The sequence below is a fragment of the Mustelus asterias genome, chromosome 21, assembly GCF_964213995.1.
Source record: "Mustelus asterias chromosome 21, sMusAst1.hap1.1, whole genome shotgun sequence".
Taxonomy (NCBI): Eukaryota; Metazoa; Chordata; class Chondrichthyes; order Carcharhiniformes; family Triakidae; genus Mustelus; species Mustelus asterias.
Window position 1 is genome coordinate 66277546 of NC_135821.1, and position 60948 is coordinate 66338493.

The 60948-nt window shown below is 41.5% G+C and overlaps 1 protein-coding gene and 2 non-coding genes across 4 annotated transcripts; all 3 read left to right on the plus strand.

Annotated features, from left to right (window-relative positions):
* Positions 1-17599: 17599 nt before the first annotated feature.
* On the plus strand, positions 17600-60603 carry LOC144509362 (polyadenylate-binding protein 4-like). Of its 2 annotated transcripts, XM_078238080.1 has the most exons (16): positions 17642-18308; positions 21386-21565; positions 26778-26971; positions 28183-28298; positions 29527-29666; positions 32457-32551; positions 36104-36241; positions 39567-39662; positions 45263-45535; positions 49358-49448; positions 52839-52955; positions 55752-55891; positions 56431-56524; positions 56734-56864; positions 57360-57470; positions 60144-60603. In XM_078238080.1, exons 3-15 carry the CDS (start codon positions 26798-26800, stop codon positions 57444-57446), a joined length of 1692 nt encoding a protein of 563 aa, XP_078094206.1. In that variant the 5' UTR covers positions 17642-18308; positions 21386-21565; positions 26778-26797; the 3' UTR covers positions 57447-57470; positions 60144-60603. The 2 variants fall into 2 exon arrangements, with proteins under 2 accessions (XP_078094205.1, XP_078094206.1); XM_078238079.1 differs by lacking the exon at positions 21386-21565 and having other exon boundaries at positions 17600-18308.
* Positions 37900-38031, plus strand: LOC144509574 (small nucleolar RNA SNORA55). Its single transcript, XR_013500499.1, has one exon. It is a non-coding gene; the product is annotated as a small nucleolar RNA SNORA55 (small nucleolar RNA).
* Positions 47796-47927, plus strand: LOC144509573 (small nucleolar RNA SNORA55). Its single transcript, XR_013500498.1, has one exon. It is a non-coding gene; the product is annotated as a small nucleolar RNA SNORA55 (small nucleolar RNA).
* Positions 60604-60948: the final 345 nt, after the last annotated feature.

The following is a 60948-nucleotide window of genomic DNA, read 5'->3' on the forward strand; positions in this document are numbered from 1 at the left end:
AAAAGAGAAGTCATGCTGAACCTGTAAAGAACTCTGGTTATACCGCAGCTATGGGGGGAATTATCCCATCCCACCCGCCACAGGAATTGTAGTGGGCGGGGGACGAATCATGCAAAGATCCATTAACCTTGGTCAGGATTTTCCGGTTTTGGGGTGAGCGCAGCCGGAAAATCCTGCCCTACATTCTTGTGTCCTGTCCTGGTCACCACATTTTAGGAAGGATGTGAGGGGTACTTGAGAGGTGGTGGAGGAGGTTTACCAGAATGGTTCCGGGAATTGGGGATATTAGCTACAAGGTTAGGCTGGAGAAGCTGGTGGTGTTCTCCTTTTATAGCAAAGGAGATTAAGAGGAGATTTGTTAGAGGTATGCAAGATTATGACTGGTTTAGATAAGGTAGATGAAGAAAAGTTCTTCCCATTAGCTAATTGTACAAGGACTATGGGACATAGATTTAAGGTTTTGGATGAGTGATGCAGGGGAATATGAGGAAGAACTGATTTAGTGAATGGTAATGATCTAAACCTTTCTCCCTAGGGGGGCTGTGGAAGTGGAGAAGCTCCATGATTCCAAAAGGAAATTGGATGGGGAATTGGGGGAAATAAACTTAGGGGACTAGAGGGATCGAGTGGATGTATGAAACTGATTGGATTGCTCTGTCGAGAGACAGCACAGACCCAATGCACCGAATGGCTGCCTCCTGTGCCATAATGACGCTTATGGGATCAGCTTTATGTTCCCAAATGCATTTTCACTGAATTCAAAATTTCAATCAATCATGGTATTTGAACACTCATTCTCTGGAAGCGTCTCTAGGCATCCGAATTATTAGTCCAGCTCTTTGGAGTAGGCTTCAGTAGCATAACCAGTACATTGCTGTATCTGGATAGTGTGGTATCATATTTAATTATGCTGTACTCCATTACATATAATTGGAGCTGTTTATTCAGTATTCATAAAACCAGTCATTTTGTATGGAAGTCTGCTAACATCAGATATTTTTTGCTGAGTAGATGCTCATATGAGGACACTATTGCAGACCGTTTATCAGCCAGTCAAAACATTGTTGTCCAGCACCTTGCGCAGAATTCAACTCGTTTTTCAGAATTATTTGCAGTGCCTAGCATATTATTGATTGCACATTTCTTCCAAAGCAGACTGTCTAGACTGTACCGCACAAGCTGATTTTTAGTTTTCAAAAGCTGCTTGGTTGCTTTGAGCCTGCTATTTATTCTCCACTAGTGATCTGAATTTTTCTACTCTCTAAGTATTTCCTGTGATAAAACACCAAGGAAATATTGAAGCCTGTATAAATAGGTGTGCATTGCAGGCTCTAAGACTCTAAGAATCACGCTTCAGCATGATTTGGACAGGCTGAGTGAGTGGGCATATGCTGTATAATGTGGATAAATGTGAGGTTATCCACTTCGGTAGCAAAAATAGGAAGATAGATTATTACTTGAATGGATACAAATTGAGAGAGATGGATACTCAGCGAGACCTTAGTGTCCTCGTGCATCAGTCACTGAAAGTAAGTGTAAAAGTACAGCAGGCAGAAAAGAAGGCAAACTGGGTATGTTGGCCTTCATAGCAAGAGGATTTGAATATAGGAATAGGGATGTTTTACTGTAATTATATAGGGCATTATTGAGGCCACACTCCAGGTGTGGCCTCAACACTGTGCGCTCTGAGAGAGGATGTTCTGTCTATAAAGGGAGTGCAGTAAATGTTTGCCATGCTGATTATTTAAGAATATAGTCAACATTTGTAGTAAGAAAATTAGCAAGAACTTTTATCAATTACAAACAAGAAACAAAACAACCACTATAATGTATAACCCTTAACAAAACTATCTAATGTGTTCCAATCAAACCAAAACCCTTGCCATAGACAAAGCCATTTAAGCAGGTTCAATACAGCAAAGTCTACTGCCTTCCCAGTGCCTCGGAAAAGCAGCCACCATAATCAAGGACCCCACGCACCCTGGACATTCCTTCTTCCATCAGGAAAAGTCTGAGATCGCGTACCAACCGACTCAAGAACAGCTTCTTCCCTGCTGCCATCAGACTTTTAAATGGACCTACCTTGCATTAATTTGATCTTTCTCTACACCCTAGCTATGACTGTAACACTACATTCTGCACTCTCTCCTTTCCTTCCATATATATGGTATGCTTTGTATAGCGTGCAAAAAACAATACTTTTCACTGTATACTAATACATGTGATAAATCAGATCGAATCAAACCAGAACCCCACCAAACCCCCACCCCCATGTTGAATACCAGTAACCATTGGAGCAGTTGTCATAAATCAAATCAAATCACGTGATAATGGACATTGAGTCCTTTGGTTGAAGTCTGCAGTTCTCTGGATTCACTCCAAACAGTTTGAAGACAAGCCAGCTTCCCAAAACACGAGAGAGACTCTGGTCCAGCTCCAACAATAATAGATTTTCACCCTTCAGGAAAACAAGAGTATTTCCAAACAAAAACTACAGGGAGAGAGGGAAAATACTTTTTAGCTTGCTGTCCCTTATAAAACTAAAAACTCAAAACTGCCGCTTGAAACTGAAAATGAAAAAAAACTGTCCAAGAACGCATAACCATCCTCTTAACAATGCAGGATCATAAAACTAATCTCAGAGTAAACACAAACAACACCATTTACCACTTAAGTAGCAATAAAAGGACATTTGCAGTCAAGCTGGCAACAATGACATCACTGAAGCTGAGAGCTGCAGACATGTTTTTAAAAAAACTTTCTTAAAGGTACATTAACGTCACAATTGGCATTTGGTAGAGTGAGAAGGAGGTCTCGTAGAAAGTTAAAATTCTGACAGGGTACTTTCAGAAAGAACATTCCCAATGGTGGGGGTCATAGTTTGAGGATAAGGAGTAAACCTTTTAGGACTGAGGTGAGGAGAGATTTCTTCAGCCAGAGAGTGGTGAATGTGTGAAACTCACTTCCACAGAGTTATTGAGGCCAAAACATTGCATGATTTCAAGAAGGAATTAGATATAGCTCCTGAGGCTAGAGGGACCAAGGGATGTGGAGGGAAGGTGGGATCAGGGTATTGAATTTGATGATCGGCCACAATCAAAATGAATGGCGGAGCAGGCTCAAAGGGCAGAAAGGCCTTCACCCGCTTCCATTTTCCATGTACGTTTCTATGCATCTTCCAACACCACTGCCCCCCCCCCACTTTTTTTCCAACCTCCCTTGCCCTTTCTCCTGAAAGTGTTAGCCAACAGAAAGATGGAAGAAACCATTTTGAGGAAGGAAAAAAAGTAATAAGTCATGACTTTGGTTGAATATTCCAGACAGAGGAGATGAATTGAAATGCTGGGATATTATCTGGTACTGTACCCAATAGTCCACTCAGATCTATGAAGACCATAAGAGTATGTATCAATTTGTATATTGATGGGGGTTTCAACACACACAAGTACAATGCTGTGCCCGGAATAAATTCACACACGTGCCTTTTTTAGCAGGGGAATCATGAGATCGCTGCTACGAGAATCCTGGCTGTTTTCTTAGGCCATTTCTCAAAACCAAGGTTGCTGAAGCCCATTGTCACATTTTGATTACTACACCACTGGTAAGATTAGGTAACTTGGAATAAACCTATAATTGAATCCATATGATTCATTGAAACACTGCCTTTGTTTTCTTGAATACTCGGGTTAACATCATGTCAGAGGAATCTATCTCAATATTGTAACTTTGTTCACAACATGAAATCCTGGAGGTTCCTGACTGTTCTTTCTGATTGATAAGTCTTTGTATAATTGACAGCTGCATGTAGCTTTGTTGAAATGTTTGATGGGTAAACACCATAGAGGTTAATTTTATTTTCAGGTCAAAGTCAATTCTAAATGATTAAGAATTTCTGAAAATCCCATTTGAAAGGTCACCTGCCAATGGCTCTCAATTTGGAAAAAGTTTTTTAAAAGTTTACTTTTTAGTCACAAGTAGGTCTACACTGCAATGAAGTTACTGTGAAAATCCCCTAGTCGCTACACTCCGGCCCTGTTCGGGTACACTGAGGGAGAATTTAGCATAGCCAATCCACCTGACCAGCACATTTTTCGGACTGTGGGAGGAAACTGGAGCAGCTGGAGGAAACCCACGCAGACACGGGGAGAATGTGCAGACTCCACACGGACAGTGACCCAAGCCGGGGATCAAACCCAGGTCCCTGGCGCTGTGAGGCAGCTGTGCCACCATGCCGCCCTATTGCAAGTACACACTGATTTTCATGATTATCTACAGCAACAGGTGAAGCATCCGATGTACCCTCGAAAGAAGATTCATTGATGCAGATGAAAATTAAATGTATATGAAATTAAAATGGTTGAGTACACTTAAAGAAGTGTGTCACAATAGAGAGGCAAAAATTCAGAAAGCTGTTAGAAGACCTTAAAGAGTATTTCGACCCACCATCTGCATTTACCATAGCTAAAGGAGCAGACATTCAGAAGTAGCATACAGAAAGGAAGTGAAAACCAGTCATTTGCATTCAAGTGACAAAACAGCTTAGTATGCTACCATCTGTTGGTTGTTAAAGGCAAAGTAATGCTGATTCATTGGCAGGAAGGTTGTCTGTGCCTTCCAGAGTACCATATCGTAGATCAGCTATCAGGTATGGTCACATTTCAGACCACAGCTAATCATTAAAATCACAGAATGTTTGTACACCAGACCCTTGCTGTATGGCTGGTACAAGTATTTTTGCAGCAGTTGTCATAGCTTTGTATCTGTTTATCTTCTGACCCAGACCCTGAGATGATAGGTCCACATAATCTTTGGCAAGTAGCAACTCAGGGAAATGATTGGTGGCATTTTAGGAGGTGTGGCCAATTAGGCAATCACCCTGACGTGCCATGTTTATGCAGTGCCACTTGAAACTTGGCAAGTTCTAATTGGTGCTTTTGAAGAACTAGCCATCACAATGGTTAGTCAGGCATTCACATATGGCATGATGCCATCAGGAGTTGGCTGGCTCAGGTTCCTTTGGGAAGTGCAACAGTCACAAGTACTGCTAAGTGAGATCTCGGGACATATGAATGTTTGGTACTGACATGAGTGTAGAGAACCCTTATTGGGCCAAAAGTTAAAGTAAGATGCTGTGGATTCTGGAGATCTGAAATAAAAATAGGAAAAGCTCTGCAGGTCTAGCAGCATCTGTGGAGAAAGAAAGAGTCAACATTTCAAATCCACTATGACTACTTTGTTTTTCCAGCACTTTCTGTCTTTATTTCAAAATCAGCCTTGAAACATCGACTGTTTCTCTTCATAGATGCTGACAGATTTTCTGAGCTTTTCAAGCATTTTATGTTTATATTACTTATTGTGCCTGATCTGCCTTGCATTGCTTCATAGAACATCTTTTCTTTTTGAACACCAGCTTAAAGAATTCCCAATTGGTAAATATATTAGCATTAGGAAAGGGAGCTGGGACAATTATTGAAGGGCTACTGGCACAAAAGGCTCATGAAAGAGTGAGGAAGCCTATCCATAGAAAACCCTATCCAGCAGGAACTCTATCCATAGGAAAAATGGTTCAGAATTAAAAATACTTACCTGCATAATTCAGTACTCCTAAATGACTTGCACGCTGATGGTCCATTCCTAGTAACAACAGATACTGGTTTTCCTGGGTACATTTTCGATTTGGTTGGGAGTTTGCTGAGTGCAAGTTGGCTACTGCATTTCCCATAACAGTGACCACAGTCCAAAAATACTTCATTGAATGTAAAGGCACTTTGTATTGTGAAAACAAATGCTATAATATTGCAAGTCTATCTTTCTTTGGTATTCCAGGACTCCATATTTGAATATCCTTCAATCAATTTTCCACCCCTGTCGTTGTACTAAAATAGCTCTTAACAAAGTCACAAGTTACATTCAATGTGACCATGACAATAGTAAACTTTCCTTCCTCGTTCCTCTCCACCTGAAAAGGTTCAACACAGCATTGTCCTTTGACAGCTCTGCACTGTTGTTCAGCTGGGTAGGATTGCTCTCACCTGGTTCCATTCTTATAACTGTAACAAGAGAATCACTTGCATGGCTTCCCTTCCAACTCCCACCTCTGGTGTCTTCAAGGATTTATCCTTGACCCCCTACTATTTCTCATCCACATGCAACCCCCTTGGCAACACCATCCAAAAACACAGTTTTAGTTTGCACATCTATGCTAATAATACCTAACTCGACCTCACCATCGCCTACTCATCTCCACTATCACAATGGTTAGCACTGCTGCCTCACAGCGCCAGGGACCTGGGTTCGATTCCTGGCTTGGGTCACTGTCTGTGCGGAGTTTGCACATTCTCCCCGTGTCCACGTGGGTTTTCTCCGGCTGCTCCGGTTTCCTCCCACAGTCGGAAAGACGCATTGGTTAGGTCCATTGGCCATGCTAAATTCTCCCTCAGTGCACCTGAACAGGTGCCTGAGTGTGGCGACTAGGGGATTTTCACAGTAACTTCACTAGTGTTAAGTATTATTGTCACAAGTAAGCCTACTTGTGACAATAATAAATAAACTTAAATGTATTGATAAATTATCTGACTGCTTAGCCGATATCCAGTACTGGATGAGCTGAAATTTCCTCCAATTAAATAGAGGGAAAACCAAAGCCATTGTTTTTAGTCTCCATTCCCTAGTTAATGACTTTGTCCCTCTCCCTGGCAACAGCCTGAGATTAAGCCAGTCTTTCACAACCTTGGTGTCTTATTTGATCCTGAGTTGAAATTCCAACCTTATTTATGCTAACATTAAGACCACTTACCTCCATCTCTGTACCACTGCCCACGTTGCATCTGTCTCAGTTCATCTGCTGCTGAAACTTCCTTCATGTCTTTTTTACCCCTAATCTCAACTATTCCAATGCACCTTGAGCTGGTTCCCATATTCTATCCTTTATAAATTTGATGTTATACAAATCTCTGCTGCTCATGTCTTGTCTCGTTCCCTTACCACCCCTGTGCTTCCTGGACTACATCAGCTGCTGATCAAGCAGCACCTTGATTTTAAAATTGTATTTCTTGTTTTCAAATCCCTCTATATCTAGAGTGCCAGTCCCACAACCCCTGAGATATCCGCACTCCTCTAATTCTGTCCTCTTCTGAATCCCTGATTTTAATCACTCTACCATTGGTAGCTGTGCCTTCATTTACTTGGCCCCAAGCTCTGGAATTCCCTCCCTACACCTCCCTGACTCTCTAACTTTCTTTCTTTCAGACACTAATTAAAACCTACCTCTTTGACCAAGATTTTGGTCATCTGACCTAATTTTTTTTAAATTCATTCGGTGGGACATGGCGTTGCTGGCTAGCTGGCCAGCATTTAATGCCCACCCCTAATTGCCCTTGGAAGGCAGTTGAGAGTCAACCACATTGCTGTGGCTCTGGAGTCACATGTAGGCCAGACCAGGTAAGGAAGGCAGATTTCCTTCCCGAAAGGACATCAATGGTTAGAACATAAGAACATAAGAAATAGGAGCAGGAGTAGGCCATCTAGCCCCTCGAGCCTGCCCCACCATGCAATAAGATCATGGCTGATCTGAAGTGGATCAGTTCCACTTACCCGCCTGATCCCTATAACCCCTAATTCCCTTACCGATCAGGAATCCATCTATCCGTGATTTAAACATATTCAATGAGGTAGCACTGCTGCCTCACAGCACCAGTGGCTCAGATTCGATTCCCAGCTTGGGTCACTGTCTGTGTGGAATTTGTACATTCTCCTCGTGTCTGCGTGGGTTTCCTCCTGATGCTCCAGTTTCCTCCCACAGTCCAAAGGTGTGCGAGTTAGGTGGATTGGCTATGCTAAATTGCCTCTTCGTGTCAGGGGACTAGCTGGGGTTATGGGGATAGAGCCTGGGTGGGATTGTAGTCAGTGCAGGCTCGATGAGCCGAATGGCCTCCTTTTGCACTGTAGGATCATATGATTCTATGATCTCCTCTCACTGACATGTCCACAGCATTGAGATGGGTGGTATTGTGTATTCATGCTGTTTCTAGTGTTTCCTCACCAGCAGTGGAACAGGGGCACATTGAGACCAATCATGTGACATCACTGATGACGACATTGGCTGTTTGCACGGGCAATCAGGCAGTCCATCTTAGCAGCCTGTCGTGTTAACGCCCTTTCAATAAAGCTCTTCATTTGTTTGAACCTTCGAGGCCTGAAGCCTATCTTTTAAAACCACCACATAGAAAACTGGCGGCGAGGCGGTCGGACCACATCTGCAGCCACTCCAAAAGAAAAATAAAGTGGAAAAAGTCTGACAGCATTGTAGACACGGGACAGAAGAATAAATAATTGAAATCGTGGTGGCATGAAAGCTGGTGATGGAGGGGTGCCAATCAACGATCGCAGCCACCAGAGGAACTGAAAAATAATTGAAGATTCTGGAGAAAACAACTTTGGAAAGAAGGTTGCCACATGCTCTGCCCGAAAAGATCTGTAACAGTACCAAAGGCACCATGAGTAACAAGTACCCTGCAACAATTTAGAGCTGGGAGTGTTGCAAAACACAAAAGGAAACAGGCTGAGCTCAGGTTTACCTTGTTTTGGGAGTAAGGAAGCAAGGTAACTGAACATTTGTGGCACATCATGCTCACACAGGCCCTTTCCATAGTAAAAGTGGTGGGGTTTTTTGGCACCTTGGGATTGTTCGATGAGAATATAGAGCAATGGAGCTCATACAGAGAGATTTGATTATCTTGTCAAAGCAAACAAAATAGCAGCAGATATAATCCAACTTTCCTGAGCATAATGGGGGCGTTGGGAGGGAGCATTTAACCTCCTAACAAGTCTGGTACAGCCAGAAAAGCTAAGCACAAAAACCTACAATGAAATGGTGGAAATATTAAGGGCCACTATTCCCCAAAGTCTTTAGTCATCGCCAAAAGGTTTTGGTTCCATAAGTGTAACTAACAAGAAGGTGAATTGATCGCACAGTTTGTGATCACACACCTTGAAGAGACTAGCTGAAAACTATGAACTTGGGTGTCTTGAACACCATTAGAGATAGATTAATTTGTGGCTCAAGGAGCGAGGCTATTCAAGGACCACATTGACCACCGCTTGTTGGAAAAAGAAACAAGTTTCAGGCCAGAATTGCAAAAAGCATCAAGTGAATGCATCAAGTGGAAAACTGAAGCAGGGAAAAGTTATCCATGTGGAATAAAAAGAGTGCAGAAAAGGACTCGAGTCACAGTCAAGGTGAACTATCATTAAACATGCTGGCTATTGCTGGTGCTACAAACTCTTTTATGGACAGACAGGCAGTGAAAATGGAGGTGGACACTGGAGCCACAGTTTTGTTGGTACCAGGAACCGTTTACCAAGAAAAGCTTTGACATATTGCCTTAAAACCCGAAGATAGTGTTACAAACCTATACTGGAGAAGTGGTTCCTTTGAGAGGACATATTGATGTAACTGTGCAGTTGAATGGACTTGTCCTTACACATCATTAAAGAAAACTATCCATCACTGGCTGGAAAAGATCAGATTAAATTGGGTCAAGGTAAATCTCATGAAGGAAATCTATCGAAGATCTTGAAGAAACATGTCATTGTCTTCAATGGGAAGCATGAAGCATATCTCAGTTAAGTTAAAGATTAAGGACAAAAGTCAGGCAAGTTGCTTGAAGGCTAAGTCAGTGCTGTACGCAATCAAACCCAAGTTGGAGGCAGAGCTAGAGCAGTTGGTCAAAATAGGAGTCCTTGAACCCATTAATGTGAGTGATTAGGCCATGCCAATTGTACCCATGATGAAGAAATATGGATCCGGATGCATCTGCGGCAATTTTAAAGTCACTATCAATCCTGTACTCTGTGCAGAGCAGTGCCCTCTGCCTCTGATTGATTATTTATTTTCTGCGTTGACTGGAGGCCAACGCTTCCGTAAAATTGATTTCAGTCAAGCATATCTTCAGATGAATGTGGAACTAGATTGACAACAATAATGACAGCCATGACATACAAAGGGTTATTCCGATATAAGACTTTCATTTGGCATCACGTCCACCGCAGCATTGTTCCATTGGATCAAATTTTAACTAGATTAGAAGGAGTCCAATGTGGTCCTTAGATGATATCTTCATGACTGGAAAGAATGAGGAACAACAGCACCCCAGCCAATGTGCCACACTCCAGAGATTAGAAGATTATGATTTAAGAGTCCGGGAAGGAAAAGGTGAATTTTTCCAATCTTTGATCGAATATGTGGATCATATCATAGGCTTAAAGGGCTTGCACAAGTTGTCAAGTCAAATCCATTACGTAGGCACTTGCACCTCAAAATGCCAATCAACCTCAATCTTTTTTGGGTTTACTAAATTGCTATGGAAGATTTGTCCCTAATTTGGCTACTATTCTTAAACACTTACACAATTTACTGTGTCAAAACAGAAAATGGAAGTGGGTGGATCAATGTGAGAAAGCCTTCGTACAGGCATTACTAACTTCAGAAGTCCTGACACACTTTGATCCAAATTTACCCTTGCAACTGGCATGTGACGCATCACCTTATGGAGTAGGGCCGGTGCTTTCCCACAAAATGCCCACAGGTGAAAAGAAGCAGATAGATTTTGCATCAGGGACTTGAATAAAGCAGAAATCAATTATGCACAGATAGAGAAAGAAGCCCTAGGAATCATTTTTAGAATAAAATCGTTTTACCAACTCCTGTATAGGAGGCCGTTTATTTTATTGACGTTATTCTGTTACTGGTGTCAGGAACCTTTGATTTAAAGGGGGAGGAAAGTGCTGTGTATCCACATTATTTCTAGTGTTTCCTCACTTGCAGCTTTGCAGTGGAACAGGGGCACTTTAAGAGACCGATCATGTGACATCATTGATACATGGATAATGGGGCAGTCTAACTTAGCAGCCCCTAGTGCTAACATCCTTGCAATAAAGCTCTTTGTTTGTTCGAACTTTCGAGGCCTGCAGCCTATCTTTTAAAACCATTACAGGTGAAAATCTGGCAGAACCCAATTTTCTGGTCCATTACACCACTTGTGTAGGGTTGCCAACTGTGATTAAGTGTATTCCTGGAAGCTTTATCACTCGCTACCCCCACTCCTTAGTCCTCGTGACGTATTCCGTTCCTGTGCAAGTAGAAAGGGTCATTGCTCAATAGGATGATGTTTGACTGTCAGCCAAACAGCCTTTTGATATTTTTTACAGCTGGTAAAGAGAAATGTTGAAAGAAAATTACAAAGAATCCAATCTTTTCTCCAGGATTGCACACAGCAGTGTCCTGGAGATTGATCTGCAATCCTGGAGGGCTCTCAAGCCTACTCACTGGACATCAACACTTACAAGTTTCTCACCTTTTTAAAAAAATGTTTTTTTAAATTCCTACAACCAAAATGAATTACTTCACACTTCCCTAATTTATACTCCATCTGGAAATTGATCCTTAATTCCTGGAGACTCCAGGCCAATTCTGAAGTGTTGGCAACCCTAAGCCCTGTGTGGCCAACCTTTAGGGAGTAACCATTCAACCACTGTTGATTGTCGTAAAACCCATTTGGTTCACGAATGACCTTGAGGTGAAGGAAATCTGCCATACTTATCTGGTCTGGCCTACATGTGACTTCACGATAATGCCCTCTGAAATGGCCGAGCAAGCCACTCAGTTCAAGAGCAATTTGGGATGTGTAATCAACACTGGAGGTTTTGTGGCACAGTGGTTAAGAGTCCCTGTCTATGAGCGAGAAGCTCCGGGTTGAGGTCCCACCTCAGAACTTGATGGCCAAAAAAAGGTGCCTTTGAGCCTGCTCCACCATTCATTTTGATCATGGCTGATCATCAAATTCAATACCCTGATCCCACCTTCCCCCGTAAACCTTTAGCCCACCAGCTATATATATATAATTTTTTCTTGAAATCACACAATGTTTTGGCCTCAGCTACTTTCTGTAGGAGTGAATTCCACAGATTCACCACTCTTTGGGTGAAGAAATTTCTCCTATACAAACATAAAAAATAGAAGCAGAAGTAGGCCATTCGGCCCAACACACCAATAGTTGGCGGTAAGAGCAGGAGAGACTCCTGGTCAGCCGTGCTTGATGCGGAGTGGCACCCCTCCTCAAGCTATAAAAACCCCGGCCCAGCTATAGACCTTGGCAACCTGTTTCTGGGAATTACGGCAAAAAACTGCGAATGCTGGAATCTGAAACAAAAACAGAAAATGCTGGAAAAACTCAGCAGGTCTGACAGCATCTGTGGAGAGAGAATAAAGCCAACATTTCGAGTCTGGGTGACTCTTTGTCAGAGCTGATGGGAATTACTAGCTATGGAAACAGATGCCTTAGGGTGGCACTAAGGTGCGGGAAGAGAATTGGAATCAATGCTGGCCCAGCCTGCGATGCCCACATCTCCATGAATGAATTTGAAAAGAAAGACCTAGATGAATATGAGGCGAGCTGTTTTTGGAAACAGATGACTTAGTGTGGCACTAGGTGTGGAAAGAGAATTGAAATCTATGCTGGCCCAGCCTGTGAGGTTAACGAGGGGCAGCACGGTGGCATGGTGGCACAGTGGTTAGCACTGCTGCCTCATAATGCCAAGGACCCGAGTCTAATTCTTTGCTTGGGTCACTGTCTGTGCGGATTCTGCACGTTCTCCCATGTGTCTGAGTGTGTTTCCTCTGTGTGCTCCAGTTTCCTCCCACAGTTCAAAAGATGTGCGGGTTAAGTGCATTGGGCATGCTAAATTCTCCCTCAGTGTACCCGAACAGGCACCAGCAGGAGTGTGGTGACTAGGGGATTTTCACAGTAAACTTCATTGCAGTGTTAATGTAAGCCTACTTGTGACACTAATAAATCAATTTTAAACGATGCCCACATTAAAAGCTGCATCACCTCCAGCGATAAACAGGAGTTAGAGCATCTGGTAGAAGTGGCTGAGGGACTTCACTGGTGCATTCTGGGAGAAGTCGGACCAGCAACATTTACCAAGTGGGAAGCAGAAGATCTGGTGTCAAGGAGTGGTAAACCCAAAACACTACATTAGTGTTTCCCTCCCTCCCTCCTCTAATCAAAAAAGGCCACTGTGAGAAGGTAAAAGTGAAGGTAAGAGGTTTATACATTTTTTCAAATAATTTAATTGGTGCTCGAAATGTCAGTCAGTGGGGTTAAGTGCTGCACTTGTGAGATGTGGGAGATCCGTGATGCTTCCAGCATCTCGGGTATCTATGTCTGCAGGAAGTGCACCCAATTGCAGCTCCTTACAGAATGCATGGATAGGTTGGGGCAGCAATTGGATGCACTTAGGAGCATGAAGGAGGCGGAAAGCATCATAGATAGAAGGTTTAGCGATGTGGTTACACCGAAGGTGCAGGCTGATAGATGGGTAACCGCCAGAAGGGGCAGGCAGTCAGTGCAGGAGTCCCCTGTGGTCATCCCCCTCTCTAACAAGTATACCGTTTTGGATACTGTTGGGGAGGATGGGCTATCAGGAGATACCAGCAGCAGCAGCCAAAGCAGTGGCACCACAGCCGGCTCTGTTGTTAAGCAGGGAGGGACAAAGAGGACTAGAGCAATAGTTACAGGGGACTCTATAGTTAGGGATGCAGATAGGCGTTTCTGTGGACGTGAAAGAGACTCCAGGATGGTATGTTGCCTCCCTGGTGCCAGGGTCCAGGATGTCTCTGAATGGACAGAAAGCTTTCTGAAGGGAGAGGGTGAACAGCCAGAGGTCATGATACATATTGGTATTAACGACATAGGCAGGAAGAGTGATGAGGTCCTGCAGCAGCAGTTTAGGGAGTTAGGTAGAAAGTTAAAAAGCAGGACCTCTCGGATTGTAATCTCAGGATTACTCCCTGTGCCACGTGCTAGTGAGGCTCGGAATAGGAAGATAGTGCAACTCAACATGTGGCTAAACAGCTGGTGTAGGAGGGAGGGTTTCAGATATCTGGAACATTGGGGTCTCTTCCGGGGCAGATGGGACATGTACAAGAAGGATGGGTTGCATCTAAACTCGAAGGGCACAAATATTCTGGCCAGGAGGTTTGCTAGTGTCACACGGGAGGATTTAAACTAGTTTGGCAGGGGGGTGGAAACCAAAGCAAAGGTGAATTAGCTGAAGGGGAACCAGAGAGTAGGGCCAGTAAGACTCAGAGAAACAGCAGGCAGGGTGGGATTGCTAATCAGCGAGGATCTGGTGGACTGAAGTGCATTTGTTTCAATGCGAGAAGTGTAACAGGTAAGGCAGATGAACTTAGAGCTTGGATTAGTACTAGGAACTACGATGTTATTGCCATTTCAGAGACTTGGTTAAGGGAAGGACAGGATTGGCAGCGTAACATTCTAGGATACAGATGTTTCAGGTGGGATAGAGGGGGATGTAAAAGGGGTGGGGGAGTTGCACTAAAGAGAAGGACTTGGTGGATGATGAGTCTGGGAAAGGATGTGTAGTTTGAGTCATGTTGAGATCAAAAAGGAGGAGGTATTGGGGTTCTTGAGAAACATTAAGGTAGACAAGTCCCCAGGGCCTGATGGGATATACCCCAGAATACTGAGAGAGGCAAGGGAGGAAATTGCTGGGGCCTTGAGAGAAATCTTTGTATCCTCACTGGCTACAGGGGAGGTCACAGTAAGAAGTTTAACAACACCAGGTTAAAGTCCAACAGGTTTATTTGGTAGCAAAAGCCACAAGCTTTCGGAGCCTTAAGCTCCTTATTCAGGTGAGTGGGAATTCTGTTCATAAACAGGGCATATAAAGACACAAACTCAATTTACAGAATAATGATTATTCTGTAAATTGAGTTTGTGTCTTTATATGCCCTGTTTGTGAACAGAATTCCCACTCACCTGAAGAAGGAGCTTAAGGCTCTGAAAACTTGTGGCTTTTGCTACCAAATAAACCTGTTAGACTTTAACCTGGTGTTGTTAAACTTCTTACTGCGTTTACCCCAGTCCAACGCCGGCATCTCCACATCATGACTACAGGGGAGGTCCCAGAGGATTGGAGAATAGCCAATGTTGTTCCTTTGTTTAAGAAGGGTAGCAAGAATACTCCAGGTAATTACAGGCCGGTGAGCCTTACATCAGTGGTAGGGAAATTATTGGAGAGGATTCTTTGAGAGAGGATTTATTCCCACTTGGAAATAAGTGGATGTATTAGTGAGAGGCAACATGGTTTTGTGAAGGGGAGGTCGTGATTCACGAACTTGATCGAGTTTTTTGAGGAAGTGACGAAGATGATTGATGAGGGTAGGGCAGTGGATGTTGTCTGCATGGACTTCAGTAAGGCCTTTGACAAGGTCCCTCATGGCAGACTAGTGCAGAAGGTGAAGTCGCATGGGATCAGTGGTGAGCTAGCAAGGTGGATACAAAACTGGCTCAGTCAAAGAAGACAGAAGGTAGCAGTGGAAGGGTGTGTTTCTGAATGGAGGCTGTGACAAGTGGTATTCCTCAGGGATCAGTGCTGGGACCTTTGCTGTTTGTAATATATATAAATGATTTGGAGGAAAATGTAACAAGATTGATTAGTAAGTTTGCGGACGACACAAAGAAGGTTGGTGGATTTGCGGATAGCGATGAGGGCCATCAGAGGATACAGCAGGATATAGATCGGTTGGAAGAGTCAATTGCTAGGGGACCTAGGTTTCAGGTGCGAGGGGCAAGGTTTAAAGGAGATGTACAAGGCAGATTTTTTACACAGAGTAGTGGGTGCCTGGAACTCGCTGCCGGGGGAGGTAATGGAAGCGGATACGGTAGTGACTTTTAAGGGGCGTCTTGACAAGTACATGAATAGGATGGGAATAGAGGGATATGGTCCCCGGAAGGGTAGAGGGTTTTAGTTAAGTCGGGCAGCATGGTCAGTGTAGGTTTGGAGGGCCGAAGGGCTTGTTTCTGTGCTGTAATTTTCTTTGTTCTTGTTCTTTGTTCTTTATCCCATGAATGAATTTGAAAGAAAGACCTAGATGAATATGGGGTGAGCTGTTTTTGGAAACAGGTGCCTTAGTGTGGCACTAAGGAAGAGAATTGGAATCAATGCTGACCCAGCCTGCGATGCCCACATCCCCATGAATGAATTTGAAGAAAGACCTGGATGAATTGAATGAGCTGCCAGAGGAGGTGGTTGAAGCGGGTACAACAACAACATTTGAAAACAACAGATTTATTTGGATCACGAGCTTTAGAAGCACTACTCCTTCATCAGGTGAGTTGATGAACTAGCAGTGCTCCCAAAGCTCATGATTCCAAATAAACCTGTTGGACTTTAACCTGGTGTCGTAAGACTTCTTAGTGTGCCCATGCTAGTCCAATGCTGGCAATCCAATGCCAGGGTAGCAAGGCGGCACAGTGGTTAGCACTACTGCCTCACGGCACCAGGGACCTGGGTTCGATTCCTGCCTTGGGTCACTGTCTGCGTGCCGTTTGCACATTCTCCCCGTGTCTGCACGGGTTTCCTCCGGGTGCTCCGGTTTCCTCCCACAGTCTGAAAGACGTGCTGGTTAGGGTGCATTGACCTGAACAGGCGCCGGAGTGTGGCAACTGGGGGAGTTTCACAGTAACTTTCATTGCAGTGTTAACGTAAGCCTTACTTGTGACTCAGAAATAAACTTTACCTTACTTTTATCACCACATCATAACATTTGAGAAGATATTTAGACGGGCACATGGATGGGAAAGGTTTAGAGCAGTGGTTCCCAAAGGGTGCGGCGAGCCACACTGGTGCGGCGAGAGAGGATGGCAAGTGTGGCGGGAAGATTCAAGGACAATCAAAGAAACATTTAAACATGGTTTCAGCAAGCATTGTTTTATACTTTCTGGATGTCCCATGATCATATTATAAAGTAGTTGTGTTCTATGTTACAAATTACTGCTAGGAGTTGTTTTGTTTTTCGTTTTTGAATGTATGTCTTATCAATAAAAAATTTGGTGTGGTGTGGTGTGGTGAACCATTGTTGGTTCCCACTAGGTAGTGCTGAGCCATGGTCTGGCCAGTACTATGAGTCTGTATATATGTTACTGTTGGGGTTAGGGTTGGGCTGTTCTACCTGTTAATATAGTTGTTATGGTACACCCCAGTCGGCTCTGCCTCCTGGGAGAGGTATAAAGGTCACTGCTCTGCCTGGTGACCCTTTAGTCTGGGATTGTGTACTGTATATGGTCATTCTGTTATTGTTGTCAATAAAAGCCTTTATTTCCCGAGTACATCACGCCTCTCGTGTGTTATATCGCGCATCATGTGGCGCGAGCAAATTTTTATTCCAAAAGTGCGGCCCAGTGAAAAAAGTTTGGGAACCACTGGTTTAGAGGGATACGGGCCACACTCAGGTCAATGGGACTGGTTCAGTTTAGGAAAATTTAGGTCGGCATGGACAAGGTGGGGGGGCTGAAGGGCCTTGTTTCCCTGCTGTAGATCTCTATGACTTTGTGAGTGTGAGGTGGACTGTTTTGAAAAATAGTTATTTGTTAGCAGCTGTGGGGGGACAGAAGCTTGGAGCAGTTGAGCCTGCAGAGGGCAGAGACTGTAGCTGACTTTGATGGTTTCTCTCTCCCTCTTGTTCTCTTGGTTGTTTTTTGCTCTTTCTCTCTCATGCTGCAGGAAATGACGGGACGGTTTGTGCCCGCTATAAAAAGCCTCTCCTCCATTCCTCTCCCTCCGTCTGCCAGCCACATGTGTGAGTGAGTGTGCAAAAGCTCCAGCGGCTGCACACACTCATACTTTGAAAAAAAAATTATAAAAAAAAAACTTGACAAAAAACGAAAAGAAAAACCCAAATAAAAATCGGCGGAACTTAAAGAGAGGGGGAAAAAATCCCGTCAAAATTATTTGATAAATTAACCAAAAAAAAAGGAAAAATAAAGCCAAGCCGCCACGCTGTGGGATTTATTGACTGGAATCGGCCCGAAGTTTCTGGAAACTGAAGCGTTCGAAGCGGTTTTTATTCAAATTAAGAGTCCTGCCTCAGGCCTAAGGAGAGATTTTAGAGCCGGCTCGAGCATTTCTGGAAAGTTCCTCGGCCGGCGGTTTTTATTTTCTCCCCCTGTTTTAAATCCTCTCTCTCTCTCTTTTTACCGTTTTCTTTTTTTTTAAAGTTGTTCTTTTTTTGTCCGGACTCTCGCTGAGGATGAATCAGACCGGCGCCAGCTACCCCATGGCCTCGCTCTATGTCGGCGACCTGCACCCAGATGTGACCGAGGCGATGCTGTACGAGAAATTCAGCCCGGCCGGGCCTGTGCTCTCCATCAGGGTTTGCAGGGACATGATCACCAGGAGGTCACTCGGATACGCCTATGTCAACTTCCAGCAGCCCGCAGACGGTGAGGCCAACACTTTCCTTTTTTAAAATTAAATAAAAAACCCACATTCACATCCTCTACCCCACTCTTCCCCCCCCCTCCCCCCTTTCTCCCATCCAGGCCCAGCCTGAAACACAGCACAGCTGGATTACAGATCTCCTCCCCCCCCCCCCCATCCGTCTCCCTCCCAAGAGCTGGGGAATCACAGCTTCCACCAAACCCACCTCCTTCCAGGGTTGAGAATGATCAAACCCATCTCCCTCCCAGGGTTTTGGGGAATGACAGCTTCAACTTCTCCCCCTGGAGTTGGGGGATGACAGCTTCAACTTCTCCCCCTGGAGTTGGGGGATGACAGCTTCAACTTCTCCCCCTGGAGTTGGGGGATGACAGCTTCAACTTCTCCCCCTGGAGTTGGGGGATGACAGCTTCAACTTCTCCCCCTGGAGTTGGGGAATGACAGCTTCCACCAAACCCACCACCTTCCAGGGTTGAGAATGATCAAACCCATCTCCCTTCCAGGGTTGGGGAATCACAGCTTCAGCTTCTGGAGTTCGGGAATGACAGCTTCCACCAAACCCACCTCCTTCCATGGTTGGGAATGACTAAACCAACCTCTCTCCCATGGTTGGGCAATGACAGCTTCCACCAAACCCGCCTCCTTCCAGGTTGAGAATGATCAAACCCATCTCCCTTCCAAGGTTGGGGAATGACAGCTTCAACTTCTCCTGGAGTTGGGCGATGACAGCTTGCACCAAACCGTCTCCTCTTGGAGTTGGGCAATGATAGTTTCCACCAAACCCACCTCCTTCCATGATTGGGAATGGCTAAACCAACCTCTCTCCCAGGATTGGGGAATGACAGCTTCAGCTTCTCCCAGGGTTGGGGAATGACAGCTTCCATCAAACCCGCCTCCTTCCAGTGTTGGGGAATGACAGCTTCCACCGAACCCGCCTCCTTCCAGGGTTGGAGAATAACAGCTTCCATCAATTCCATCTCCATCCAGGGTTGGGGAATGACAGCTTGCCTCCTGGAGTTGGAGAATGAATCAGGAGTCTGAAACTCAGCCAGCTGAATGACAGCTTCCACCAAACCCACCTCCACCTGGATTTGGAGGGTGGAGGCAACTTTCAAAGGCAGTCATGTCTCATTATTACTAAAATAGCAATAACTAGGCTGGCAAGCACAGGGAATGATTCTATTCTGTCGACTTGACACCTTAAAAATCATGGCATGCACCAAACATTTCTATCTGGGAGATTCCATGTCTTGATTTCTGAAATAATGGGCTAGTAAATAGAAAGGTTAAGAATTCTGAAGGGACAGAAATATCATGACCTTGGGGGAATCTCCGTTTGTAAACATGCAATTTCACACGTGTGAAAATCAATAATGATTTCACATTTGTCAATGTCACGGTTTGCAGTGAATTGGCACGTGACAGTTTTTTATAGATGTTCTAAAGAAGTTGCAGGCAGGAACATGGACTGAATAGTAGGTGAAATGCATTTTAGGCATGTAAAAAGACATGTGGCACACCTATTGGCCTTGTGGAAGAAAAGCTGTAGAGCATCCCCTCAGTTTTAAGTTTTATTTATTAGTGTCACAAGTAGGCTTACATTAACACTGCAATGAAGTTACCGTGAAAATCCCCTAGTCGCCACGCTCCGGCGCCTGTTTGGTACACCGGGGGAGAATTTAGCATGGCCAATGCACCTAACCAGCACATCTTTCGGACTGTGGGAGAAAACCGGAGCACCCGGAGGAAACCCACGCAGACACGAGGAGAATGTGTAGAGTCCACACAGACAGTGATCCAAGCCAGGAATCAAACTCGGGTACCTGGTGCTGTGAGGCAGCAGTTTTGTGCCACCATGCCGCCCTATCTGTCAGTAGACAGATGAAGTATCTGATCTGTTTCTGGACTTTGAACAAACGACAAAACTTTTATTGCTAATTGCAGCTGGGATTTTGGAAGACACTAGAATTGACCTCCATGTCCCTGAGCTTGGGGAAGAAAGGAAAACAGCCAATATCCTGTACCAGATTTCGGTCTTACAAATCACTTCTGAAGAGAACATGTCTGATCCAAAAGTCAGCTAGCAGTTGCTGTTGAGACTTGCGTATGAAGAATGGCCTTTTGGCCATTCACCACTACGATACTCTAAAATTGGGTTCGAGTTTCGTGCATATTAAAATTCAAGATTAATGTCAATAAGAATATGCCTTCAGTATTCAAAGTTTAGTGAAATCTAGTGCAGATGTGTCTGAAGGGTCGGTCTCCTTTGTATGATATAGTGTACACTTGTGACTAAGCTTCAGAATGTTGTTGGGCAGTGCTTTTCCTCATCCCCAAGCCTCATAGTGCTGAAGCAGATTGTATCCCAGAATTGAGAGCAGAGAACCTAGCAAAACATTGAACACTGGATTTTCCTTGATGTATGGTTCATTGCTATATCAGGTTATCCATTTACCCACTAAACGATGAGGGAATATTTTGCTCTTTGGTCACGTGCACTCGTGCTGTAACATCTGTTTCTCATAATTTACACTCTGATTTTGTACTTGAAATTATTTTTGTTTCCTGTCTGTTGTCTTGAACTAGTTCATTCAATCTAACCTGGCATTGCTTAGTTTCTGCACAGAGTAAATATACTCTCTTCCTTTCTCTGATTGTTGGGTCAAGTTTTGTGTATTTGCAACAATGATGGGAAATTATCAGTGGAAGGTATTCCTCTTCATTTTAGAAAATGCAGTGTTCAGCCATTTCATATGCTACTTTGGCTCCTAATATGATTGAGTTGTTGGGGGAATTGGCCTCTATCCACTTGTAATCTTTGTACGGTAAGGTATTTTGCAGTATTCTAGTGACTTTTAAATCCAGTTAACAATAGGGTAGCAGCGGATAATGTACACGCTCTTGTTCGGTAGTGCAAACTTCAGCACACTAGTGTATGTCCTGGCACAAGTTAGAATGCGTAAAACAGTAACTTGTGTGCTGAAGGATGGATAATTATACCTTTTGATTTCATTGTTGCACTTAGATTATTAGTTTCACTTTGTTTTAATGTCTGTTAAAATTTTTAAACAATCTTTTTCAGTTGTTGTTCTGTGATCCTCCTGACATCACAGCACCAGCTCTAACACAAAACAATGAAAGGTTCTGATGCTGAGCGAAACTGTGCAACTATCGTGGGCTTAACCACAGTTCTCAGCCAATCGGAATCCTCCTTTATCTAATTCAGAAATAAATGTTCAACTACCAGCAACCTACACGCATGGTAAGGAACAACTCGAGCATTTACACGTTATCCATAATGAAATATGAAGCAGTATTCTAATGTGCTCGGCATACAACTTTCTAGTGTCACTAATTCTTTTCTCCCCTGTACTAGTGACTTTTCTTGTCACTTGATTTAGGCAAAGTCTTCCATTATGAAATCTGTTTTCATCCCCTTTCTGTCAAATATTTTTTTAAAAAGTGCTGCTGCCTTCACAAGATAATCATAGCAGGTTTGAGCACACCACTTACTTTAATTAGTTGTCACTAGGCTTGTTAGCATATTGATGCTAATATGCTTCATGGGGGAAATTAATTTTCATGTATCAGTATGCTTCCTGTATGATGATTTTAATTCATTCCTTCAAATTAATCTATTGCAGTCACCATCTGTAACAAACCAATACTTTACAATAGGGTCGTAGTTCAAGTCCTTTTTCCAGACAACACCACTTTGCATCACAATACTATAATTTCTGGGTATTTTCACAATTGGCATGCTTGCAGTAAAAAAACATTAAAGTCACCATTACACTACAAAATCCTAGTGACAATGATTTTTACAGGTATCATACGAAGTAGCTGTTGGGTTGTTGTGAATTACAAAAGGTTAAGACTTGGTCTAACACCTATATAAGCCATTCGAGCCCACCTTCATTTCACAACAGGTTGACTTTTGTACACATTTGGATTTGAAGTGTATTCACTCTACCTAAAAGCTATTTTATATGTAAACATTAAGGAAACATAACTATCAGTTTTAACTTCCTGCAGCATCACGGAGGGCATAAATTCAAACTAAATTTTATCACATAAATCACGGGACTCACGTTTTAAACGGATTATAATTGCTGTCAGAAACACCAATTTCTACAGGTCTGCACAATGACTCTGGATATCTGAACACTTTTCAAATTATCATTAATTAGTGAACAAAAATCATCATTTTCTGTTGGTTATGAATTTGTACTAGAAATCAAAGTTAAGATCTGTTGGTCTGCTGCACACTAGTTGATCTCTTTAGATCAATGGCAAGCTAATGGATATCCACAGTAAAATGAAGGTGGACCATCATCTATGATGTAGATTGGCATTGAAACTCTTCAGAGTACGAAAGCATAGTTCAATTCTGCAAAGTGGACTATGCACAAAACCAGCACAAACAATAAGGGAGAAGGAAGATAAAGTGCTGGAAATGCAGAATCTTACAAGAAGCAACAGAAGAAATGTCAGAATGATTAAGTAACTTGTTCCAAATTTGAATATCAGAAATTAAGCTTTCAAAAAAGGCAACAACTTGCCCTGGCACTTTTGTTAAACTCAACTTGCTTATGCAGCAGTTCAGAAGCTGAATACTGTATTCCACAAGTTGAATGCAATTTTAAACAGCATATTACAATTGCTGCTGGAAACATGCATTTTTAAAATGTCCCCATCGTAATTCACTAGGTTTAAATACACTGTTCAAAATTTCATTCATAGTTTGAAGAAAAAATTACTGGCCAGCTTTTTATCAATTAATTAAGATTATTGACCACCAAAGTTCAATTCCGTTGGTTGCTTTAGAAAAAAACACACACAACTTTGAATGTTTAGAATTTGGGATTAAATGTTTCCTTTTCAAGTTACCTTAATCTTAAATGTCAGATATACATTTTTTCAGAGAGTGTAGTGTGATAAACTTTGAAAGTGCCTGAATTAAAGGCTAATTATATGCCTTGTATTAACGTCAGTTATATTTTCTTGAATTGAATAAATTGTCTAAAGGTCAGAAATGTCAGTGTCCCTGTTTTCAGATCAGTAACTTAAATAGTGTCTTGTCCATTGAGATTTTATTTTAGCTAAACCCCAGGAAAGGAGATTGGCTCCGACCATGTGGCGAGTGTAATGTTGAATCAGCTCTTCTGCCAGCACATGCCTTTAAAGGACCACTTGCTAAAAATAGCAAGCAATGAAGCACAAAAGAGGTTACATCGTCCATTGATGGTGCTTTTGTGAAATGGCTGTGTATTATCATTTAACATAGCAGCGTAGCTTTCATTGGCTTTGAGAGTACGTGTAAAATAAAGTATTTCATAAACTCTACACGTCACTTCAGAATTTTCAGAAAGCCTGGCAAATTACACTGCAAATGTTTTCTTTAAAAAAACTATAAAGTACAGGACTGCTAATTCTTACAGACATTGAAATTATACCCCTGAGAGAAATTTGGAAGCTGAACCCAGAATCCTTTCTTGGAAGAGCTGTGTTAGGATTTCGCTTTCATGCTGATAAAACACAGCATGTAGAGCACTAACTCTACTGATGCAAAATACCTACTGAAATTTATTCAATTGGTTTCTTTAAGCAGGAGAGGTTGCTGCCTAAATTGAGATTTTAAAAAATAACTGATAATTTCAGGGGGTGAAAAATGCCCTTAAATTTTAAACTGCAGTTGTTTATGTGAGTTTGTTTGTTTTGTTGTATTACTAAAATGTTTGGATGACTGTATTAATGGTTGTAGTCAGATTACTAGATGGCTGCTTAATCCAGGTACAAGTTCTGTTCAATCAGATATCTGTACTGGAAAAGGCAACTACTTAAGATGGAAGTAGACATTTAATCAAGGTTGACGGTGAGTCCTATCCATATGAAAAGGGTGAAAATGCAGTGTATTTGCAATTGCAGTATTCAGATTCAAGCTATTATTTTATGCATTTGCATCATATTAGTGGCAATGGAAATGTTACCCTGAAGTCCTGTCCGAATAATTCTTTCTGTATGAAATGACTTGGGACATATTTATGAACAATGGGAACGACAATGCTCAAACACTAACAGAATCCAATTATAACTGATAAAACTGAGGTGGATTAGGCAGCCCCATCATGTGTGACTGCACAAAACCTGCTGTTTGTGTTTTTTAAATGTTAAACTTCCAATGTCATTTTATTAACTTTGCTTTCCTCTGACCTATGAAAACTTCTATGGGAGGAGGGGAATGTACTAAATTGATCGTTTTCAATCCACAATGAGGTTCATGTGTTATCCTTCTAGTAAATTATTGAATAGTGCTTAGGAAATTTGGAATGAGGAAGAATTGTTGTCCACAAATTTCAATCAGTGAAGCTTTTCACAGACTAACACAGCATTCACTAATGGAGAGCTCAGCAAAATGTGAGCTGGTTTGTTCTGCTGACTTTGAGACCAGAGGGAATGGTGTAGCAGGGGACTGGGCATATAGCTGTTTCATATAGCTCATGGAATCAAAATGCAAAATATTAACGTTAAAGCGGTTTGATTTGCGTTTTTTTGGGGAAATAAATTGTGCTGACTACCAATTAAATTTCGTTTGCATGGCAATTAACTGGTCGAACTTATATGGGTGTGTACCAAGTATTTACTTTTGAAGTTTGCAGGTGTAAAATGAGATTTCCTCCTTGGGTAATGAAGCAGTCTAACGCTGTAAAACGTTGTCCTAAGTGTAAACCACTTTGACACACTTTGCTAACCAGAGATGTGGTGTAATAGGTGAAAAGTGGCAAGATGTGAGTTTATGCTTTTGCCCCTCCTTGTGAGCTCCTGGTTCAACACATTTTTCTGTAAGCAGTTGTTATGGTTAGGTTGGGTGCTTCTTTGGTGAAAGGTATTTATAGAGGTGAGGGACAAGAATGTTGACCAAAGTCGAGCGTTTGTACTTCTCAACATTAGTTTTCAGGGTGTTACTGGTAAAAATTGAGACATGGCTTCAGCAGAGAAATGGAAATGAAATATAAATAACCTTCAAAAGTTTCACTTTTATATGTAAAACATCCACGACTTTTAGTAATTCAGGTGAAAACTGCAAATACTCTTCCATAACTATACAATGATATCAATAGAGCTGAAGTTTACATTTTGAATCAGTGTCTTTTTCAAGCCATTGTTCAAATCTATATAAGAATCCTAACTTTCCTTCCTGGTATACAGATATTTTAAACAACGGTCGAGGGAAAACTGGGGTAAATATAAAAAGCAGTAAATAAGATGCATGCTCGTTTAATTTTTGGGAATGCTTAATTTGGTGGGATAATTAGCTTTAAAAATATTATATTTAGTTGTGCCTGTTTTAAAACCTGTAACATTTTATTGCCTTTGTAGATGGGTTCTGCCATAAGCAGAGAGAACCCAAAAACGTGCATACTATAGTTTAACAACTTTCTGTAATCCTTCTCTTTGTTTCATTATGCCATGTGATTCCTTTGTCTGAAAAAGGCATAATACATGTCAGTGCTACTCTATAAGGAGCCTTTTTGAATTAGATTTATGTAGCTCTTACTGTAATTATCCTTTCTTCTTATGCAGGGATGCCTTATCACCTCCAGATAATTCCAGATGCCAAGATTAGGAACTTATTTGAGTGGAATCACTGATTGATACACTACAAAGTTCTGTAATGCAATGTATCAATTTTTTTTCTTTCATGTGATGTGGGTGTCAACTGGCAAGGCCAGCATTTTTTGCCCATTTCTAATTTCTCTTGACCCGAGTGGCCTGCTAGGCCATTGAAGAAAGCAGTTAAGAGTCAATCACATTACTGTGGGTCTGGAGTTGCATGTAGACCAGACCAGGTAAAGGTGGCAGATTTCCACAGATTTTAGCAACAATCAATGATAGTTGTCATGGTCACCATTACTGAGGCCAATTTAATATTCCAGATTTATTAATTGAATTGAAATTCCACTATGTCCCCGAGAGCATTAGTTTGGATCTCTCTGGATTACGTGTCCAGTAGTATTACCACAGGCCACCATCACCCTTGCCCATTGGTTGTGTTGACCGTAACAATTTTCAGATTTGAAGTGCACTAATAATCCATTGATGAACAATCCTGGCATCTGTTGAGCAGATCTATGTAATTCTACTCAGCATAGGAAGTGAACAAGAAAAGGATTTATTACGTTTTGACCCTTGAACAGTGAGTTCACTGATCTTGTCCGAGGTTTCTGGGAAGCAGTGATTCTTTCTCGCCCCACGGTTAAAACAAATTTTGTGGCTTATCTGTGCAATCAATCTTCATCTGTTTGTATACGTTTAAAGGGCTGGATCATCCAGCCATCTAAATAAAGAAGTTTGACGTGGAGGGGACAGGACGGCATTTTATTATGCTGTGCAATTATTTATGTATCTTAATTATAGACCCTATTAACTTTAGCTTTAGTTGAACAACTTTTAAAGTTTACTTACTATTGTAGCTGAACGTGCCTTGGACACCATGAACTTTGATGTCATCAAGGGGAAACCAATCCGAATCATGTGGTCGCAGCGTGACCCATCCCTGAGGAAGTCTGGCGTAGGTAATGTGTTTATCAAGAATCTGGACAAATCCATTGACAACAAGGCTTTGTATGACACCTTCTCCGCATTTGGAAACATCTTGTCTTGTAAGGTGAGTTTGAAACCACGATAGAATGAAAGCTAACCTTGGACTTCTCATGATCCTTTTGCCGGCTAATGCAATAAGCATGTAAGTTTGTATATGTTAAGAGATCTTATGAGATCAGAAAGTCTTATAGGAGAATTCTGCTTCAGGGTACATGACCTGCAGGAACTTTTAGAAGTCAGCTTGCCACAATAGCTTGGCATCAGTGAAATGAACAATCCAAAGAAAAGTTAATTATTTCCATGGGCCAGGTTCTGCTGTGGAAATTATGGTGTTTGAACTATGCATGCAATTATTAACACACAAATTGACCAGCAACTTGTAGTGAAGGCAAAGTATCTTGTGAATTGCCAGAGGTTTCTGGCCATTTTGTGCCATTCTGGCAAAACAGCACATCACCCTTAACCTCTGCAATTTTCATGAATTAGCTACATTTGTACATAATTGCCCATAAAAACTGACTACAAAAAGTTAAGTCTAGTAATTTTATCAGCATTAATACCCATTTAACGATATGATGACCGTTAATCAACCTTTTGCCCGGAAAGTAAACAATTATAAATGTACAGTCTCATTTCTTGGGGTTATAGAAACAGTGAAGATAGGAGCAGGAGGAGGCCATTTGGCCCTTCGAGCCTGCTCCGCCATTCATTATGCTCAAGGCTGATCATCCAACTCAATAGCCTGATCCTGCTTTTTCCCCATAACCTTTGATCCCATTCGCCCCAAGTGCTATATCCAGCCTCCTCTTGAATGCATTCAATTCTTTCCTCATAAATTGATTCATTTAAAAATGCCAATTTTCTCATGCTGTATCTTTCTGATCTTTCTTTTGCTCTATACTTCTCCTTCTAATTGGACATTTTGTTCACTTACTCCAGTTCACCTTCCTTCCTCTGTTTATTTCTCAATCCCTTGATTTCATTGGTTAAGGAAGAGCACCATTTGTCCAGATGTTCAAGCTTCCAGGTGCCCTGTGACCCTCACAACATTATCAGCTTTCTCTTCTAGCAACTAATGGGACATGCCCCATTCCAGCAAAATCTGGCCCGATTACCTTTTCTGAGCATTTGTATGGACTTGTTTTTAGGTCCTGATACATTATGATCTGTGTTTTTATTGTGTCTACAACAGAACCACTTAATTCTAGTTAAAAGCACATGAAAGTAAAGTGCAAGTTTAGGCTGCCCAGAAACACTAGTATTTCTTTTCTTCAGGTGGTATGTGACGAAAATGGCTCCAAAGGATATGCATTTGTTCACTTCGAGACTCAGGATGCTGCAGATAGAGCTATTGAGAAAATGAATGGCATGTTGCTTAATGACCGGAAAGTGTGAGTACTTCACACTGTTGGTGTTTAAAATCAAGGTTTTAATGTGTTTGCTGCCAGACGTTGGAAAGTGTTGCTGATGCCTTGTACCAAATAGTTACTCGGTCATCTTCCATTCTGGGAGATGGCAAATCTGAAAAGTTGATAGTATGAATTTATTTAAAGTTTTTATATATACATATATATATAGAGCTAAGTTTGCTTGTAGGAGAAAGCCACACATGGTGAATTAGAACAAAGAAAATTATAACACAGGAACAGGCCCTTCGGCCCTCCAAGCCTGCACCGACCATGCTGCCCGACTGAACTAAAACCCCCTACCCTTCTGGGCTTCATATCCCTCTATTCCCATCCTATTCATGTATTTGTCAAAAGAAATTGTATTAATTGTACTAGTTTAATAAAGTTTTTTTAAAATTTTAGTCAGCTCAACTAAAGTGAACACTAAGTTTTAAATAAAAGGCCTTCCATTTGTTCCCTATTCATTCTTCTTCCCAACTGTTTTATTTCTATTTTAACAATACCCTTTCTTTTATTTGTTCTTTAGCTTTTTTTAAACACAGCTTAGAACACTTTTGTTGTGTGTTTCATCCACCTTCTGCCCATTTTTCAGTGATGCAAGGCCTAGAGAAAGAAGTAAATGGTATTTCACGGCATTAAAGAGAGGAATGCCACCATTGACAGGTTAGCTGCAAGTCTCATTTGCATGGATAAGCTAACTGGTCCATGGAACACAAAATGTTGAAAGACATTATAGCAAAGCACCATAGTGGATTAACTATATGCAAATTTATCTTTCGTTTCCAAGTGCTTGTATTTACAGGTTCAGTAATGGATCAGTTGCAGTGCTGGTTCAGATCTTGCTATAAAGCATCAGTTCCAATGATTATGGTCCATTCAATATGCCTCTTTTGTATAATGTTAATTTTTAAGTTTCTTTGACAGTACAGCTTCAGGATTAGCATTGCTACTTTCTATTTGTGTGACCGTTCACATTATGCTTACTATGGGGAAGAATGAAGAAATGCTACTTAGTGGAGGAGATGAAAGGATGAGGTTACTCTGAGCAGCTCAATCACCAAAACATTACAAACTGTATCATAAGTTATATGTGTATTTTCAGAACAAATATCTGATCTCAAGGACTGCAATCAATTTTCAAACTGTGCACCACGGAAGCTTTTGCTTGATCTTTATATTTTACTAAATATTACATAACTTTTTAATTTAGATTTGTTGGTCGTTTTAAGTCTCGTAAAGAGAGAGAGGCTGAACTTGGTGCAAAGGCAAAAGAATTTACCAATGTTTACATAAAGAACTTTGGTGATGATATGGATGACGAACGACTCAAAGAAATGTTTGATAAATTTGGTGAGTGTAACCCTGCTACAAGTGTGGCTTGAGATGGAGATAATATGAACTGGTAGTGCTGCGCTTCTGTTTTTCAATTCCGGTAATAATAGATGTTACCAGAAACACTCCTTTGTGGGACTGTGTCCAGATGCCATGGGTAGTATTTTCATTTATTTCTTCAGATTATTGTATTTTAGTTTGTCTTTGAATTTCCGAGCTCTTAGCACACGCTTGACCGTTCTTGGTGGCAATTTGATGACCTGAAAGTTTCCTGTCATAATTAAATCTTCTCCATGGTCACTTTGCCTATTCTTGAAAATTCCTGATCAGTGCTTTGCTTTGGCATGATGCTGTTTGAGTCCTGATGCCTTTCCGTAGAGAAAAGATGTTTGACTCCTTCCATATGCCTCTTAGTGAGCAACACTGATGGGCCTGAACTCAGTTTAACTGAAGATGGCCTTGGTGCTGGGCATTAGAGGGGAGAATATTGATATTCATTCTTCAAAGAAAATTAGGCAATGACTTCTTTTTTTCTTGAAGTATTCTTTGTTCCCTTCAGTGAATTGTACATAGAATCATTGGATGGCTAAAGTGGTCATTTTGTGTCCATGTCAGCTTTCTATGAGAGTGGTTTAGCTCGTCCCACACCTTGCCTATTTCCAATAGCCCTGCAAATCCTTTCTCTTCAGATTAACATCCAATTCTCTTTTGAAAGTCACGATTGAAGCTACCTCCATTTTTCCAGACAGTGAATTCTAGTTCCTAACCACTAGCTGCATCATTTTTTTCCCCCTCAAAACATGAGTTACTTTAAATCAATATCTTCTGATTCTCGACTCTTCCGCCAATGGGAACATTTTGACCGTATCTATATTGTCCAACCCCTCATGATTTTGGATACCTCTATCAAATCTCCTCTCAACCTTCTGTAACGACAACAGTCCAAGCTTTGCTGATCTATCCACCTAACTTAAGTCTCTTATCCTGGTACCATTCTCACAAATATTTTATCCATCCTTTCCAGTGCCTTCATATCCTTCCTAAAGCATTCTGCCCAGAATTGGACACACTACTCCACTTAAGGCTAAACTGGTATTTAATGACGGTTCCCCATAGCATCCTTACCATTGCAATTTATAAAGGCCAGGATCCTACATGTCTTATAACCATTTTCTCTACCTGCCTTGCTATCTTCAATTATTTGTACATATATACTCCAGGTTCCTCTGCTACTGCACTCGCTTTAGATTGGTATCCTTTCTATTGCCTTTCTTTACTCTTGCTTAAAAAAAGTATCATTTCACACATCTCTGCAATAAACTTCTTGAAATTCTGCCAGCCTTTCTACATCCTCATGAAGTTTATCGCTGTCCTCACGGTTCATGATATTTACAGTTTTATATGGCGAGGGTATTTTTTGTAAATGGGGAAAGTGATAAATGCACACCTTTTAAAACTGAACTTTCTTTTTACAACAGTTAGAAGATTGTTTCTTAAATTCATTTTTAATGGGATACGGGTCACTGGCTAGGCCAGCATTTATTGCTCTCCCTAATTGCCCTTGAGAAGGTGATGGTGAGCTGCCTTCTTGAACTGCTGCAGTCCTTGTGGTGTAGATACACCCACAATGCTGTTACAGGGAGCTCCAGGATTTTGACCCAGTGGCAGTGAAGGAACGACGATATATTTCCAAGTCAGGATAATGTGTGACTTGGAGAGGAGCTTTCCGGTGGTGGCATTCCCATGTGTCTCCTGCCCTTGCCCTTCTAGCTGGTAGAGACCGTGGGTTTGGAAGCTGCTGCCCAAGTAGCATTGTGGAGTTCCTGAAGTGTATTTTGTCGATGATATGCACTGCTGCCACTGTTCGTCAGTGGTGGAGGGAGTGAATGTTTCTGGATAGGGTGCCAATCAAGCAGGCTGCTTTGTCTTGGATGGTACTGAGTTTCTTGAGTGCTGGAGTTGCACTCATCCCGACAAATGGAGAATATTCCAGCACACTCCTGACTTGTGCCTTGTAGACGGTAGACTGGCTTTGGGAAGTCGGAATGGAACTTGCATTGCAATATCCAGCTTACACATTATTGTTGTTTCCTTTTATTTTACTCTAATGATTCAGCCTCGCTTATGCTGTTGAAAGTCTATTCTGCATTAAAAGCTAAACAGCTTCAATATTACTGGAGGCAATGTTTATCCATTTAAACACTGATAAAATTTAAATATAATCACCATACAGTTCTTCAGTTTAATCTGAGAACATAATAAACAAGTGATTTTTATGCTTCCAGAATTGCAACCATTGGCACTGCAACCAGTGCTCGTAGTTTACAATTAAAAGGGATTATGTGGACATGAAATTGATTAATGCAATAAACAAAAGATTGCATACAAAATCTGAAGATTTTTTTTCAAATAAAGAGAACCAAATAAAATTCTATATCTATTTTGCATCAATTGTCTCTCATTGAAATGAATGGAATCAATTAAAATTTTGGGATACAAGGTGCCCTGAGGATGCAAACATACCTAACCTTTTCAGATAATGTCATTATATTCTGCTTTTTAAGAGACAGAAATTTTGAGTTCCTTTCAGAAGGGGGACAGCTCGATTGCAACAAAAAAATGAGTGCAAAAGGTATTATAGATGTAAATCACCAGAGAGCAGGGAAGGGAGGGGCAGTATAGATCTTTCTCCAAAAAGGAGCACTTATGCTACTTCCATAAAGGAATGCTAATTCTATTTGCTACTTCATTCGTTTCATATCTGCTGATATTCATCTATCCTTTTTCTGTTTTCCTTTGCCCTCTTAGGCAAAACCCTCAGTGTCAAAGTAATGACAGATCCAAACGGAAAGTGCAAAGGCTTTGGCTTTGTTAGCTATGAAAAACATGAAGATGCTTCCAAGGTGTGTATGGTGGTCCACAGGAGCTTTTACCTTTATGGTCCAGTATGGAAATGGATCGGGACTGCTATTTTTTTTTTGGCACATGCTAAATGTGCAGCTAGCTAGAATTCCAGTCTTACTAGACAGAATTAATCAGTCACTAAAATGGACCTGAAGGACACACAGAAATTACCCCATACTCCAAATTTGGAAATTTCAATATGGTCAACTGAACGGAATTGATTTAAAATTGGGTTTTGCAAAATCTGCATTCCCTCAACTATTTTTATTTTCCAAATAAAATTTGAGCTGGTTTGAGAACTTTGAATTCTGATATTATGGATTACTAGGGGATTATCACAGTAACTTCATTGCAGTGTTAATGTTAGCCTACTTGTGACACAAATAAACTTAAACTTACTTTTGGTGATATGATTGCTGAATTGAGAAATGAATTTTGGAATGTAAAATGAACTTTTTTGATGAAGAGAAATGCTAACATTTCTGCTTTAATCAGTACCACGTGTATTAATGAAAGAGAACAAAAAATGAGGCAGCCTGAGCTGTAAACGTACTGTACCATTAAATTTTACAAGCATTATCTCATGTTGAAAGCAAAGGCAAACAATGCAGAAGAAGATTGCCTCTATAATGTGACCTAGTTCCGATGATGTCAGACTTAATTAGACATCAAGATCTATACAAAATGGTCTGGAACATCAGAGTCAGTCAAATAATGCTTTGCTACGGAAGTAAAGTCACTACATAAACCATTTGGTTTGTTCTTACGATTTCACCAGACATCATTTTCTTCTCTTACCATCAGTTCACTATCTGTCTTCTTAATGACTATAACTCTTCACTGTTGAAGCTCCTCATTGCCAAATACTGGTTTAACTCGGTGATCCACTTTACAATTTTGATGGGGCAGGCAGAGGAAGTTGTGCATGGTTTGTGACTGGGCCACAATCTATGGCTAATATACTAAAATATTCTGCATTTTTTAATGTCTGCTGAAAGGACAATCTTACATTTTACCACGTTTTTTTTTCAATTCAGTGTCTTTAAGAGCATCTTTACAAGCAAGTGTTATCATTCACATTGATTTGGAATGATGTCTTTTAGATTGAGAGCACATTACCACTATAGTTTGACTTGAATCAAAATACCTGGTTAAAACTAAAAAAAACTATCCTTTTTTATTCTTTTGTGGGAGTTGAGTGTTGCTGGCAAGGCCAGCATTCTTTGCCCCTCCCTAATTAACCTTGAACTGAGTGGTTTGCGAGGCCGTTTCAGAGGACAGTTAAGAGTCAACAATGTTGCTGTAGGTCAGACTAGGTAAGGATAGTCAGATTTCCTTCCCAAAAGGACATTAGTGAACCAGATCAGTTTTTACAACAATTGATAGTTTCATGATCACCATTACTGAGACTAGCTTAATATTCAAGATTTTATTAACCAAATTTAAATTCCACCAGCTGTTGTGGTGGGATTTGAACCTGTGCCCCAGAGCATTTACCTGGGTCTCTGGTTTTCTAGTTCAGTGACAGCTCGACTGTGCCATTATCTCCTCATTGTTGCAAGTGTAAATTTCAGCTTTTGCATAAAACATGAATATTTCATTTATTTTGATGCACACTGCAATTATTTCTTTAGAAAAGCTAACTTCTAAGTTTATGAAAAATCTATAAATGTCCATTAAGTAGCTGAGCGTTAGAAACCATAAGACCTTGGGTCAAATGCTTACACTTTGCTAGGTCAGCTAATTTGAGGTGTAGGATGAGAAAATTGGCCAAGATTTCTACTGCTGATTATTATACAGGTGACCCTTCTGGAAGTTTGTGTGTGCAGGTGAGGACAGGATTGTGTATAGCCTGAAATACATAAATTTTAAAAGACGGACCTCCCGAAGCACTTTACAGCCAATGAATTATTTTTAAAGTGTAATAGGAATATTGGAATCCCTGGACTAAAAAGGACTGTTTCTCTAGTTTGCCTTTACTACACTGGTGGTCACATAATAAAATACTAATGGAGATTTGACTAAACACAGCAATCAATCTTTATCAGTTAGTTTACAGCTACCCAAATATGACACAAGGAAAGCCACTTGTGATGGAGAACTTTGGAGCTATGGGCCCAAAACCATCTCCCTAGCCTGTTACATTTACCGCATCATGAATCAAATCACTCATGTACTATTCCAAAATATTATTTTCTGAAATGAATCTGATTTGCATTTTAATTGATCAAGACTAACTGCTTCCACCATCTCCCTCAGAGGCTGTTCCATTGAGCACTGGCTTATTAAAATATTCTGGAAGAGGTGAAATTGCGCGTCATGGTCTAAGTTATCTCATCCCTTTAGTATCCTTAAAACAGCAATCCTTTTACTGCAACCTTCTCTTGCAGTGAGAAATGCCTAATTTACGTAATCATTGTTGTGATGAAGGTAACCTAGCAGCCATTTTGTACACAGCAAGGTTTCATAAACAGCAATCAAATCTGTGGCCAGATCATACTTTTCAAGTGTTGGTTAGGGCTAAATGTAGAACACTAGGATATGTCCTTGCCTCTTTAAATAATGCTATGGAATCCTTTACATTCAAGTGAGAGGGCAAATGGGCCTTTAGTTTCATATCTCATCTGAAAGCTGCCACGTCTGTCAGTGCAGTGATCCCTTAGAGGTACACTCCTGATGTGCCAGCCTAGATTATGTGCTCATATTTCTGGAGTGGGTTTGAGCATATATGACCTTCTGATGTGAGAGTACAACCACCAAACCAAGGCTGAATAATATCCTTTTAAAATAGTAGTGGCTGCTCGTACCCAGGGTGAAAAATTAATATCTTTAGGAGAACAGGGAAGGAAATTGGAAAGAGGAAAGTTGGCCTCCGCCCGCCCTGGTCATCTTTATTGATGTGGAAATATATTTCTTTTAAACAAAATGCGATGTCATTATTTATGCTCCATAGGCAGTGCCATGTCAGTGGTTAGCACAGCTGCCTCACAGTGCCAGGAACCTGGGTTCGATTCCTGGCTTAGGTCACTGTCTGTGTGGAGTCTGCACGTTCTCCCCGTGTCTGCTTGGGTTTTCTCCAGGTGCTCCGGTTTCCTCCCACAGTCTGAAAGACATGCTGGTTAGGTGTATTGGCCATGCTAAATTCTCCCTCGGTATACCCGAACAGGTGTCAGAGTGTGGCGACTAGGGATTTTCACAGTAACTTCATTGCAGTGTTAATGTAAGCCTACTTGTGACACTAATAAATAAACTTTAGATTACTTTTGGAATGTGTTTTAAGCTTTAACTATTTAATTTCCTTCAGGCAACTACTATAATTCCTTATAATGAACAAAATTCCTTAGAAAGAAAATGTTTTAATGCACATTGCAATATTTCGGTAGTTGAAACATGCACTGCCAAAATCTGCCACCACAGGGTCATCTTTAATGTTGCATTGGGTAGTGGTGACTAACCCTGGCTTAAGTATAGTGTAGTAAATGTGAAGTTTTATTCATACTCTTGTTTATATCATAGGTGCATTGATGTTCTTTTCTTGTCTGTAAATATAGGCTGTGGAAGAAATGAATGGAAAAGAACTGAATGGAAAGATGCTGTTTGTTGGTCGTGCCCAGAAAAAAGTGGAACGACAGGCTGAACTGAAACGAAAATTTGAACAGTTAAAACAGGAGCGGATCAGCAGATACCAGGTAAGTAATGAAGCTGAAATAAAAACAAAAATGCTAGGAATACTCAGCAGGTCTGTCAGATCTGCGGAGTTTAACATTTCAGGTCAATGACCTTTCATCAGAATTAAGTTGAAATAAAAGAATAGAAGTGAAGCAGATATTTGTTTAAAATCACCCTGTAATAGGCAAGTGCACAAGTTGGATAACATCATTTTATTTGACTTGTGGTTGTTCTTATCTTACTAATAATTGAATGAAAAATTTCTGGCAATTCATTAAAGAGCAAGGAATCCACTTGTCAGTTTGGAGATAAAGTAGTGAATAAACTGGACATTTCTTAATCTGTTGTCAGGCAGACATATTCAGAAGATACGTTTCATTTTGGCTGTTGTAAAAGTCAAATTTAGAGTAGTTACTCGTTTAAAGAACAATAAATTACGCTACTGCTGTAATAATTTGAGAATATTGTGTGTGGTGAGGGCAAATTGTCATACAAGGTTTTTTCATAAGTAACTGTGTGCTCAGTTATTAATGTAGGTATCACAGCAGTCTAAATCTTCGCAACAATCTCCTGTTAATTGTTTTATGCTTTGTTTGCGGTCCAGTCAAGAAAACCTCAATGTTTTTTTGAAACCTGAGTTCAGCTTCAACATATGAAAAATGGTTTGGCCTTTATGTCCCAGTAAGAAGTTTAAGAACACCAGGTTAAAGTCCAACAGATAGTGTGACATGAACCCAGCAGGATGCAGCAAGCTGTGGGGATTACAGATAGTGTGACATGAACCAGCAGGATGCAGCAGCTGCTCACATCCAACTGATAGCCAAGTTCCGCACACATGAGGATGGCCTCAGCCGGGATATTGGGTTCATGTCACACTATCTGTAATCCCCACAGCTTGCCTGGCTGGACCTGCAGAGTCTCACTGGCTGTCCTGTCTGGAGACAATACACATCTCTTTAGCCTGTCTTGATGCTCTCTGCACTCACATTGTTTGTATCTTAAAGACTTGATTAGCTGTAAGTATTCGCATTCCAACCATTATTCTGTAAATTGAGTTTGTGTCTTTATATGCCCTGTTTGTGAACAGAATTCCCACTCACCTGAAGAAGGGGCTTGGAGCTCCGAAAGCTTGTGTGGCTTTTGCTACCAAATAAACCTGTTGGACTTTAACCTGGTGTTGTTAAATTTCTTACTGTGTTTACCCCAGTCCAACGCCGGCATCTCCACATCACCACTTTATGTCCCAGCCAGAGCCATTGGTAAAGTTGAATGGTTTATATTAAAATTCAGCAAAATCAATTTTAAATTGGTGCTGTTCTACTTGCCATCCTGATTGCCTTGCCCTCCATTTCTCCCTGCACTTTCCTCCCTTTCCTCCCTGCATATATAGAAAACCCTGGATATCCATTTGTTGGTACGCAATGTGCAGAGGAAGAAATTCCGACACAAATAGAGCAGTATTAATCAGCTGACAGCTATATGCTTTATATATGGTACAAGAGGAAGCAATTTATCCATGATAATTGACTACAGCTAAAGAAAACTGCTTTAACTGTAGTATGGCCCTAGAAATAGAAAAAGGTTTGTGCACACAGCAAGCATGCTGTTATATGTCTTTGTCCATATATAGGGCAGAGAGGGACTGGAAAATCTTGGCTGTAGTTCTTTATGTCATGGAGCACCTGGTTCCTGTATCCAGTTCTGTTTGTCAGTACAGACCATGGAGGAGCAGATGTGCCAGAGCAATGTTGAGTAAATCCAGATGGGTCTCCTCTAAATTGAGGCTTGTCTCTACAACTTAGCAACAGATATCAAGTACTGTTATAGGTTTTGAGGATTTTTCCCTCTCTTGGAGGTTTTGATTCATTTTAGGATATGGCTGCATGAGCGCAGACAGTCTTTGGTATCTTCACCAAGTGGCTATTTTGTTGTATGTGGGACAGGATATTCAATCGATTTATTCCAAGTTTCTGAATCTCATTGACATGCATTAAGCATGCCAAAAGATTTGTAATGATGCACTCCACTTCAGAACATTAAGCATCAATGTGCCTTAAAGCTTTCATCAATTTTAGATTAACTTCTTCAGAGACTTTGTCTTTATACATTTGATAGCCCTTTTGAAACTGAGCTGTTAGGACTGTAACTCTGTCTCCAGGAATGTACATAATCCAGAACAGGACTAAAAGCACAATGAGATTTCTTACATGAGTTTCGTTCTTCAGACTCTAGCAGCTTATCATTGGAAAGTTCCTCGTAAGTGCATGCCAGAATACTACAAAAATATGTTAGAAAAATTCTAGTTTTAGAAATTCAAACTATTTGATTGTAATTCACAACCCACGAAAATATATTTGTTTTCATTTGTTGCCTACTATAGATGTATAGTTTCAGCCAGTAGTTAATTGTAAATTTGAACATCCCTGGGGTTACCATTGACCAGAAACTCAACTGGACTCGCCACATAAACACAGTGGCTACAAGAACAGACCAGAGGCTAGGAATACTGCGGCGAGTAACTCACCTCCTGACTCCCGAAAGCTTGTCCACCATCTACAAGGCACAAGTCAGGAGTGTAATGGAATACTCCCCATTTGCCTGGATGGGTGCAGCTCCCAACAACAGTCAAGATGTTTGACACCATCCAGACAAAGCAGCCCGCTTGATTGGCACCACATCCACTCCCTCCACCGCCAACACTCAGTAGCAGCAGTGTGTACTATCTACAAGATGCACTGCAGCAATTCACCAAAAGTCCTTAGACAGCACCTTCCAAACCCACAACCACTTCCATCTAGAAGGACAAGGGCAGCAGATACATGGGAACACCATCACCTGTAAGGTCCCTTCCAAGCCACTCACCATCCTTACTTGGAAATATATCGCCGTTTCTTCATTGTCACTGGGTCAAAATCCTGGAATTCCCTCCCTAGTGGCATTGTGGGTCAACCCACAGCACATGGACTGCAGCGATTCAAGAAGGCAGCTCACCACCACCTTCTCAAGGGCAACTAGGGGTGGGCAATGAATGCTGGCCAGCCAGCAATACCTGTATCCCACAAATTAATTTTAAAAATGTTGTTCAAACAAATGGGCAACTAAAACTTAACACCTTTTAATGTAAGCTCCTTTTTACAGTCACCTGTCTCATTTATTTTGGAGTATGATTTAAATTGGTGCTTACCCAAGTTGGTTATTGTTATTTAGAACAGTGATAGTTCGATTGCATTAGATTGGAACTATGCAACATTTATTAACCATTTTTTATTCTATTTTTCAACTGCTAGATTTAGAATATTTAATCAATAACTGTAGCATTACTGAACTTTATTAAAATGTTTTTAGGGTGTGAATCTATACATCAAAAACCTGGACGATACCATTGATGATGAAAAACTGAGGAAAGAGTTTGCTCCATTTGGTTCAATCACCAGTGCCAAGGTATGTTTATCAAAGCAGAATAACAAGCAAGAGTAAAAAATTAAAAAGGTTTCTGATTGCCTTTTGTCACAGGGCTTCTTTGATGTTTTATTCGCTATTGTAGTTAAAACTACCGTTGCCCTCAAGCAGCCAGACAAAGTCATGAAGTGGTTTAAGATTTATTAAAGACTATAGCTATAGGATTTTGAATTAAATCATCAAGGCCAGCCAGAGTACAGAATTCAGAAATACACAAGCAGTTATAGTTTCAAATTTGATTGCAAGTAATTAGCATATACCAAGCAAGGCTTAGGAGTTATCTCTATCCACTTGTGGTTATTGATTAAGGTTACATAATTTATAAAGTACAGATATTAAAATCAATCACAATCACCTTAATTATCCTGCTCACTATCTTGATCTGCATGTCTCTGTAGTTAAACATTGTGCAGGCTTTTGTGGTTTGTCTCTTAACTCTTTCACTGGATACAGTTATTACTCCATAATTATTAGTATGAGTCTTTCCAGGTCAAGTTAAATTTTTTTTTAAAACAAAATAATATACCAGCCAGAATTGTATTGAAAGGCCAATGTCCCTTAAAGAGTTGCTCTTAAGTGCAGTGTTGTCAGCAAATCTGAGGAGCTTATGGTCTTCTGTATCACTAACATTGAAATATCTGTTTTGCTCCCACTGTCACTTCATTCCTTTCTTCTACTCCAATGAGTCAAACTTCCTCCAAGGTTTCCCTCGCACCCTCATGCTTACCCTGAATCCTTTAGTTGCTCTTCTATCTCCCCTGATGTCCTCTCCTAGCTTGTCCAGGCCTTGAAACCCATTTCTCCTACCTCGGCCCTATTCCCACACCCAACTTCCCTTCCTGACCCCGACGTCAGCTGATGTTGTTGACGGTTGTCAGGTCCTGTTTCCCCCTCCAATCCCTTTGGGTACTGTCCCACTCTTAAATCTGCTTGTGTTCAAGAAACTAACCCTTTACCACTCTGTCCTTGTAAACTATCACCCTACTTCCAACCTCCCTTTCCTCTCCAAAGTCCTTGAACATGCTTATTAAATCCCATATCTGTGGCCATCTTTCCCATAGTTCCCATGTGTGAATTCCTCCAATCATCTTCTGCCCTGCCACAGTACAGAAACAACTCTTGTCAAAGTCACAATGACATCCTACATGAATATGACCATGGTATCCTCTTGTTCTTAGAACATAGAACAGTACAGCACAGAACAGGCCCTTCGGCCCACGATGTTGTGCCGAGCTTTATCTGAAACCAAGATCAAGCTATCCCACTCCCTATCATCCTGGTGTGCTCCATGTGCCTATCCAATAACCGCTTAAATGTTTCTAAAGTGTCTGACTCCACTATCACTGCAGGCAGTCCATTCCACACCCCAACCACTCTCTGCGTAAAGAACCTACCTCTGATATCCGTCCTGTATCTCCCACCACGAACCCTATAGTTATGCCCCCTTGTAATAGCTCCATCCACCCGAGGAAATAGTCTTTGAACGTTCACTCTATCTATCCCCTTCATCATTTTATACACCTCTATTAAGTCTCCCCTCAGCCTCCTCCGCTCCAGAGAGAACAGCCCTAGCTCCCTCAACCTTTCCTCATATGACCTACCCTCCAAACCAGGCAGCATCCTGGTAAATCTCCTCTGCACTCTTTCCAGCGCTTCCACATCCTTCTTATAGTGAGGTGACCAGAACTGCACACAATATTCCAAATGTGGTCTCACCAAGGTCCTGTACAGTTGCAGCATAACCCCACGGCTCTTAAACTCCAACCCCCTGTTAATAAAAGCTAACACACTATAGGCCTTCTTCACAGCTCTATCCACTTGAGTGGCAACCTTCAGAGATCTGTGGATATGGACCCCAAGATCTCTCTGTTCCTCCACAGTCTTCAGAACCCTACCTTTGACCCTGTAATCCACATTTAAATTTGTCCTACCAAAATGAATCACCTCACATTTATCAGGGTTAAACTCCATTTGCCATTTTTCAGCCCAGCTTTGCATCCTATCTATGTCTCTTTGCAGCCTACAACAGCCCTCCACCTCATCCACTACTCCACCAATCTTGGTGTCATCAGCAAATTTACTGATCCACCCTTCAGCCCCCTCCTCTAAGTCATTAATAAAAATCACAAAGAGCAGAGGACCAAGCACTGATCCCTGCGGCACACCACTAGCAACCTGCCTACAATCCGAAAATTTTCCATCGACCACCACCCTCTGTCTTCGGTCAGACAGCCAGTTACCTATCCAATTGGCCAACTTTCCCTCTATCCCACAACTCCTCACTTTCATCATAAGCCGACCATGGGGGACCTTATCAAACGCCTTACTAAAATCCATGTATATGACATCAACTGCCCTACCTTCATCAACACACTTAGTTACCTCCTCAAAAAATTCTATCAAATTTGTGAGGCACGACTTGCCCTTCACGAATCCGTGCTGACTATCTCGGATTAATCCGCATCTTTCTAAATGGTCGTAAATCCCATCCCTAAGGACCCTTTCCATCAATTTACCAACCACCGAAGTAAGACTAACCGGTCTATAATTACCAGGGTCATTTCTATTCCCTTTCTTAAACAGAGGAACAACATTCGCCATTCTCCAGTCCTCTGGCACCATCCCCGTGGACAGCGAGGACCCAAAGATCAACGCCAAAGGCTCTGCAATCTCATCCCTTGCCTCCCACAGAATCCTAGGATACATTTCATCAGGCCCAGGGGACTTATCGACCTTCAGTTTATTCAAAACTGCCAAGACATCCTCCCTCCGAACATCTATTTCCTCCAGCCTATTAGCCTGTAACACCTTCTCTTCCTCAAAAACATGGCCCCTCTCCTTGGTGAACACTGAAGAAAAGTATTCATTCATCACCTCGCCTATCTCTACTGACTCCATACACAAGTTCCCACTACTGTCCTTGACCGGCCCTAACCTCACCCTGGTCATTCTTTTATTCCTCACATAAGAGTAAAAAGCCTTGGGGTTTTCCTTGATCCGACCCGCCAAGGACTTCTCATGTCCCCTCCTAGCTCTCCGAAGCCCCTTTTTCAGCTCATTCCTTGCTAACTTGTAACCCTCAATCGAGCCATCTGAACCTTGTTTCCTCTTCCTTTTCACAAGACATTCCACCTCTCTTGTGAACCATGGTTCCCTCACTCGGCCATTTCCTCCCTGCCTGACAGGAACATACCTATCAAGGACATCCAGTATTTGTTCCTTGAAAAAGTTCCACTTTTCATTAGTTCCTTTCTCTGACAGTTTCTGTTCCCAACTTATGCCCCCTAATTCTTGCCTAATCGCATCATAATTACCCCTCCCCCAATTGTAAACCTTGCCCTGCCGTACGGCCCTATCCCTCTCCATTGCAATAACAAAAGACACCGAATTGTGGTCACTATCTCCAAATTGCTCTCCCACAACCAAATCTAACACTTGGCCCGGTTCATTTCCCAGTACCAAATCCAATGTGGCCTCACCTCTAGTCGGCCCATCCACATATTGTGTCAGGAAACCCTCCCGCACACACTGCACAAAAATCTTCTCAACTTTTCTGCAGCCTTTGACACACTTAAACCACATCAACCTCCTCCTCTTCACTGTTGTCCAGCTAGATGGGACTGCATTCGTTTGGTTCCATTCTTATCTATTTAATTGTAACCAGAATATCACTGCACTAGCTTCCTATCCTGCTCCTGCACCATTACCTCTGGTGATCCCAAGAATCTATCCTTGGCCCCCACCTGTTTCAAATCGAAATGCTGTCCCTCTTCAGCATATCAAAGAACAGTACCAAGAACAGCATATCCAAGAACAGTGTTACTTTTCAAATGTACACTGATAACAGCCAGTTGCACCCCTCCCCATCTCTAAATTGTCATATTGTTCAACATCCAACTCTGCGTGAATAGAAATTCCTTCCTGTTAAATATTGGTAAGACCAAAGTTTTGTTTTCAATTATGGACTCTTGTTCTCTATTTACTGACTTCATCACTTACCCCGGCAACTATCTGACACTTAACTAGACTGCTAGCAACATTGGTGTCATATTTAACCCTGAGATGAGTTTCTGATCATATATCCATGCACCACTTGCTTCCACCTTTGGTAATGCCAGAATCTGCACCTGCCTCAGCTCATCTGCTGCTGAAAACCTCATCCAGGCCTCAGGCCTTTGCTACTTTGTAGATTCGACTGTTCCAATGCATTCTTGGCTGGCTTCCCATATTCCACCCTCTATAAACGTACGGTCATCCAAGACTCAGCTGCCATAACCTAACTTGCACTACGTTGCATTTATTCATTGCAGCTAAGCTCCCTGACCTACATTGGCTCCTGCTTAAGCAGTTCCTCAATTTTAAAATTCTCATTTTGTTTTCAATTCCCTCCATAGTCTCACCCCTTACCATCGCTAACCTTCAATCATCTTGAACATCCTGGAAGGCGCAATCCTTGAATATATCTGCACTCCTTTAATTCTAAACCAACCCCCCCCCCCCCAACCGAGGGAACAAAGATCATTGAGGCCTCCCCAGGAGTTTGAAGGCAAGGGGATGTGCCCTCTGAGCAGTGCCAGTCTGGCCCCCTGGCACTGCCCAAGAGGCATCTTGGCACTGCCCACCAGGCATTGGGCAGTGCCAGGGGCAGGGCTTGTTCGGGGGCCGATGGGGGGGGGGAGGTGATCGGGGCTGGCCATCTGGGTGGTGGGAAATGACATCAGGGCTCGCCTAGACTGGTCAAAAACATTACCCTGGGTCTCTGGATTACTAGTCTTATGACAGTACCACCATGCCATCACCTCCCTAACCTATTCAACCAATAGTAACAGGATGAGGCCCTTAAGTGGTCACTTACTGGTCTCAATTAGCCTCCAGACTTTACTGGGGGAATTGGGAAGGCGACAGGGTCTCCACCCTGCACTTTCTCAGCCGCTTTGTACGGCTCCCCACTTCCCAACCCGCTCATGGGAAGAACATTAATTTACCCTTAGTTTCTTGAATAATATGTATGGGGACTGGTGGAAAAGGCGGAACATATCTTTGGAATAGCATAAATGTTACTGCTTTTTCTACTGGTTGATTAATACAATGGCAAACCAGTCTTTTTAAGTGAAATGGAGGAATATGTGAAAATTCTGCTCTAATATTCCAAAATAATTATACCCTCCAGAAATGTGGGATTATTTATTTGTAAATATAAATAACTGAGAAATGAAAATATTTCAATGCCTAAAGCAATTCTTTTCTCTTCCAAGTTTCAATAGATCTCTTTAACCCACCTAACTCAGATTATATGTAGATGGGTGCTTTGGTCCCAAACTGATGTCAGATTTGAGAATTGGCCACAAGGGTAGTGTATAATGGGCCTGTGGTCATTACTGTTCCTGATCACAACTGAATAGTTAAGGTAATAAGTTTGTGTTGTGACTTACCCTTGTACTTAATTCCTGCCCACGCTGCATAGCTAAGATTGGAGACTCTGATTGTTGGGAACTGCAGTTGCAAACCCATGTTCTACCACAGTATCTTTCTCATTGTAAATTTTAAATATTACCACAATCTTTATTTTGGTGCTTTAAAAGGTTATGCTGGAAGACGGCCGAAGCAAAGGTTTTGGTTTTGTCTGCTTCTCCTCTCCTGAAGAAGCCACAAAAGCTGTGACGGAAATGAACGGACGTATTGTTGGTTCCAAGCCATTATACGTTGCCCTTGCCCAAAGAAAAGAAGAACGCAAGGCACATTTAACTAATCAGTATATGCAACGAATTGCAGGGATGCGGGCCATGCCAGCCAATACAATCATCAACCAATTTCAGCCAGCTGCAGGAGGCTACTTCATGCCAGCTGTACCTCAGGTGAGTTCTTCATAGGAATTTTTGTCATCCTCGCACTCCAGATCGGCAACTAGCAGGCAGTACAGTTTGGGAAAGCTGGTGGAAATTAGTTCTGCCCTAATCCCGCTGGTTTTTGGCCCTGCTGTATATTCTGGTCACGGCCCCATTCAAAACAGGTGGAAGTCTCAATAGCATATGCAAAAGGAGGTGGGGAATTAAAGTCACATCATTTACCTCTCCATATGCATGCTGGATAGTGAGCCCCACCATGGCCAGTGAAACCTGGTGGGGAAGCGGCCATGGGTGGACATGCAGATTTTAACAGTAAGAGGCCTTTCTTATCATTTATTTTTTGTTTTTACAACGTGTTATTGCATGTTTTTTTTCTCTTTCATTAAGATACAGTTTGTTGGGGTGAGGTTTTTTGGGTACCTTAAATCCTCTGGTGCCTCCCTGGGACAGGTATTGGTAGGCTACGTTGGAGAAGCTGAACCAAATCTAATTGGGTGCAGAAATCACCAGAATTCTTCCTCTGTAAAAACTCCATTCACTCTTCCCTTCCTTACTTTTTCTTCCCAGTTTCAGAATCACAGAATTGATATGACACAGAAGCAGGTCATTTGGCCCATTGTGTCTGCACTAGCACTCCGATTGAGCAACTCATCTAGTTCCATTCTCCTGCCTTCTCCCTATAATCCTGCACATTCCTTGTTTTCAGATAATAGTCTAATACTCTTTTGAATGCTTCAATTGAGCTTGCTGCCATCACTCTCAGGCAGTGCATTCTAGACCTTCCCACTCCCTGCATAAAAAGTTTCTGCTTGTATCACTTGTTTCTTTACTAATTAATTAAATCTGTGCCCTCTGATTCTAGATCCTTTCACAAGTGGGAACATTTTCTCCCTATATACTCTCCAGACCTCATGACTTTGAATATCTCTATCAAACCTTCCCCCAGCCTTTTCACTGAGGAAAACAGTCCTAACTTTTCCAGTGTATCTTCGTAACTGAAGTTCCTCATCCTAGGAACCATTCTCGTCCATCTCTTCTGCACCCTCCAGTGCCTTTACCTTCCTAAAGTGTGGTGCCCAGAACTGAATGCAGTAATCCAGCTGAGGTTGAAATACCCACTTATACAAGTTAAACATTACCTCCTTGTTCTAGCACTCTTGCCCCTATTTGAGGATAGTTGAAATCTCCTAGAATTATTGTTGTGTCTTTGTTTACTCACTTCATAGATGTTCTTATATATTTTTCCTCCATTTCTCTTCCACTATTGGATGATCAGTAGAATAGCATTATTCATGATCACTTTGTGTAAGAACATAAGAAATAGGAGCAGGAGTAGGCCATCTAGCCCCTCGAGCCTGCCCCGCCATTCAATAAGATCATGGCTGATCTGAAGTGGATCAGCTCCACTTACCCGCCTGATCCCTATAACCCCTAATTCCCTTACCGATCAGGAATCCATCTATCCGTGATTTAAACGTATTCAACGAGGTAGCCTCCACCACTTCAGTGGGCAGAGAATTCCAGAGATTCACCACCCTCTGAGAGAAGAGGTTCCTCCTCAACTCTGTCCTAAACTGACCCCCCTTTATTTTGAGGCTGTGCCCTCTAGTTCTAGCTTCCTTTCTAAGTGGAAAGAATCTCTCCACCTCTACCCTATCCTGCCCCTTCATTATCTTATAGGTCTCTATAAGATCCCCCTCAGCCTTCTAAATTCCAACGAGTACAAACCCAATCTGCTCAGTCTCTCCTCATAATCAACACCCCTCATCTCTGGTATCAACCTGGTGAACCTTCTCTGCACTCCCTCCAAGGCCAATATATCCTTCCGCAAATAAGGGGACCAATACTGCACACACTATTCCAGCTGCGGCCTCACCAATGCCCTGTACAGATGCAGCAAGACATCTCTGCTTTTATATTCTATCCCCCTTGCGATAAAGGCCAACATCCCATTTGCCTTCTTGATCACCTGTTGCACCTGCAGACTGGGTTTTTGCGTCTCATGCACAAGGACCCCCAGGTCCCTTTGCACAGTAGCATGTTGTAATTTTTGTAGCAAAGGATTGAGGTAAGGGAAATATTCATCAGCTAACGTTATACACTTAATATATGGTACAGGAAGAAAAGGTTTACCTGAGGCAATGGTAATCGACTACTGCTAAAGAAAAAAGTATCTAACTAGAATACTGCCATAGAAATAGGAAAGGTTTGTGCAAACAACAAATGTAGTTGTGTAGCTTTGTTCGTGTCTGGTTCTTTATGTAATGGAGCACTTAGTTCTTATAACCAGTTCTGTTTGTCAGTGCAGACCATGGAGGAGCTGTTGTGCCAGAGCAATGCTGAGTAAATCCAGATGGGTCTCTTCTAAATTGAGGCTTGTCTCTACAACTTAGCAACAAAATAACAAGTTATTTTTATCGAATAATTTTAGGATTTATGTCTTCTCTCTTCTTGGTGACTATGACTCATGTTCTTCATCATGTTTTTTTGTGCTGTTCAGTCATCGGTATCAAACCCCTCGTTTTCAATAGGAATCATTGAAAAGCTCCAAACTTTGGAAATTTCATGTAGTTTAATTCTCCTTCTCTGACCTTGCAGTAGCTTAATATCCACAATCCTGCTGAAGATCATGCGTCAAGCCAAAGACTTCCCAGAGCCTGTAATGCCCTGTAACACCATGCAATGTAATTACTCACTGGGCCACCAGGGAACTCCTGTCTCAGGCTGTTCACTATGCTTTATAAGTCCGTTGCCTTAATTCACAGTAGCCATAAAGTCAGAGTATTTAACATGGGTGTGGCATTGAATATTTTTTAGATTTCATATAGAAATAATTTAGATTTATTTAATACCATATCACATCCTCTGGTAATCCCTAAAACACTTAGCACCCAATTTTTTTAAAATTTGAAGTATACTCATTTTGTATGTGAACATAACTTGTACATATGTTAAAAGTTTAACATAGTACAATGTTCCAATGTACTTCAAAGGAACATTAGAGAAATTAGAAAGTTGTTGAAAGAGATGTTTGAAGGAACGCCTTTAAGGAGCGAGATGGAGAGCTTGACTTCATTTTATGAAGATAGAAGCTCAATTATTCATATAGTAGCCTGATGGGAAGAGATGTGACTATAGGCAAGCTGATGCATGCAAACCAAATAGCCCTACACTAAATGGTCTAGAGCGGTTCAAGAAGGCAGCTTAGGGCTAATGCTGGCCTACCAGCAAAGCCCATGGATCATTTTTTTAAAATCTTGGAATAGCGTTATAACAGTCATTCCTTTCATTATATGACTTGGTTAATCATCTTGATCATTATGAATGTTTCACAGCTGCTAAATGGCTCTGGTGCTCACAACCTATATTAGGTTAAACCCTTTTCCCCATCCCATAATTATTATCAATATGTACAGAATAAATGCAGAGCTAGTTTGTGTGGCTTGTTTGCAGTTTCACATCTCACATCTAGATTACAATTTGAACTTTCCATGTTTTATACCATCTGTGAAGGAGTTTTTTGCCTACTGGTATGAGTTTTATATTCTGCTTTTAGTATTGCATCAGTCACTGGACTGCTGTGAATAAATTGACACATAATTAGTAGGGGAAAAGGAATATAACCAAGTTAGCACAACAAATTAAAAGGATCCATTGATGGGCAGCTGTTGAAAACATACACAGTGGGTAGAAATGAATGTATGATTAACACAACTCTAGGATTTAATTTCTGTTAAAGGTAATTATGAAAAATAAATGATCTGGGGGGTTTCAGGCTGCAGATAAAATGTATTGCTGAAAGGATAAAATGGGTTGGTTTTTTTTCCCCAGGCCCAAAGTAGAGCTACCTATTATGCACCAAATCAGATGGCTCAGATGAGACCCAGTCCACGCTGGCAACAGCAGCAAACCAGGCCCCAAGGTAAGCATCACAGCAGTGGCATTTGTCATATTTACTTGCTTGAAATTAATGAAATAGGAGTAGGTCATTCGATCCTTTGATCCAACTCTGCCAGTCAATGAGGTCATCACTGATCTTCCAATTCAGCATCATTTTCCTGCACTATTCCTGTAACCCTTAATGTTTTTAATGTGTAGAAATCAATATCGATATTAGTTTTGAGCATGCTCAACCACTGAGATGCCACAGCCCTCCAGGACAGAGAATTCCAAAGATTCATCACCCTGAGTGAAGAAATTCCTCCTGATCCTCAATCCTGAATGGCCTGCCCCTTATTCTGAAACTGTGTCCCTGGTTCCCCCAGCCAGAGGAAATATCCTTCCCACATCTACCCTGTTGATCCCTGCTAGAATTTTATATGTTTGAATGAGATCAATTTTCATCCTTCTAAACTCCAGCGAATAAAGGCGCAGTCTGTTAATCTTTTATCAAATGGCAATCCTTCCATCCCAGGAATTAATTTAGTGAACCTTTGTTGCACTCCCTCTATAGCAAGTATATCTTTCCTTAAGTAAGGAGACCAAAACTGCAAACGTTACTCCAGGTGCAGTCTCACCAAAGCTCTATATCTTTACAGTAAAGCATCTTCATTCCTAAACCGAAATATTCTTGTAATAATTATCAACACACCAATTGCCTTAATTGCTTGCTGTACTTGCATGTTAGTTTTCAGTGATTTATGAACAAGGATACCCAAGTCTCTTTGAAGTTCAACACTTTCCAGCCTCTCTCCATTTAAGAAATACTCTGTATTTCTGTTCTTCTGACCAAAGTGGATAACCTCATTTCTGCACATTGTATTCAATCTGTCAAATTTTTGTCCCTTCGCTTACTTAGCCTCTCCAAATTCCCTTGAAGCATCTTTGCATCGTCCTTAGAACTCAGTTCCACGTTGTTTTGTGTCATCTGCAAACTTGGAAATACTACATTTAATCCCCCCGTCCAAATTATTGATGTAGATGTGAATAGCTGGGGCCCAAGCACGCATCCTTGTGCTATCCCATTAGTCACAACCTGTTAACCTGAAATGATTCAGTTATTCCTCTGTTCTCTATCCATTAGCTAGTTCTCAGTCCATGCCAGTACATTACTTCTAATCCAATGTGCTCTAATTTTATTTCCTAACTTGTGTGGGGGACCTTATCAAAAGCTTGCTGAAAATCTAAATATACCACATTCACTGCTTTCCCCCTTTTTCTATTCTGCTTGTTACATCCTCAAAATACTCCAACTAATGCAACTTTAATGCATCCTTTATTATAGATTCTAGCATTTTTCCTACTACTGATGTCAGGCTAACAGGTCTGTAGTTCCCTGTTTTCTCTCCCTCCTATAATAAATAGGTGGGTTCCATTTTCCACCTTCCAATCTGCAGGAACCATTCCAGAACCAATAGAACTTTGAAAGGTGACCACCAATGCATCTACTATCTCCACAGCCACCTCTTTCATCACTCTGGGATAGAGATCACCCTAGGGATTTATCTACTTCAAGTCCCATTAATTTCTCTAGTACTTGTTTTATTAATATTAGTACTTTTTAAATAATATTAACATCTTGCAGTTCTTCATTCCCAACAGTCCCTTGATTCTCCATTATTCTGGAAAGTTTTCAGTGTTTTCCTCCGCGGCGACAGGCACAAAAATATTTGTTCAATTTCTCTGCCTGTTCTTTATTATAACTTCGCCTGACTCCACTTGTAGTAGATCCACATTTGTTTTTACATACCTATAGAAGGTTTCACAGTCCTCTTTTATGTTTCTCACTAGTTTACTCTCATATTCATAGTGAGACGTGTATTAAATGAAAAAGATATTAGGTATTATAAATCCATAAAATTGCAGGAATGTTTCTCAATGTTGGATTTTCCTCCCTGGCTTTTTAAGTGGACTTTGTGTCAACTGTTAATTTGTAATAAACACTTTTTTGTGTTTTTAACTTTAAGATAGAAATTTCCTCAATCATTAAATGAATTAAAGGTAACCCTTGATGTTGTAAATCAGGGCAGCTCCACGTTTGATCCCTCTGTTGATCTGAGTTAGTCTTTGCCTTTCATTTTGTTGTGAGATTTCTAAATTGCATATTTTAGAGTGGGGAGCTGGTGGGGTCCCAGCAGCTGTTCAGCATAAAATGTTAATGGACAAATGGGAACTGATAGCCTACAATTAATGCGGTAAGTAGCATCAACTTACGTTAAAAGATGCTAGCCTGCCCAGTGATCTTGAACATGAGAGCATTTGAAGCGTTAACCCATAAACCTCTCCTGAGGATGATCGAATCTGGAATAGGTGGGGAGGGAAGGTAAATTCTGATTATTCACAACTAATTCAAAGACCGCTCTCAATTACTGGTGTGGAGAATATACAAACGTGTCTTCATGAGTTCTTGACTATTTTTGTGTTGCAATTGTACATCTAGTTTGGAGTTGTAGAATTAAAAAAAAAAACACCTTTATTGCTGTTGTTAAGTAAAATGCTCACGGCTGACCAATTTAGATGTTGAATTGTAATCTGGTCCTGGGAAGACAACAGATTGTGGTGCCGTGCTGTGTGGAATTTAAATATTAGCACTGCTACAACAGGTCATTGGAAATACTATTTTAATTGAGAATTTTTATTTTAAGTAGTTCATTACTTTGTTAATTTAGTGGATAACTTCTAGTTCCAGAGAATAGTCTATAATCTTGCTGCATGTTCATGTAGGTTTTTGACTTGAAAAGTTGGAGATGTGACTTGTGCACAAGTACAATGAAAACTTGACAGCTAGTGAAAGTCAGAAATGTGTCCTGGTACAATTCTGCAGGTTTTAGGCTATGTTCCCTTTAATTTTCCTTCCTTGTGTGTGTAGCCTGTTTGTTCCATTATACGTTCCATTTTGTTTGCTATGTGGCTGTGTACGCTTGCATCATGCAAGGAAACGTTGGCTGTGCCTAACCTGTTCGTTGCGCTGTGCAATATGTTCAGGATTGCTTAATGACAGCTCAGCTAAGTGGGAACATTGATTTTAGAGTAATAAGTCTAATATTCATTAAATATCCATCCCAAAGAATTCAACAATTTTTAAGCACGCAACAAATTTTAAAAATGTAGATCTGTATTCACAAGTTGCAGTTGTACAGAAACGAACCACTGCAGAAGCTGAAAACAGGACAGTGCTGAAATAATCAGGTCTGGCAGCATATATGGAAAGAGAAACATTGACGTGAAGCATTAACTTTCATCAGAACTGGGAAAAGTTCCTGATGGTATTGTGCTTGGTCTCAGAAGGCTTAAGTACAATATATATAATATATATAATTTTAAATATATATATATTTGATTGTTTCCCCATATCTGTTCTTTGCTACAACAGGGTTCCAAGCCATGCCGAATGCCCTTCGTCAGGGAGGTCCTAGGCCTTCTCTGCGTCACCTAACGCCAACAGGAAATACTCAGGGTCCTCGAGGTATTCCTGGTGCACAGAGAATGGGTGAGTGTTTATGTAATTACAAAACATTATTGTATTCATTCGTGGCATGTGGGCGTCACTGGCTAGATCAGCATTTCTGGCCGTCCCCAATTGCCCTCGAGTGTGGTGATGAGTTGTCTTCTTGAACTGCTGTAATTCATGTGGCATAGGTACACCCATAGTGCTGTTGGGAAGGGAGTTCCAGGATTATGACCCAGTGACAGTGAAGGAATGGAGATATGTTTCCAGGCCAAATGGTGTGTGGCTTGGAGGGGAACTTGCAGGTGGTGGCGTTCCCATGCATCTGCTGCCCTTGTACGTCAAGGTGGCGGAGTCACAGGTTTGGAAGGAACCTTGGAGAATTGCTGCAACTCATCTTGTCGATGGTCTATTCTCTTGCCGTTGTGCATTGGTGGTGGAGGAAGTGAATGTTTAAACTGGTGGATTTGGCAAGCAGGCTACTTTGTCCTGGATGGTGTCGAGCTTCTTGACTGTTATGGAAGAGTGTTGTGATTCCTGACTTGTAGATGGTTGACAGTCTTCGGGGAGTAAGTTAATTGTCGCGCAATTCCCAGCCTCTGACTTGCCACACTATTTTATACGGCTGGTCCAGTTCAATTTCTGGTCAATGGTAAACGCCCATGATGTTGATAATGGGGGATTCAGGGATGGTAATGCCATTGAATGTCATGGGGAGATGGTTAGATTCTCTTGTTGAATGGAAATGGTCATTGTCTGACACTTCTGTGGAGCTTGTGGAGCGAATGTTACCACAATATTTGTTACATTAGTGCATCTTCCATTATCCTGACAAAATGTACAAAGTAGTTTGCAATGCCAGTTGAGGAATGCATTGATGAAAATGGTTGAATGCACAGAGTACGTGAAGAGTCTGTCTGGTCTATCACATTCACAAGATCATTTATTTGAGCAGCATTAGATCTCACTTACATTTTTTCATTAATAAACTAGAATCATGGTTTTAGTAATTTGGGAGTAAATCTTTTAGTAAGTAGTGTCTGTCTTGCTATTGTATTTGCATTTAAAAGATTGTAGAACTCCTCCCCTTACATTTCCAGATCTTGTAGGATTGTACGTTGTAAGATCCCCTTACATTGCCAGATCTACCATTGTGTGTTGATGTTGCTGTCTGACAAACACATTGCGATTCTGGCCAAGGGCTGGTTTCTTGCATTTGCATTTTTTGAAACGTCCTGCAGGAGGTCCAGGTGATAGTTGCTCTGATATTCTCTCCAGAGGCACCTACTCACACTGACAGTTTAAAAAAGCCATCTTTCATTCCCTGACTGTGCCAGGATTGCTGATTTCAGTAATCGTTCTTCTTCCTGATGGCTATCCAGTAAGCTCCGATTTAGAAGTGCAGTACATTGTGGTCAACTGAGGGGTGGGCCGCGATTCCCACTGTGGGTAAAACAGTCACCCAGTAGTGACTTCCCCTCAGTTGGCCAATTAGTGACCAGAAGGCTAGCTTACTGTCCAATTACGGATGCTGGTCAGGCTCCCAAAGCTGGAGGGCCAATAGGAGCTCCTCCAGCCTCAAGAGCAGCAGCCTGCAGTTAAGTGAGAGGGAGAGGGTGGTGTCTTCATCTTGAAGCACCTTTGTGGTGGCCTCAAAGCCTTCGGGACATTTGCCCCCTAGCCTTCAGGCAGCTGGCCTACTCCCCTTTGCCTCAGAGATGCCAACGGCTGACTGGAAAATTCCAGTGGGCCCCTCTGTTAATTTGCTTGAAGTGAACATTTACCTACCTCAAATTGACAATTCACTGGTTGTGGTTAAATAGCACTCCTGCCTCCAGGAAAATGGCCTGAGGCCAGGGTAATGTTGGCATCCCAGTTTACAGTGCAAATTACCGTGCTAACTTCCTATGGGGATGAAAATCCAGCCCTGATTGTCAATACCGAGGTTGGCCATGATGTCCCTACAACTTGTAATTACATAGCACTTTTCACACTCTTGATGTATGCCGAAAGGCTCTCTAGTTGATAAAGTACTTTTGAAGTTTAGTCCCTGTTGTAATGTAGAAAAATGTGGCAGCCCATTTACAGAGTGGGGTCCCATAAACAGAATGGAGGCAAGTGACCAGATTATAGTTTTCAGTGATGTTGGTTGAGGGGTAAATGTTGATATTTACACTGGCAGAACTCTTGCACCCTTTTTAAATAGATCTTTTACATCCACATGTGAGAACTTACAAGGCCTCATCTCCCCCCCCCAACCCGGCCAGTTGGGAGAATCGCCCCCAACATCTAGCTGAAATTGGCACGTTCGGAAGAAGACGAGAGGAAACTGGCAGGGAATTTCTCTATGGAATTGAGTTACACAGGACGTTAAGCTCCTAGGTTTCAGCTGGAAACTGTTGAATTCTTTGATGATGTGGAGATGCCGGCGTTGGACTGGGGTAAACACAGTAAGAAGTTTAACAACACCAGGTTAAAGTCCAACAGGTTTATTTGGTAGCAAAAGACCGCTGCCAAATAAACCTGTTGGACTTTAACCTGGTGTTGTTAAACTTCTTACTGAATTCTTTGATCTCAGCCTTGACAGCAGTAGGTGGTGTGACAGTTTGCCTACTCATTCTCGAGGACTGAATGTGAAAAATCAGTCAAGCTTTCTGCTCCTTATTGTTTTCCTTCCTTGGAAATGGGTGAGTACTTTTCATAAACCAGGCAATAGTTTCCTGCTGTAACTAATTGTGTACTCGTTACCTGATGTGGAAGTTGCTATCCTTGGCTTGACAGACATGGATCTTTTTATTCAGCTCTGTGGAAATCTAGCTCATGGCTTTGTTGTTTCAGGGTTATCTACGGCTCAGAATCTGGCTCATCGCCCTGGAATTGCTGGCCCAACACCACGAGGTGTTCCACCGTACAAATATGCTCCCACTGTCCGCAACCCACAGCAATCAGTAGTACAACCTCAAATGGCTGTACAGCAGGTACTATAAAGTCATGAAATTTCCATTCAAAAATTAGGATGAATTACCCTAATTGAGTACATAATAAACAGGACTAGCCTAATCTGTTTTGCATAGTCACTGATGTAATATATTCAGCTAACTAACTGAGGACCAGGGTTACCAAAAGTAATAATCTTTCATCCTTTCCAATAGTCTTTATAAGTTCACATAAAAGCATAAACACATTTTAATGAATGTCTGTGATTTTAAGATTTGAGAAAAGGTATCTGAACATTAATGCAAATTACATGTACTAATATTCACAAAGTAGATGATGGCTTAACGGCCACCTATCAACAGTGACCTCAAACAGAAACCAGACGCAGCCACAGTGTCTCAGGAAGACTGGAGAGAGGGAGAGTTTGTCCATGTTAGTCTTGCACATTCCATGGTCACAGGTCCAAGAGTTGAAATACAGAAGCTAGTTTTAGTGGCTTACCTAACTTTGGGCAATTGGATGCTACTGACAGAGAAGAAAGATACAATTTGGCTAACTAAAGACCTTTTTTTTTATATAGCCCTCTCAGTCTGCAGTGCTTGTACAAGGACAGGAACCTCTAACAGCCTCCATGCTTGCTGCAGCCCCGCCTCAGGAACAGAAGCAGATGCTGGGTAAGTGAAGTCTGAAATACCTCTGCCGTATGACTGTGATACAAGTGAATGAAATAATAAGTGTTGCTTTGAGCTCTCAAACATGTCATATCATAAATGCAGGACTATTTAATACTTACAAAAAGCGGTTGAAAAACTTTCATTCGCCTCACTTATCCACTGTTAACTTTGATTCAAAGACGGATCTAAATTCTGTTCTGCATTCTCAGGTGAACGCCTGTTCCCCTTGATCCAGAGTATGCACCCTTCCTTAGCTGGAAAGATCACTGGAATGCTTCTAGAGATAGACAACTCTGAGCTGCTACACATGTTGGAGTCCCCAGAATCACTCCGGTCAAAGGTATACTGATTCTGATCAATTTTATAGCTGTTGGTAGAGACTAGTTCTAACATCCAAATGACTGAAATATGACAATGTGGAGACTGGTTTCAATATAAAGTACTACAACCTCTCTCGACTTTAAGGCGGTCTCACGATTTCCTCATCCTTGTAGAAACCTATCTTCATGTCTTTATTATCCACTGTGGGCCAGTCCGCGACTATAGCAGATTCTGAGATTGATTCTGCACCAAAAACTGCAGTTGTTGTTTGGGATTGGCCAGGGATGTGTGGGACCCATAAACCCTGTGCCAGCTGAATACACAGCAGCATTCAACTGGCTTTTGACTTCTAATAACTTGGGCACCTTCAGTGACATTTCAACAAAGAAATCTGACAACTTTATCAAAAACATTGACGCATGTAATTGGAAGGAATGTTGCACAAACTACATAGCAAATAGTGATTTGAGGAGCGGTTTTGGTTCATGTTGGAAATCTGGAATCTGTTTTCCAGGTTGAAGAAGCTGTGGCTGTGCTACAAGCTCATCAGGCCAAGAAAGAGGCTGCCCAGAAGGCAGCTGTGGTTGTAGCCACATCCTAATTGTGGCAATGAGATGTGCAAATGGTAAGTGTTCACATTTTTAATTGACTCCAGTATTCATGGCATAAATTGGTTTCCCTAGACAATTACTGTGTCAGTGAAGCCAGTAATTGGACTATATTTGAATTAGTCCTAGGGGACTATGTGCATCACGACTGCACTTGCAGTGTAAGGTCTGAAATAAAAACAGAAAACTCCGGTCTGTGGAATGAGGCACAGAGTTAATGTTTCAAATCCAATATGGCTCTTCTTGGGAACTGAGGAGAGGTAGAAATTTGATGGGTTTTATGTGTTCAAAAAGTGAGGAGGGTCAGTTAGAGCAAAAAGGGACAGTCAGGGATAGGTTAGAGGGTGTGGAGAGATAAATGACAAAGACGTCATAGAACAAAAGACAAAGTGAGTGGGCAATAGGTCATTGAGTGTCTTTAAGACAGAGATAGATAGGTTCTTGATTGATACGGGGATCAGGGGGTTATGGGGAAAAGGCAGGAGATTGGGGATGAGAAAAATATCAGCCATGATTGAATGGCGGAGCAGACTCGATGGGTCGAGTGGCCTAATTCTGCTCCTATGTCTTATGGTCTAATAGTTGTAGTAAATGAACAAAGCATTGGTCCAGAGTAGGTCAGCACTGTCTGACAGCACAAACATGAGAACAAGATACAGACTGGCACTAGGGAGAAAAAATACAAAATAGAGGACAGAGTCTATGGTATGAAGCTGTTGAACTCAATGTTGCGTCTGGAAGGCTGTAATTGGAAGGTGGGGTGTTGTTCTTCAAGCTTGTGTTGGGCTTCATGAAACATTGCAGCAGGTGGAGGACAGAAATGTGAGTGTGAGAACAATGTGGTGAATTGAAATGACTCCGACCGCAAGGTCAGTGTCACGCTTGCGGACTGAACTGAGGTGTTCTGCAAAACAGTCAGCCTGTCTGTGTTTGGTCTTCACCGTGTAAAGGAGACCACATTGTGAACAGCAAATAAAATAGACTAAATCGAAAGAAGTGAAAGTAAGTGGCTGCTTCACCTAGAAGGTGTGTTTGAGGCTTTGGACAGTAAACAGGTATCGGGGCAAGCATTGCACCTTCTGTGATTGCATGGGAAGGGGATTACGTATTGAGAGTGATAGAGGAATGAATCAGGGCGTCACGGTGGAATGGTCCCTAGGGAATGCTGACGGAGGAGGTGAGGGGAAGAGGTTTGGTTGTGGATACATGCTGGAGATGGTAGAAATGGTGTATGGTAATCCTTTGAATGCGGAGGTGGGTGAGGTGGACAAGGGGAACCCTATCATAGGAGGGAGGGGCGAGGGCAAAAGTGTAAGAAATGAGTCAGTCATGCTTGCGGGTCCTGTGAGGGGAATCCTCAGTTAAGGGAAAAGGAAGACATGTCAGAAGCACCATTGTGGAAGGTAGCATCATCAGAACAGATGGGAAGGAGGTTAGTTGGATTTAATTAACCTCTTTGGGGTAGATAAACTGCATTGGTGCTAGAGGATGACAGAGGCTACTGAGGCTGCTTTTGGGAAGGATTTAAATTCATTTTAGTCTCGGGTAAACGAGTTAACTCTGTAGTTTATTGAAGACAGCGATCCATAGTGTAACACTGAAAAATACTACAGCAGAGGCCAAAGTAAAGATGATAATGGTGTGAAAGACCAAAAAAGGAGTTTTTGGTGAAAGACCCAAAAAGGGGTGGCCAACCCCAGTATTAGTACGGGGTGGCTCTTTTACACTCGTGTACCTCACTCCTCGAGCTGTGAAACTGTTACAGTGCATATTGGTGGGAGATAAACAGCCAGTGCGGCCTCGGACATTTACAGCCTCACAGACAGAGAGAACCAGAGAGCAGCGCTGGGAGGAGGGTTACAAACAAGCTCAAGGATTTGTTTCCGCTGACCTTGAAGTTGCTCCGATATTCAATGAATCCGTGCTTGATTCAGTCTCCACCCCAGCACCGTCTCCTTTCATAAATTTCCTGCCGGTCTAATGTATGACAGTGTGACCTGTCCAGCTCCCTAACCCACCCTCTCGCTGCCGACCCTCTGACTTGCAACCCCTGTCTGGAAAGGGAAGAAGCAGTTTAATACTGAACAGAGGAATATAAGAATCTACTGTAGTGAGATACAGGCACTCTGATTCAAATCTTTTGTTCAGTAGGTGGTTCTGACTTTTTTCAAGTATAATCAATATTTTTTATCCTCTGGATTGATTTGGCGCATTGGAAGAGTAAGGCTGCCAAAGTCAGTTAAGTAGTGAATAGTGTGTCTGAAAGGTGTCCGTGTCTAACAGCTCTCGAATATCTGAAGATTATCATATGCGGCTCTAAGTTTCAGAAAATCTGGCCACCCTGTAATAGTATAAAAGCAGAAAATGTGGGAGATACTCAGCAGGTCTGGCATCACCTGTGGAGAGAGAAACAGCTGAAGTTTAGGAGTACTTCCACCATTTTATGTTATTTCACATTTTCAGCTTTCATATAATGTTGCTTTTGTAAAGTATCATTGTGTTTTGCCAGGACAATCCTTTGTAGTAATTTTATTTTCAGTTTTTACATGACATCAAACAAATTCTTACTGCAGTTATTTCAGTGAGTTCACTCTTTGGTTTGTGACTCTGGAACTGGTCGGTAATATTGATTTGAGAGTAGGCACTGTTTGAACAGCAGCTAACCAGTTATTTTATTTTATCCTTTACAGATTGCCAAGAACCAAGGATTCCACAAATTTTGATTCAGATATATTCAGACTGGATGCGTGGATTGTGCTTAGCTTTGAGGAAAAAAAAAACAAAAAACATTGCAAAATTTCAAATAACCAGATTCTGAAACATTTTAAATGTACCGTAAGAATTTAAAAGAAATATATTTTGATAAATCAAACTATAAAATTATCAAACGGGGCACCACTTTCATTTAGAACTTGTTTTGAAAATGGGTATCTGTGGCCAGGGTAGATTTATTTATTTATTTTCCTTCTCTTTAAAGAACAGGAAATAAAAAGGTTAAGGGTATGAGAATGGAGCTAGATTTTATTTTGCAGTTGAGTTTTATCATTAAGGTGTGTTTTAATTTTTAAAACTCAAGTTTGCCTAAATCTGGAAAAGTGTGTTTCTGATTGAGGAAGGGAGAAAACAATAAAAAAACTCTTTCACTAAGAAGTGTCACTTGTCTTCATTTACATTGGCGGGAATGTGATTCTTTTTTGGCTTGTTTTATTAGGTTGTGGCAGTGTAGCTGAACTTTTAAATTAGGGGAGTGGAGCTTCTGAGGCAAAAGAGAAAATAACATTACACAAGGGAAGAATATTGTAGCTGTTCTGTGATGTTGATAGTACCTTAGCATGTTTGTGGCTTCTCTGTTACTCTCCATCTAAGTAGCAGCAGATTCCAGACCTGAACGCCAGGCTCCTTTTCCTTTATTCATTCGTGGGACGTGAACATCACTGGCTTGGCAGCATTTATTGCCCATCCCTACTTGCCCTTGCGAAGGTGGTGGTGAGCTGC

Coding starts and splice junctions, on each gene's coding strand:
- LOC144509362 (XM_078238079.1), top strand. CDS start 18,116: ATGAATCAGACCGGCGCCAGCTACCCCATGGCCTCGCTCTATGTCGGC. Junction 28,299..29,526: donor TTGCTTAATGACCGGAAAGT/GTGAGTACTTCA, acceptor TTTTTAATTTAG/ATTTGTTGGTCGTTTTAAGT. Junction 55,892..56,430: donor CTCAAATGGCTGTACAGCAG/GTACTATAAAGT, acceptor TTTTTTATATAG/CCCTCTCAGTCTGCAGTGCT.